General features: G+C 46.4%; 1 protein-coding gene across 1 annotated transcript; it reads left to right on the forward strand.

Annotated features, from left to right (window-relative positions):
* Positions 1 to 2,809: 2,809 nt before the first annotated feature.
* On the forward strand, positions 2,810 to 44,949 carry LOC144695158 (verrucotoxin subunit beta-like). The gene is made up of 3 exons (XM_078566052.1): positions 2,810 to 2,927; positions 39,007 to 39,096; positions 42,767 to 44,949. The coding sequence occupies exons 1-3, from the start codon at positions 2,810 to 2,812 to the stop codon at positions 44,854 to 44,856; spliced, it is 2,298 nt and encodes a 765-aa protein (XP_078422178.1). The 3' UTR covers positions 44,857 to 44,949.
* Positions 44,950 to 72,089: the final 27,140 nt, after the last annotated feature.

The following is a 72,089-nucleotide window of genomic DNA, read 5'->3' on the forward strand; positions in this document are numbered from 1 at the left end:
GGGTAAGAAGACAATGATGAGGAGCTGGAGGGAGACAATGAAGAAGAGGAGGATGGAAAAAATGACAAGGAGGAAGATAATGATGATGAGGAGGAAAGGATGACAATGGGGAGGGAGGCAATGACAAGGAGGTATCCTCATCTGGAATGGATATTATTGTAATACTTCACTGTTTTCTCTTGTAATATTATTCCTGGTTAATGATGTTTTCCAATTCATATTATTGGGATAACAAGCAGAAATTTCTGTGACTTTTACCGCTGGTAGAACTTCACATAATGGACTGTAAATTCTGTGGAGTGGTAACCACAGTCAGATTGCCACTCCGCTCCTCGTTACGTACCAGGAAATGAAGTCGCTCATTTCTCGCCTGACCTTCTGACTCAGGCCGGGTGAGAACAGTGTATTGCAGCGGGTTCCCAGTGCCTTGTGTCGAGGGCATCAGAATTGGAGGCTATTAAGTGTTACAGACAGGAGAGGGACAGTTCAAGTTGCACTGATTTCCTCTTTCCACCTGTCTGTAAGCAGAGGTGTTTTAAATTAGTTTTAAAAAAATAAGTGGTGGAGTATTTTTCCAACCCCTCATTTGTTTTTTGATCCAATATTACTAATTATCCAGAGCAAACTTGAGTTAAACAGAAGATTAGTTTGTTTTACACATTCAAAGCCAGCAAAAGGAGTGTCCTGCAACATCCCACTCCACATTCACACAGTAAAAGGAAGGATAGAGAAAAGGAGCTTTACAATACAAGGACCAGAGAAAAATGAATATTGTTTCACATGAGTTCCAGAGTCCAAAGTCAGAGTCCAATGAGGAATTCTTTCACGTAGAATTCGCTTTTTAGTTGGGGCTGATGTTGCAAGATGAAGCAGGCATGCAGAGATTACCCGCATGGGCCCCAGCTATGCCTGTCTCTTTATGGGGTATGTGGAACATTCCTTCTTCCAGTCCTACTCCGGCCCCCTCCCACAACTCTTTCACCGGTACATCGATGATTACTTCGGTGCTGCTTCATGCTCTCGTCGGGACCTGGAAAAATTTATTAATTTTGCTTCCAATCTCCACCCCTCCATCATTTTCACATGGTCCATCTCTGACACTTCCCTTCCCTTCCTTGACCTCTCTGTCTCAATTTCTGGTGATAGACTGTCCACCAATATCCATTACAAGCCTACCGACTCCCACAGCTACCTCGACTACAGCTCCTCACACCCCGCTTCCTGTAAGGAATCCATCCCATTCTCTCAGTTCCTTCGCCTCCGTCGCATCTGTTCTGATGATGCTACCTTCAAAAACAGTTCCTCTGACATGTCCTCCTTCTTCCTTAACCGAGGTTTTCCACCCAGGTTGTTGACAGGGCCCTCAACCGTGTCCGGCCCATCTCCCGCGCATCTGCCCTCACGCCTTCTCCTCCCTCCCAGAAACATGATAGGGTCCCCCTTGTCCTCACTTATCACCCCACCAGCCTCCGCATTCAAAGGACCATCCTCCGCCATTTCCGCCAACTCCAGCAGGATGCCACCACCAAACACATCTTCCCTTCACCGCCCCCCCCCCCCCCCCCCACCAACCACCTCGGCGACATTCCATTGGGATTGTTCCCTCTGGGACACCCTGGTCCACTCCTCCATCACCCCCTACTCCTCAACCTCTACCTATGGCACCTCCCCATGCCCACGCAGAAGATGCAACACCTGCCCCTTCACCTCCTCTCTCCTCACCGTCCAAGGGCCCAAACACTCCTTTCAAGTGAAGCAGCATTTCACTTGCATTTCCCCTAAATTAGTCTACTGCATTCGTTGCTCCCAATGCGGTCTCCTCTACATTGGAGAGATCAAACGTAAACTGGGCGACCGCTTTGCAGAACACCTGCGGTCTGTCCGCAAGAAAGACCCAAACCTCCCTGTCGCTTGCCATTTTAACACTCCACCCTGCTCTCTTGCCCACATGTCTGTCCTTGGCTTGCTGCATTGTTCCAGTGAAGCCCAACGCAAACTGGAGGAACAGCACCTCATCTTCCGACTAGGCACTTTACAGCCTTCCGGACTGAATATTGAATTCAACAACTTTAGATCTTGAAATCCCTCGTCCATCCCCACCCACTTTCCGTTTCTTCCCCCTCCCTTCTGTTTTTTCCAATAATTTATATAGATTTTTCTTTTCCCACCTATTTCCATTATTTTTAAATCTATACCTGTAATGCCCTGTCAGTCTTTCCACCCCACCCCCACTAGAGCTGTACCTTGAGTGTCCTGCCATCCATTCTTAATTAGCACATTCTCTTACATAATATCACCACCTTCAACACCTCTTTGTTCCTTTATCTGTGACATCTTTTGATTCTCTGCTCCTATCACTGCTTGCTTGTCCCTACAACCACCACCACCCCAACTTCTCTCCCCCCACCCACCCCCCCACCTTAAACCAGCTTATATTTCACCCCTCTCCTATTTTTACTTAGTTCTGTTGAAGGGTCATGAAGATTCGAAACGTCAACACTTTTCTTCTCCGCCGATGCTGCCAGACCTGCTGAGTTTTTCCAGGTAATTCTGTTTTTGTTATGCAGAGATTGAGTTGGCTCTGTAGCTGATGGTACAAAATCTTCCAGCAGCGTCAGGGTAGATGGGCAGGTTGATCTGTCTGGAGGAGCCAGCTTCTTAGTGGCTTTTCCAGTTGGATGTTAAAATAGCAGACTGGCTGCGAACGCCAAAGATGTAACATTAAATGTCCAAAAGACCAGAGGCTAGGGCCATCTGACTTTGCTTTTCCACAATGACTTCAAAAGGGATGCTTATCCAATGTCTGGAAATGGCTTTGATTTTAGGACTGTTAATGTCGCAGTCATTAGCTGTTGCCAGGGGTGCCACCTATGTTGAGGGCCTGGTGTTTGGGAAGCCATTGTCTCAGTCGACCTACCTTGAGAAAGGTTGGCTTATCAAATGCAAATGACATTCCTGTAGTTCCCTTTAAAATTGGCCTGAACAGTCCCAGGTGGAATATGAGCCTGTTAGCAGCGATCCAGGCATAACAAGGTGTAACATTCCAGAAACTGAGAAAAGAATTATTTTGTTCTTGAAACTCCTGGGGATAGCTCCCAGACAGAGGGCCAAACCTGTCATCAGATGACTTATAGCAGCCATCTTAATTTTCTTTGTTCACCAGAGAAAAACCAGTTTTGAAAATAAATAGCAATAAGCATAAAGTTTTTAAATATATAGTGGTAGGTTTATTTAAGTGTCATAGGAATGCAATAGGAGACACGCCCTATTTTTTATGGGGCTAGCCACTGTAAAGCAGGTAGATTTAAAGGTCCAGCCACTTTGGGAGGCCAGGGAGAAGGTAAGTGTATAAGGTAATTGGTATAATTGGTATAAGGTAACTAATCAAACTGGCAAGGATAGCCTCAAGGGAGAGTTCATAGAATGTATTAGAGATTGTTTCTTGGAGCAATATGTTGTGGAACCAACCAGAGAGCAGGCTATTCTGGCTTTGGTTTTGTGTAATGAGATGGGATTAATTAATGATCTCATAGTAAAGGATCCTCTAGGGAAGAGTGATCATAGCATGCTAGAATTTCAAGTTCAGTTTGAGAGCGAGAAACTTGAGTCCCACACTAGTGTCCTGGAGGTAAACAAAGGTAACTACTTAGATATGGGGGCAGATTTGGCCCTAGTGGGCTGGGCAGGAAGACTACAAGGTAGGACAGTTGATGAACAATGGCAGATGTTTAAGGAGATATTCAATTCCTCCCAAGTAAAATATATTCCAAAGAGGAAGAACGATGGTAAGAGGGGGAAAAAGCATCCATGGCTAAGCAAGGAAGTTAAAGATAACATAAAGGCAAAAACTAAGGCATACCAAAATGCAAAGGTCAGTGGCAGGCTGGAAGATTGGGAAACTTTTACAGATCAACAAAGGGTTACGAAAAAAATAATAAAAAGAGCAAAGGTAAATTATGAAAGAAAACTAGTTCAAAATGTAAAAACTGAAAGAGAGTAGCTAAAGTGAATGTTGGTCCCTTGGAGGATGAGACTGGGGAGTTAATAGTGGGGAACACAGAAATGGCATAGACGCTTAATCAATATTTTGCCTCAGTTTTCACAGTGGAGGACACTAGTACCACCCCAATAGTAACAGGTAATGCAGAGGGTATAGAGAAGGAGGAACTTAGAACAATCACCATCACTAGAGAAAAAGTACTGAGCAAACTATTGGGATTAAAGGGTAACAAGTCCCCAGGACCTGATGGCCTACAACCCAGGGTCTTAAAGGAAGTAGCAGTGGAGATAGTGGATGCATTGGCTACAATATTCCAAAATTCCCTGGATTCTGGAAAGGTTCCAATGGATTGGAAAAATGCTAATATAATGCCCTTATTCAAAAAAGGGGTGGGGGGAGGTGCAGAAAGCAGGAAACTATAGACCAGTTAGTTTAACGTCTGTCATTGGGAAATTGTTGGAAACCATTATTAAGGAAGTAGTAATGGGGCATTTGGAAAGTCAAAATGCAATCCATCAGAGTCAGCATGGTTTTATGAAGAGTAAATCGTGTTTGACTAATTTGCGAGAGTTCTTTGAAGATGTGACAAGCAAAGTGGATAATGGGGATCCTGTAGATGTAGCATATCTGGACTTCCAGAAGGCCTTTGATAAGGTGCCGAAGAAAAGATTAATACACAAGATAAGATCACATGAAGTTAGGGGTAATATATTAGCTTGGATAGAGGATTGGCTAACCAACAGAAAGCAGAGTCGGGATAAATGGGTCTTTTTCTGGATGGCAAGCTGTAACTAGTCGGGTGCCACAGGGTTCGGTCCTTGGGCCCCAACTATTTACAACCTATATTAATGACTTAGATTCAGGGATCTAAGGTACTGTAGCTAAATTTGCAGATGACACCAAAATAGGTGGGAAAGTAAGTTGCAATGAAGAAATAAGAAATTTACAAATGGATATGGACAGGTTAGGTGAGTGAGCAAAAATTTGGCAGTGTGAGGTTATCTATTTTGGTCAGAAGAATGAAAAGGCGACTTATTATTTAAATGGAGAGAAACTTCAGAATGCTTCAGTGCAGAGGGATCTGGGTGTCCTCGTGCATGAATCGCTGAAAGCTAGTGTGCAGGAACAGCAGGTAATAAGGAAGGAAAATGGAATTTTGGCATTTATTGCAAAAGGAATAGAGTATAAAAATAGGGAAGTGTTGTTGTACAAGGCATTGGTAAGACCGCACCTGGAGTACTGTGCACAGTTTTGGTCCCCTTACTTGAGGAAGGATGTAGTTGCATTGGAGGCGATTCAGAGGAGGTTCACTAGATTGATTCCAGAGATGCGGGGCTTGTCTTATGAGGAGAGATTGAGCAGTTTAGGCCTATACTCACTAGAATTTAGAAGGATGAGAGGAGATCTAATTGAGGTATATAAGATGCTAAAAGGGAGAGACAAAGTAGACGTGGAGCGGATGTTTGCCCTTGTGGAACATTCTAGAATGCGAGGCCATAGTTTTAGGCTAAGGGGTGGTAGATTTAAATCAGAGATGAGGAGGAATTACTTTTCTCAAAGGGTCATGAATCTGTGGAATTCATTACCTCAGAGTGCAGTGGATGCCGGGACACTCATTAAATTTAAGGAGGGGACAGACAGATTTTTAATTAGTAACAGGTTGAAAGGTTATGGAGAGAGAGCAGGAAATTGGAGTTGAGGCTGAAATGAGATCATCCATGATCGTATTGAATGGCGGGGCAGGCTCGAGGGGCTGAATTGCCTACTTCTGCTCCTAGTTCTTATGTTCTTATGTTCGTATGTAAGAGGGTAGGATTGAGGGGTGGGGGAGTTGGGGGGGGGCGGGGGGGCGCAGGGGGTGGGGTTGGTCAGTGGGGAGGGTAGTCATTGGGAGGGTTGGGTGGTCAGTGGTGCTTGGCCAGTGGAGGGTGGTCAGTGGGGAGGGTCAGGTCATCAGTAGGGGTTCAGGTGGACAGTTGGGGATGGTCAGTGGGGGTTCAGGTGGTCAGTGGGGGGGTAAGGTGGTCAAAGGAGGGTGGTTAGTAGGGGGGGTCACATGGTCAAGGGGGTTGGTCTGTGGGGGGGGCCAGGTGGTCAGGGAGGTAGTCAGTGGGGTAATGTTTGGGTGGTCAGTGGACTGGTGTCAGGTGGTTAGTGGGGGTTGTACACTGGTGGGGGGGTAGTCGGGGGGGGCGGGTTGTGGGGGTTTTGGATTTTCATGGATTCTTGGGAATTCCAGCTTTTCAATTTATCCAACTCCAAAATGCTGTATGAAGTTTGGCTGTTATCTATCTCACCCACTTGAGGATTTGTGGGTGTGGATTTTTTTCACAGACCTGGTCCAGATAATTGATCTATTGTGGTCACAGCATGGGCCTACTCAATTAGATCCAAAATATGGTTGGTCTAAGATAGAGCATCTGAAAGTTGTTGTTTTATTCTTTCCTGGGATGTAGGCGTCACTGGCTAAGCCATCATTTATTGCCCATCCCTAATTGCCCTTGAGAAGGCGGTGGTGAGCTGCCTTCTTGAACTGCTCCAGTCCATGTAGTGTAGGTACACCACAGTGCTGTTAGGGAGGGAGTTCCAGGGTTTTAATTTAAAACCCACTTATCAAAGTGACCACAGTAGAGTTAGCTGCATTTGTCTGTAAGTTTTACTTTTTATTATTCTTTCATGGGACATGAACATCAGTGGCAAGCCAGCATTTGTTGCTCATCCCTAATTGCCCTTGAACTGAGTAGCTTGCTAGGACTATTCAGAGTTTAGAGTTAACCATGTTATTGTGGATCTGGACTCACATGTAGACCAGACCAGGTAAGGACAGCAGTTCTCCTTCCCTAAAGGGAATTAGTGAACCAGATGGATTTTTTCAACAGTCAATGATAGTTTCAAAGCCGCCATTACAGAGGCCAGCTTTTAATTCCCAATTTATTAATTGAATTTAAATTCCACCATTTGAACCCATGCCCCCAGATTATTACATTGAACTTCTGGATTACTAGTCCAGTGACATTACCACTATGCCACCATCTCCCCCTATTGCTGTAGTTTGTGACACTTTTCTGTCTCTCTATGTGGTATGATCTTATAACCTTTACAGAGAAGTCACCTGCCTTTATATCCAAATGTTCAGTCCCTTCATTGCATTGAATCAGCTGCTGAACACTAATACATACCCAAGTCACATGGCTGACCATAATTGTCTGTCTTTATATAATCCCTGTGCTTGCTGCCTTTTCTTTCTTTGTTCATATTTTAAAATCTTTCTGCTTGGTTTGACAATATTGGCCACCTGAATCAACTAGTTTTGGTCTTGCTATGGTTCTCCTTTTCTCATAGGGATTTACTTTCAAAACCCATCGAAAGGGCTTCAATAATGCATTGGTTTTCTTCTATTTGGAGTTGGACTTTGATCAAATGACTTGGGAGTTGAGCAATTTCCTTTTGATGGTTGTGTACAATGGAGAATGAAACTGAACTTGTTGCAGGGAGGATAAATGTCTGGGTTGCACAATAAGTCAGTGAGTGTTGTGAGACTGTGTACGTGAAGAATCTCACTGAGTTTCCTTCCCTTCAGACATCTGCAGCTGTTGTACACTGAACACTGACCACATAGAGGTGAAAAAAGGGAAAGGAGAAGATCATTTCTTATATGGTCTCAGAGCCAGTATGCTCCAGGACTTGAACTGATCTGAACTTCACAATTGGGGCTATTCCCCACTGTCCTAACCCAGAGCTCACCTCTTTCTCTGGGCTGTATTGCATTGCCTGCCTTGCTCTCCCTGAGGTTCATCTAGTCCATGAGAGCCATGTCCTAGATCCTCAACGCTATTCCAGCCAAACTGTTGACCACCCAACTTCACCTCTTGGCGTAAAAATAAAATAAAGATAAAAATAAGAAAATACCATGGATGCAGGAAATTTGAAATAAAAATAGGAGTGCTGGTCCGGCATCAGTGGAGAGAGAAACAGGTTGAACAACCTAAAGTTTCCAGTCCCGCCCACCACGGGAATCATCGTGGGTGGGACAGAAAATTTAATGGACCAGCAAAAGGTCCATTTGGGCAAGAATTTCTGGTCCAGGGTCGGGTGGGACCAGGAAATCCCACACAAAATTTCGAGTCCAATATGACTCTTCTTCAGAACTGAAGGAAGGTAGGAATGTGATGGGCTTTATGTTGTCTAAGAGGAGTGGGGGAGGAGAACAAAAATGAAAGTCTGTGATAGGGTCGGCGGTGGGAGAGATTAAATAACAAAGATGGCAAGCTACAAAAAGCAAATGGTTACGGTTGTAGTAAAGAAACAAATGATTTGTCCAGAGTGAGTGTGAATGGCAGAATAATGAACAGCACTGTCTGAAAGCAAAAACATGATGAGAAGATTAATAGTGGCACATGACAAAGAAACAGAATCATAGGGTAGAGTGGTCCGTTCCGGGCCTAAGTTCCATGGCAGGGGCGGGGAGCGAGACTGTTTCCTGCTGCGAAGCCCAGTGAGAAATTGCACTGAATTGCATGATGCTGGGCTCATTAGTTATGCAGCCGAGGGTTTCCCGACATTTCTCATGGTGGGGTGGGCACGATGTCGCATGCCTCGCTGTCATTTTGGGCCACCATATTTAAAAGACACCCAGGCAACTACTTTTATTGTGATCTTTGCAATGGACCAGGACCTGGCACACAGAAGCCAAGGAACAGTAACCCCCAGGTTCAGCAATGCATCGCTGTAAGTACTGCTGAATGTCGTGGAGGACCAGAGGGATGCCCCTTATCTGAGGGATGAGAGGAGGAGGCCCGCCCGTCTCACCACCACTTCATGGAAGGCAGTCGCCAGGGTGGTGAGTACTATCTCCACTCACAGGAGCACCGCCCTGCAGGAAAAGAATGAATGACCTCATCTGCACCACCAGGGTAAGTGAATCCTCTACTGCCCATACTCACCTCACTGAATGGGAACTGGGAGATGGACCTCAATGGCAAGGCTGCCACCTGCACTGCCAATCATAAAAGCGAATCTCAGCATACTGCAGTAATGCCTCATCACCCCTCTGCAGTCCATGTAGTCTTCAGATAGGGAGGCGACTGCGGGCTGACCCTGACACACCGAGAGCTCAAATTCTTTGGGGGGGGCGGGTGTGCTGGAGTAGAAGGCAACAGTATTCGCTGCTGATGCCATTTCTCTGTTGGTCTTGTCCTTCTAGCTGTAGGAGCTCGGTGCTCTGGAGGGTGCTACTGAAGAACCCTGTTGGAGACAGCCCATGCAGTCACTCATTTTCTCCTCTTTCCCTTTTGCAGTGGCTACACAAGAGGGGGATGGGCACCTTGATCTCCCTCCAGGTGTCCCTTTCCTCAAGAAGTCAGGGATGGGCCCTTGGGCACCCAAAGAGAGGAGGCACATCAGGTGGACACCCCTAGAACCTCCACTCAGGGCTCTTTGAGGATGCCTTGTCATTCCGAATCCCCTCTGTCTGCGACCCCATCAGCTTCAGCCTCTGGGATTGCTGAGAGTGCACCTGCCCCAGAACAGGAGATCCAAAGTAAGCCAGGGCTCTCCAGGCCTCGAGGATCGAGAGGACGCCTGCCAAAGTCATCAAAGACAACAGGGCATAAAGGTCAGAAGGCTGTCCCCACCCCTGCTGCAAATGTCATTGTAGCAGTTGATGCAGTGGCAGGGAATGTAAAATTAAGAAGTTCTGATTTCATTATGGTAGCACGGGTGCACTCTGATTGTTCATTGTTGATGCACAGTTGTACATATATGTACACTGCACTTTAAGAGGTCTGAGATGTTTTTATTGCATCTGTTCATTTTAAATCCTGTGTGCCCCCCCTTCAAGGGACAGCCCAGACTGGGCTATGTACCTTGGAATCATACATGAGCAGGGAGGCATCGCTCTTTACCAGGGCCCTAGCAAGACATGTGCGAGAAGCCTCCCATGCATACTGGCCCTTTGCCCTTCACACCCTATTCGATCCAAAAGCCTTTGCATTATCAGGACCACATGCTGGGGTTCCCTTTCAGTTGTCCAGTTGAGCTGACCTGCAGCTCCACCCTCCCAAAGACCCAACCCTTATCCACCATTTCGATATCTGGACTTCGATGTACTGGGTACGTCCACAGCAGCCATGGTGCTCATGTCCTTTGAAACTTGGTCCAATACTTTCTACCCTCCAACGGTTACCCACAACTTCCCCCAACTTCATCACTGACCTCCCACCATCCTCGGTGTCACAGTTAACCTCCCCATGGTCACCCTTGAAATGCACCCCCCCACCACCATTATTCTCCAGCCCATCACAGTCAACGTTCACATTCCCTCCCTCCCCGATGTGCCCATCCTAGTCACAGTGGAAATGCCCACCCTCATCCCTCACACCCCAAAGATCTGTGTATCATTTCAACAACCCTGACTGCCCTTTCACCTGTCACTGCAGGGCCCTCACCCTTCCACCCTGCCGCATACCATTGCCCCCTTTAACAGTCATAATTCTATCCCAGCACCAATACCCTCAGTTTGCCCCCCAGGAGTCATCAATTGATTCCACAGGCCCTCCCTCTGAACCCTACACCCCCTCGCCACCATTCATGGTCCCCTTATCCACCCGCAACCCCCAATCATGGTCCCCTTCTTCCTCCGCAGCCCTTCCCATGCTCCAGCTCCATTCCTCCAATCCACCCATCCAAGACACCCGTAAGACTTCAACCTCTCTCCCCTCCCCACTTTTGGCCTCCAGACTCCACTTCTTTGTGCCTCTCCTCCCTGTGTTCTTACCCTGCCACCACAAGGACCATTTCACCACGTTCCATTACTTGCTGAAACCTGTTGCACGATGCTACAACTGCTCGATGGTCCACTTGCTTGATGCCATCATTACTCCTCTCTGAAAATCCCACACTTGACCCCTCTGTCCTTGCAAACTATTCCCATGTTCAACCTCTCTTTCCTCTACGTAGTCCATGAAAAGGTTGTTGACTCCCAAATCCATGCCTATCTTTCCCAGAACTCCAAGTTTGAATCCCTCCAATTAGATTTCCACTCCTGTCACAGTACTGAAATGGCTCTTAACAAAGCCACTGAAACATACGTATGAATAAATGATTTAGGAGCAGGAGTCGGCCACACAGCACCTCGAGCCTGCTCCGCCATTCAATAAGATCATGGTTGATTGTAACCTCAACTCCACATTCTCACCTACCCCTTTCATTCTCTTTCTTATCAATAATCTATCTACCTCTGGCTTAAAAATATTCAAAGACTTTGCTTCCACCACCCTTTGAAGAGGAGCGTTCCAAAGACTTACTACCCTCTGAGAGAAAAAATTCCTCCTCAACCCTGTCTTAAATGGGTGCCCCTTAATTTTAAACAGTGACTTCTAGTTCTAGATCCTCCCACAAGAGGAAATATCCTCTCCACATCCACCCTGTCTAGACCCCTCAGGAATTATATGTTTCAATAATGTCGCCTCTTACTCTTCTAAACTCCAGCAGACACAAGCCTAACTTGTCCAACCTTTCCTCATAAGAATACCCGCCCATTCCAGGTATTAGTAAACCTCCTCGAAAAGGCTTCTAATGCATTTACATTGTTCTTTAAATAAGAAAAGCAATACTGTACACAATACTCTAGATGTGGTATCACCAATGCCCTGTCTAACTGAATCATACCCTCCCTGTATTCCTTTTGTATTCAATTTCCCTCATAATAAATGATAACATTCTATTAACTTACCTAATTACTTGCTGTAGCTGCATACTAGTCTTTTGTGATTCATGTACTAAGGCACCCAGATCCCTCTGCATCTCAGAGCTCTCACCATTTAGATATATGCTTTTTTTAAATTCTTCCTGCCGAAATAGACTATTTTGCATTTTCCCACATTATACTCTATGTGCCAGATCTTTGCCCACTCACTTAACCTATCTATATCCCTTTGTAGCCTCCTCTTCCCAATTTATTTTCCTACCTATTTTTGTGGCATCAGCAAACTTAGCAGCCATACTTTTGGTTCTTTTCTCGAAGTCTAAATCATTGGGGCATGGGATCAAACGTGGGAAAATGTGGTATAGCAAAGAGTAGGGACAAGGTAAGAGAGGAAGATATTAATATGGGAAATGATAAACAGACTGTGACAGGAAAGGACAGAGAGTACAAGTCTAAGAATAAATCAACAGATAAGCCTAGAGGTTACAAAAATAATAAAAGGACAAAACCTAAGGCTCTGTATCTCAATGCACGGAGCATTCGAAACAAAACAGGTGAACTGTTGCTCAAATAGAAATAAATAAGCACAACCTAATAGCCATTAAAGAGACATGGCTGCAGGATAACATAAATTGGGACCAGAATATTGAAGGATATTTGACTTTTAGGAAGGGTAGGAAGTTAGGAAAAGGCGGAGGGGTGGCGCTGTTAATTAAAGGCAACATTAGCACAATGGAGAGGGATGACCTAAGTTCAAAAAACTAGGATATAGAAGCAGTTTGGGAAGAGATGAGGAATGAAAAAATCAGGAAGTTACGTGTGGGAGTGGTGTACAGGCCCTCTAACAGCAATCCTTTGGCAGCGCAGGGTATAAAAAAAGAAATAGGGAGAGCTTGTCAGAAAGGTATGGCAATTATCATGGCAGATTTTAATCCACATATTGACCAGAACAATCAGATGGGCAAAGCTAGTGTAAATGACAAATTTATTGATTGTTTTCAGGATAATTTCTTAGATCAGCACACTCTGGATCCAACCAGGGAGTGGACTATACTAGACCTGGTATTGTGCAATGAGGGAAGGTTAATTAATGACCTCAGAGTGAAGATACCCCTAGGTAACAGTGATCATAATGTGTATGAACTTTACATTCAGTTTGAGGGAGCTGAGTGGGTCTGAGACTAGTATTTTAAACTTAAATAAGGGCAATATGAGGGCAAGGAAGCAGAGCTAGCAAAAAGGAACTAACAATTTGGATTGAGGGACAGGTCAATAGAGATGCGGTAGCAGACATTTTTAAAAAGATATTTCAGAGTACACAGAATAGATACATTCCAAAGAGAAAGAAAAATTCCAAGGGGTGGATCCACCATCCTTGGTTAACTAAAAAGTTAAAGAAGGTATAAAACTTAAATAAAAAGCATATAATTGTGCAACGATAGGTGGCAGGTTAGATGATTGGACAGAATATATAAAAAAAAGCAAAGAATGACAAAAAGATTAATATGGAGAGAGAAATTGGAGGACGAGAGAAAGTAGCTATTAATATAAAGACAGATAGTAAGTCTTTCTATAGATATTTAAAAAAGAAAAGAGTTAACAAAGTGAGGGTTGGTTCTATAGGATGTGACTCTGGGGAATTAATAAATGAAAAATAAGGAGATGGCAGATGAATTGAACAGGTACTTTGCATTGGTCTTCACTATAGAGGAATCAAGTAACATCCCAGAAATAGCTGTAAATCAGGAACTGGAAGGAAGGAACTCAAGAAAATTGCAATCACCAGAAAAGTGGCACTGACTAAATTGTTGGAACGATGGGTTGACAAGTCCTCGGGTCCTGATGGATTTCAGGGTCTTAAAAGAAGTGGCTAGTGAGATAGTTAATGCATTGGTTTTAATTTTACAGAATTCCTTAGATTCTGAGAAGTTTCCACCAGACTGGAAAAGAGCTAATGTAGCCCCATTATTCAAAAAGGAAGGAAAACAGAAAGCAGGAAACTATAGGCCAGTTAGCTTAACATCTGTCATAGGGAAAATGTTAGAAGCTATTATTAAAGGCATTATAACAGAGCACTTAAGATAAGTTCAAGGTATCCAGATAGTCAATATGGTTTTGTGAAAGGAAAATCATGTTTAACCAATTTATTGGAGTTCTTTGAAGAAGTAAATGTGCTGTGGATAAAGAGAAACCAGTGAATGTACTGTACTTAAATATTCAGAAGGCATTTGAGAAGGGGTAACATATTGGCAAGGATAGAAGTTTGACTAGCTAACAGGCAACAGAAAGTAGGCATAAATGGGTTATTTTCTGGTTGGCAGGATTTGTGACGAGTGGTGTACCACAGGGATCAAGAGGCATCAACTCTTTACAATTTATATAACTGATTTAGATGAAGGGACTGAGCAGATGGTTGCTAAATTTGCTGATGATGCAAAGATAGGTAGGAAAGTAAGTTGCGCAGAGGACATAAGGCGGCTACAAAAGGATATAGATAGGTTAGGTGAGTGGGAAAGGATCTGGTAAATGGAGTATAATGTGGGAAAATGTGAGGTTGTCCATTTTGGCAGGATGAATAAAAAAAAAGTGTATTATCTAAATGGCCAGAGATTGCAGAGCTCTGAGATACAGAGGAATCTAGGGTGCCCTACTGCATGAATTGCAAAAGATTAGTATGCTGGTGCAGCAAGTAATTAGCAAAACTAATAGAATCTTATTGTTTATTGCAAAGGGGATTGGATACAAGAGTAAGGAGGTTATGTTTCAGTTATACAGAGCATTGGTGAGATCACAACTGGAAAGGAAACATGTAAATGCAATGGAAGCAGTTCAGAGGAGGTTTACTAGATTAATACCTGGATTGAGCAGGTTCTTTTATGAGGAAAGGTTGGACAGGCTAGGCTTGTATCAGTTAAGTTTAGAAGGCTAAGAGGTGACTTGATTGAAACATATAAGATCCTGAGGGGACTTGACAGGGTGGATGTGGAAAGGATGTTCCCTCTTGTGGGAGAATCTAGAACGCAGGGTCACTGTTTAAAAATAAGGTGTCGTCCATTTAGAACAGAGATGAAAAGAAATTTTTTCTCTTGGAGGATTGTGAGTCTTTGGAATTCTCTTCCTTAAAAGGTGGCTGAGGCAAAGTCTTTGAATATCTTTAAGGGAAATAGAGGTAAATAGATTCTCAACAAGCAAGGGGGTGAAAGGTTATCGGGGGTAGGTGGAAATGTGAAGTTGAGTTTAAACTTCGATCAGCCATGGTCTTATTGAATGGCGGAGCAGGCATGAGGGACTGAGTGGCCCACTCCTGCCCCTAATTTGTATGTTTGTATGTATGTCATTTATATTAGTCATAAAAAGTTGAGGCCCCAGCACTGATCCCTGTGGCATACCACTCGTTAGATCTTGCCAATCAGAAAATGACCCATTTATGCCTACTCTCTACTTCCTGTTAGCTAGCCAATCTCTATCCATGCGAATATGTTACCTGCTATACCATGAGCTTTTATTTTCTGCAATAACCTGTGTTGTGGCACCTTATCAAATTCCTTCTGGAAATCTAAGTACAGTACATCCACCAGTTCCCCTTTATCCACAGCACATGTTACTTCTTCAAGGAACTCCAAAATATTGGTTAAGCATGATCTCCCTCTCACAAAACCACGTTGACTCTGATTACCTTGAATTTATTGAAGTGCCTTGCTATAACATCTTTAATAATAGCTTCTAACATTTTCCCTGTGACAGATATTAAGCTAACAAGCTTATAGCTTCCTACCTTCTGTATCCCTCCCTTTCTGAATAAATTAGTTACATTAGCCATTTTCCAATCTAATGGAACCTTCCCCAAATCTAGGGAAGTTTGGAAAATTAAAACCAATGCATCAACTATCTCACTAGCTGCTTCTTTTGAGGCCCTAGGACCCGGGGACTTGTCAGCCTGCAGCTCCAACAATTTACTCAGTATCACTTGCTTAGTGATTGTAATTTTCTTGAGTTCCTCCCTCCCTTCCACTTTCTGATTTACAGCTATTTCTGAGATGTTACTTGTATCCTCTATAATGAACACCTATGCAAAATACCTGATTAATTCACCTGCCATCTCCTTATTTTCCATTATTAATTCCCTAGATTCACTTTCTATAGACCGAACCCTCACTTTGTCAACTTCTTCCTTTTTTAAATATCTATGGAAAATTTTACTATATTTTTTAATATTTCTAGCTAGCCTTCTCTTGTACTCTAACTTTTCCCTCCTGATTAATCTTTTCGTCATTCTTTATTGTTTTTTAATATTCTGTCTAATCTTCTAACCTGCCACCCATCCTTGCACAATTATGTGTTTTTTCTTTAAGTTTGACACTATCTTTAACTTTTTTAGTTAACCACGGATGGTGGGTCCTCCCCTCGGAATTTTTCTTTCCCATTGGAATGTATATATTCAATGTATTCTGAAATATCCCCTTAAATGTCTGTAACTGCATTTCTGCTGACCTATCCCTTAACCTCATTTGCCAGTTCACTTTAGATAGCTCTGTTTTCATGTCCTCATAATTGCCCTTATTTAAGTTTGAAATGCTAGCCTTGGACCCACTATTCTCCCTCTAAAAATGAATGTAAAATTCAATCATATTATGATCACTGCTTCCTAAGGGTGGCACATTAATTAATCCTATCCTCATTGCCCAATGCCAGGTCGAGTATAGCCTGCTCTCTAGTTGGCTCCAGAACATATTGTTCTAAGAAACTATCCTGAAAAACATGTTGTTCAAAAAAACTATCTCGAAAAAAGCATCATAGCAGCTGTGCCCTTAGGCAGGCTGTTCCAGCACAGGCAAATCTGACCTGGCCAACTACCGCCCCATCAGTCTGCTCTGGAGAGTATATTGGCAAAGTGATGGAAGGTGTGGTCAACAGTGCTATCTAACTGCTCACAAAAAGTCAATGAGGCTACACTGGATGACACCGGAGCCATATTTAGGAATGAATTTCCTCGGTTGTTCTGGAGACTGAGAGCTTAAAGGTGAGTATCACATAACTCTACTCCCGGATGCCAAACCTGCTTATTTACACATTAGGAGGGTACCACACCAGCTGATCGAGAAAGTCAAAGAGCAAATTGACGGGATGCTGCGTCAAGGAATGATCTCTCCTGTTACAGTGCTGAGCGAATGGTGCTCAGATCTAGTGACAGTCTCTAAACCTAATGGTGAAATCAGGGTCTGTGTTGACCTGACACAGCTAAATAAAGCTGTTTAAAGAGAAATAGGCCCAATATCTTCTGTTGAAAGAAGTTTAGCGAAGTTATCCAAACGTGTCCTTTTTACGAAGCTGGATGTCAACAGCGGCTTTTGACCAAGAATCAATGTTGTTGATAATGTTTATCACATCTGTTGTTTTTGTTTCAGCCGACTTCCCTTTTGTATACACCCTGCACCATAAATCTTTCACCACACAATCTCCAACAACCTCTAAGGCAGAGAAGGAATTATTTGCCACATGGATGAACCATGGTGCTACCAAAAAATCATAGAGTCCAGGAAGTTTTAAAAGTGCTTGAACAAGGAGGCCTCACCCTGAATGAAAAGTGCGAGTTTGGGAAAACCACTATCAGGCTTTTAGGCCATATTATACAGCAATAAGGGATAACAGTAGGCCCCCAAAAGACCAAGGCGGTTGAAAACTTTTCACAGCCCGTATGTTAATGACATATAAAGATTTTTCGGCATGGTCAACCAAGTGGAGAAATTAATTCCAAATCCATCTGCCATCAACAGAACTTTATGAGACCTGCTGAGAAAAGGTCAGCAGTGGTACTGGGGAGTCGAGCAGAAGAATGTCTTTGACAGGATTAAAGAGTGCTCATCATTTCAGATATACTTGCACATTATGACCCAAACCGCTCACAATAAGGTAGCTGATGCATCAGCGATGGGGCTGGGAGCTGTTCTGCTACAGATCCAGGACGATGACAGGACATACCTAGGATATTATGCATCTAGATCATTGACAGAGTTTGAAAAGTATTATACAACTATTGAAAAAGAAGCACCAGCAGCAATGTGGGCCTGTGAAAAAAATTTCAGATTACTTAATGGGCTTACAGTTTAGGATTAAGACATACCATAAACCTCTGGACACTCTCCTGAACTCCAAGGAAAATGCTAAGATTCCACCAAGGATACAACGTTTCTGGCTAAGACTAATGCACTATGTCTCTAAAACAGAGTATGTGCCAGGGAAACGTCAGGCAACTGGCGATGCACTGTCAAGAGCTACAGTTGAACAGGATGTAGAACATCATTTGACACTCGAATATGCTTCCACCTCAGAGATGAGTGTCAAGTGAGTTCATCAATAACAAGTACCCTACCAGCCTCTGCAAACAAACTCGGAGATCAGACAAGCTCAGCTGAAGGGCACAGAACGCTGTCAGGTCAGAACAAACTGCCAGGACAGTTGGCCTGAATATGTCCCAAGCAATCAGATGTTAAGACAATACCATGAACAACAAAAGCATCTGATGATTGTTAATGGCCTTCTAGACTTCAATGACAGGCGAGTAATCCCAAAAGCGATGTGACAAGACATTCTCTAAAGACTCCATGGTGGTCATTTGTGCATTACCTAACACAGAGCACAGGCATTCAGTATTGTGCCTGGGAATTTTGAAATCCATAGAAAAATTTATTTCCACATGCCATACTTGTGCCAGCAACAGCCAAGGAGCAACAGAACCATTACCACCATCAACATTTCCATCCAGACCTTGGCAAAGGCTAGGAATAGATTTGTTTGACTTCAGAGGGAAAATTTACCTCATAGTTATTGACAATTACTTTCGCTGGTTGGAAATCAGCAGACTCAATACCACAACCACAGAAGCTGTGGTAAAAGCTTTGAAGCACATTTACTCTACACATGGTATTCCAGATGAGGTGGTCTCAGACTATGAGTGAACATTTCCGAAAATTCACAGGGGAATATAGATTTCACCATTTGACAGTTCGCCACAGCATCTGCAGGCCAATGGAGAAGTGGAGAGCGGTGTAAAAATTATCAAAAATGTTAATGAGAAAGAATATATATAAATTAAAGGATTTAATAGCAGTGCCTTTAGAAATACATGATATAATCAAGCAGAGACAGCATGGCTTCATGAAGGGGAAATCATATCTGACAAATCTATTAGAATTCTTTGAGGAGGTAACAAGCGAGATAGATAAAGGGGAACCAGTAGATGTAATATATTTGGATTTCCAAAAGGCGTTTAACAAGGTACCGCACATAAGACTACTTAATGAGATAAGAGCCCATGGTGTTGGGAGTAGTATATTACCATGGATAGAGGATTGGTTAATTAATGGAAGGCAGAGAGTTGGGATAAAGGGGGAATTTTCAGGATGGCAACCTGTAACTAGTGGAGTGCCACAGGGACCAGTGCTGGGGCCACTATTATTTACAATATATATTAATGACTTTGATAACTTTCGTCAAGTTTGCAGATGACACAAAAATACATGGAGGGCAAGTGGTGAGGATGACACAAAGAGTCTACAGAGGGATGTAGACAGGTTAAGTGAGTGGGCAAAAACTTGGCAGGTGGAATACAATGTGGGCAAGTGTGAGGTTATCACTTTGGCAGGAAGATTAAAAGAGCTGATTATTATTTAAATGGATAAAGACTGCAGAAAGCAGCTGCACAGAGGGATTTGGGGGGTCCTCGTACATGAATCACAAAAAGCTAGAATTTAAATTCAGCAGGTAATAGGGAAAACAAGTGGAATGTTGGCCTTTATTTGAAAAGGAATGGAGTATCAAAATAGGGACGTCCTGCTAAAACTATACAAGGCACTTGTTAGACCACACCTAGAATACTGTGAACAGTTTTGGTCCCCGTATGTAAGGAAAGATGTACTGGCATTGGAGGCAGCCCAGAGAAGGTTCACTAGGTTGATTCCAGGGGTATGGGGGGATTTTCTTATAAGGAGAGGTTGAGTAGGTTGGACCTATTCTCTTTGGAGTTTAGGAGAATGAGAGACGGCCTTATTGAAATATGTAAGATTCTTACGGGGTTTGACAGGATAGATAATGAGACGTTGTTTCCCTTGTGGGAGAGTCTAGGACCAGAGGGCATTATCTCAGAGTAAGGGATTGCCCATTTAAGACAGAGATGAGGAGGAATTTCTTCTCTCAGACAGTAGTGAATCCGTAGAATTCTCTAGTGCAGAGGGCTGTAGAGGCTGGGTCGTTAAGTATATTCAAGGCTGAGATAGACAGATTTTTAATCAGTAAGGGAATCAAGGGTTATGGGGAAAAGGCAGAAAAGTGGAGTTGAGGATTATCAGATCAGCCATGATCTCATTGAATGGCAGAGCAGACTAGATGGGCCGAATGGCCTACTTCTGCTTCTATGTCTTAGGGTCTTATATCAAAGGTGAAAATGTTTGTGTGGAGCTATGTCTGGTGGCCGGGCATTGACAGTGACATTGAAAGCATGGTCAAGCACCGTCTCCACTGTCAGCAACAACAGAAGTTGCCTGTTTCAGCTCCCCTGCATCAATGGGAGTGGCCTAGTTGGCCCTGGGCTAGACTACATATTGATTATGTAGGACCATTCTTAGGTACCGTGTTTTGTTGATTGTAGTTGCACATTCAAAATGGATGGATGCATATGAAGTCAAATCGCCTACTTCGAATGCAACTATAGAGAAGCTGCGTCACTGTTTTAGCGTACATGGCCTACCTGAAATTGTCATTTCTGGTAACGGTACAGCCTTTACCAGCACAGAGTTTCAGAAATTCATCCCTCATTGAATGGTTTAGCCAAGAGATCTGTACAAACTTTCAATTCTGGTATGAAGAGGTTATCAGCATGTACTCTAGAATCTTGACATTCCCGCTCCAGGCAAGTGGAGTGTATTCCATCACACTCCTGACTTGTGCTTTGTAGATGGTGGACAGGATTTGGGGAGTCAGGAGGTGAGTTACTCTCCACAGAATTCCCAGCGTCTGACCTGCTGTTGTAGCCACAGTGTTTATATGATTGGACCAGTTCAGTTTCTGGTCAATGGTAACACCCAGGATGTTGATAGTGGGGAATTCAGCAATGATAATGCCACTGAATGTCGAGGGGAGATAGTTAGATTCTCTTTTGTTGAAGATGATCATTGCCTAGCACTTGTGTGGCGTGAATGTCACTTGCCATTTGTCAGCCCAAGCCTGGATATTGTCCAGGTCTTGCTGCATTTGGACATGGACTGCTTCAGTATCTGAGGAGTTACAAATAACATTGAACATTGTGAAATAATCAGCAAGCATCCCCAATTATGACCTCATACTGGAAGGGAGGTATTGATAAAGCAGCTGAAGATGGTTGGGCCCTGGACACTGCCCTGAGGAACTCCTGCAGTGATGTCCAGGGGCTGAGATGATTGACCTCCAACAACCACAAGCATCTTCCTTTGTGTAGGTATAATTCTACACAGTTGACAGTTCCCCCCCCCACCCCCAACCTCCCCACCCCCCACCCCGATTTAATTGTGCTACATTACTGCAGTACTGAGGGAATGCCACATTGGAGTAGGTTTGGTGCTAAGGGAGAGCTGCAATGTCAGAGGTTCAGTGCTGAGGGAATGCGGCTTTGGAGGAGGGGCAGTTTTGAGGGAGAGCAGCACTGTCAGTGGGGCAGGACTGAGGGAGAGCTACACTGTTGTGGGGGTAGAAGAGAGGGAGTGGCACATTGGAGTAGGTTCAGTGCTGAGGGAGGGCTAACCTAGCTATTCCTAACAGATATATAGATTGGCAGTCCCACCTATAGATCACCTCACTCAATGATATCCCTAATCCTCTTGCAGTGGTGTTGTTAATTTTTAGGCTATTAGCATAAAAGTACATACAATTAAAGTAACGTAGGCTGAAAAGATTATTTTCCAGTTCTCTCTTCACCTGTATCCATCTTGTGGATATTTCTGTTTCTCGTTTCATTTTTTTTTTGATGCCTTCATTAAAGTGCCGGGGCACTGAGGCAGACCTTCCGCTCAGCCAGCTTCTGCACCTGGCACCATTCCTGCCCAACTCTAAGGGAACCCCTCCCCCACCACCTGCCATCCCAAAGCAAAAACCAGAACTTCTGGAGCACTTTCCCTCAAGTTAGTTTTGTGCAGCTGGGAGTTGTTCTGTCTCTGTGCTTCCAACCCAAGAGCAAAAATTCAGGCCTAACTCTCTGTTGTTGTTTTAAATATTCATTCTCCTCTTCCTGATGTTTCACCTGGTTTCTAGCTTCTTGAGGTTCAATCACGGCTCTGCTAGTGTTCAGGGTAGAGACATGTTGCTACGACAACAAAGCAGTCGTACAATATTTGCACAGCTCTAAATCTTGAACACGCTGGTTCGGTCACTCAATTTCCTGATCTTTCTAGTTAATAATTTCATCATCTCTCTGAGGGCAAAAGTGAGCACTGTAAGCAGGAACTTCTGGCTTCTCCTACCTTGGGTAAACTCTAGTTTCTGCTCAAAGATCGGTTTAACATTTTTGGACAACATACCTTTATGTATTCTTGTGTAGGCGCATTTGATCATTGGTGGGCCCGTAAGGGATTTACCCTCCCAAAAACACATGCCGGCCAAACTTGCTACCTCAAGACTCTGACTTTCCCCTACTAGGCACAAGTCAGGAGTGTGATGGAATACTCTCCACTTGCCTGGATGAGTGCAGCTCCTACAACACTCAAGAAGCTGGACCCCATCCAGGACAAAGCAACCTGCTTGATTGGCACCCCATTCAACACCTTCAGTATCCACTCCTATGACCATTGATGCACAGTAGCAGCAGTGTGTACCATCTACAAGATGCACTGCAGCAACTCACCAAGTTTCCTTTGACAGCACCTTCCAAACCCACAACCTCTGCCACCTGAAAGGACAAGGGCAGCAGATGCATGGGAACACCACCACCACCTGCAAATTCCCCTCCAAGCCACATATTATCCTTACTTGGAACTAAACCACCATTTCTTCACTGCTCCGGGTCAAATTCTGCAACTGTGTCCCAAACAGCACTGTGGGTGTACCTACACCATGGTCAGGATTTTCCGCTTGTTGGACGGGCTTGGCAGGCAGGCCGGGGAATGGTCAGGAAGCCGAGTGCCATCCGCGATCGGGCCCCAACTGTGTGCTGCAGTACTCAGCGCTGCCAGGATGGTGGGGGGATGGAGGGCGAGTGGGAAGTTCGCACATGCGCGCGAGTGCGTGCAGTAAAAGCTCCCTGAGGCACAGAGCTGCCTCAGGGAGCTGAAGACTTTTATAATAAAAACTAAAGATATCAAAAATAATGAAAACATGTCCCCTCTTGTGACTCTGTCACATGAGCAGGGACATGTTAAATATGAGTGTTTTAATCATTGGTCGAAACCTCATCCCTCCTGTGGATGACGTCATGCCAAAAATGCAAAGGCCGCTTGGCCTTTCCGCTTGCCCGCCAACTAAACAGTTGGACGGGCAGCAAAAAATTCTAGTCAATTAATTGATTAAGGGCTTTAATAGGCTGCTTAATTGTCGGCGGGCGCGCTGCTGACTCCCACGCACAACTGCCGATTGAAATATTGTACGACTGCTCAATGACATCAGGACGCTTGCCCAATGTCATAGCGCGGCATTTTACGCTCGTGCAGGTCGGGTGCGTGCCCGCCCGACGAGAGAAAAATTCTGTCCCATGTTTACTGCAGTGGTACAAGAAGGCAGCTCACCACCACCTTCTCAAGGGCAATTATGGATGGGCGCTAAATGTTGTCCTAGCCAGTGACACCCACATCCCGTGAAAGAATTTTAAAAAAGTAACAAGGGAATAGTTTAGATTCAATTAATCAGAAAACTTTGCCTGGTAAATAATGATGTATAAGGTGCTTAATTCCTATTGGGTAAATTCTCTAAAGAACCAATCACAGAGCACTCTACTACTATATATTGCTGAGTTGCTTCCGCTATTCTTAGTTTGTGAAGTTCTCAAGGCGAGCGAGCGAAGTTCTTTAAGGAGGTGAGTGGGCTTAACTTGCTGTTGTAAAATGATTTAGAGGATTATTTTTTTAAATATTAGAATTTGACATTGATATGTTTTAATTACTTAGTTACAGAAGCTAGGAATGTTGAAAGACTAAAGATTTAAAGATTCTAGTATGAAAATCATGAAAAGCTAATGGAAAGGCACTAAAAATAATTTCAAAGGCATATGGAATAATGGCCTTTACTGCGAGAGGGCGGAAATAAAAAGGGGTGAAAATTATATTCCTGTTTTACGGGCCTCTGTTTAGACCCAATCTGGAGAACTGTGTTTAGTTCTGAGCACCACACCTCAGGAAGGATATATTGGCCTTTTTAAAATCGTGTTCAACCAACCAACAAGAAGTAACATGTGCTGTGGATAAAGACAAACTGTTGGATTTACTGTACTTAGATTTCCAGAAGGCATTTGTAAAATTAAAGCTCATGGCATAGGTTCAACCGAGGCATTCAAGAAAGCATTTGATGATTTTTTCTGTTCAAATAATGTGCAGGGGTATGGGGAAAATGCAGGGCAATGACAGTAGGTCATAATACTCATTTGGAGAGCTGGTGAAGACACGATGGGCTAAATAGCCTTCTTCTGTGCCATTAATGTTCTGTGATTTTCTGGCCCTTTCCACCAGTGGGATCTTCTGGTCCCACCAAAGACAACAGACATGGCTCGCTGCAGGGGAATCCACCATGGTGGGGGTGGTGAGGGGGGAGCGGGGGCTTGAATCCCAGCCTTTGCTCTTGATCCTTCACTTCTCCTAGGAAATCTGTATTCTCATTCCTTTCCTTATTCCTAATTTCCCAGATTTCCTGCTTTTTATAGACATTCTGTTGCTTACTTAGCTTGGTGCCCTGTCTTTCCACATTGGTAATGCTCTGTGCCCTCTCCTGGGCAATCTTGCCTTATGTGCTACTTTTCATCCCCAGACTGTGGGTACATTAAAATGGCTGCTGCAGGGTTTCCTGCTCTTTTTCCCCCATTTGGAGGGTTTTCAGAGTGGGTAGGGCTGCTGCCTTGGACCTACCAAGCTAAAGACTCATCTGAAGCCTCAGCATTTCCATAGATCATGACCTGATTTTTGCTCCCTAAGTTTGGCTTGTCTTATGTTTTTGAACTACTTGTTCAAGTGTTAGGTTGTTTTTTGTTTGAGAAATTGGAGAGATTTTTTTGTCAGGGACTTCGAAGACAATGCAGCCGTGAATAAGTTAATCTTTGAATGCACTATATCTGCAACAACTAACTCGTCTGTAATGAACAATTCAACTGATTCTCCTGGCCTTTGGGATCTCCGAATTGCACTTGGTCAATTACGAGGCTCTGTTTTGGGCTGAAGCATGCATCAACTGCTTTTAGGACAGTTTTAAGTTCTGCAGAGGTCTTTTCCACCTCTTGTTTCAGAAGAACATCATCAGAAATAGGCCCCACTGCATACAGGAACATAGTAATCTTGTACTCTTTGGCATGCAAACCTGACTCTGCTTGATACCTCTGGAATTGCTTTTTCCACAAATCCCAATGCTGGCTTCTGTGGACCTTCGAGGTTTTCAAACAACTGCAGAAGGGTCAGTGATCACTTGACTGGTGCTGACATTACTACCAATTCTCAGTTTTCCCCTCACCTCTTCCTTTGAAGAAGTCTTTTTCCTTTATCTCTCCCTTTGTGTTCTGCCGATGGCATCGAATTGTTAGACTTGTGTCACCACTGTTGTTACCATGGTTTGTAATTTGGTTTCCACAGTGAATACTATTTGGATCCATCTTCAGGTAACTTGTGGCCTGTTCTGGATAGGGAAGGTTTCTCATTGATTATGAGTGACTTAGGTCTAACTCTAGTAACTTTCTTCAAAAATGCCTTTATTTACACTACAGAAGCTTAGAATGTACTAGGTGAGGACATCACTTTCTTGTACTGACTAATCCAACTTCTCTTCTCAGCCTCTTGCACATGACTGCTGATGTCACTGTTATATCATGATATACATCACTATCTCATTACCATAACCATTACTTCCTCTTCAATGCATCTAGGTTATTTGCTAAAAAAGAGACAGGTCGAAGCTTTTCAATACATTTGCAAGATTGTCAAATGTAAAGGGAACAACAATTTATACTTGATGAAAGTAGAATGATTGTTTGGACAGTGAACTCTAGTAGAGGCATTGCATGGAGAAAGACAGCAGTTAACTGATGATTGACAGTTAACTGCCAAACTTTTTAAAATTCATTCCCAGGATGTGGGCTTCGCCAGCTGGGCTAGCATTCATTGCCGATCCCTAGTTGCCCTTGAGAAGGTGATGGTGAGCTGCCTTCTTGAACCGCTGCAATCCATGTGGTGTAGGCATACCCACAATGCTGTCAGGAAGGGAGTTCCAGAATTTTGACCTAGCGACAGTGAAGGAACGACTATATATTTCCAAGTTAGGATGGTGAGTGACTTGGACGGGAACTTCCAGGTGGTGGTGTTCCCATTTATCTCCTGCCCTTGTCCTTTTAGATGGTAGTGGTCATGGGTTTGGAAGGTGCTGTCTAAGGAGCCTTGGTAAATTTCTGCAGTGCATCTTGTAGATGGTACACACTGCTGCTACTGTGCATTGGTGGGGAGGGAGTGAATGTGAATGTGGATGTGGTGCCAATCAAGTGGGCTGCTTTACCCTGGATGGTGTCAAGCTTCTTGAGTGTTGTGGGTGCTTCACTCATCCAGGCAAGTGGGGAGTATTCTATCACACTCCAGCCATGTGCCTTGTAGATGGTGGACAGGCTTTGCGGAGTAAGGAGGTGAGTTATTTGTCACTGGATTCCTAGCCCCTGACCTGTTCTTGTAGCCACAGTATTTATATAGCCAGTCCAGTTCATTTTCGGCCAATGGTATCCCCCAAGATATTGATAGTAGGGGATTCAGAGATGGTAATGCCATTGAACATCAAGGGACAATGGTTAGATTCTCTCTAGTCCAGCAATTGTGTGGCGTGAATGTTACTTGTCAGCCTAAGTCTGGATATTGTCCAGGTCTTGCTGCATTTGGACATGGACTGCTTCAGTACCTGAGGAGTCGCGAATAGTGCTGAACATTGTGTAATCATCAGTGAACATCCCCACTTCTGACCTTATGGTGGAAGGAAGATCATTGATGAGGCAGCTGAAAATGGATGGGCCGAGGATACGACCCTGAGGAACTCCTGCAGTGATGTCCTGGAGCTGAGATGACTGACCTCCAACAACCACAGCCATCTTCCTTTGTGCTAGGCATAATTCCAACCAGCAGAGTTTTCCCTCTGATTCCCAATGACTCCAGTTTTGTTAGGGCTCCTTGATGCCATACTTGGTCAAACGCAGCCTTGATGTCAAGGGTGGTCGGACCTCACCTCTGGAGTTCAGTTCTCTTGTCCATGTTTGAACCAAGGCTGTAATGAAGTCAGGAGCTGAGTGGCCCTGGTAGAATCCAAACTGGGCATCAGTGAGCAGGTTATTGCTAAGCATGTGCCGCTTGATAGCACTGTTGATGACCCCTTCCATTACATTACTAATGATCAAGAGTAGACTGATGGGGAGGTAATTGGCCAGGTTGGATTTGTCCTGTTTTGTGTACAGGATATACCTGGGGAATTTTCCACATAGCTGGGTAGATGGCAGTGTTGTAGCTGTACTGGAACAGCTTGGCTAGGGAGTTCTGAAGTGCAAGTCTTTAGTGCTATTGCTGGAATATTGTCAGGGCCCATAGCCTTCAGCCATTTCTTGAGATCCCATGGAGTGAATTGAATTGGCTGAAGACTGCTATCTGTGATGCTGGGGACCGCCGGAGGAGGCCAAGATGGATCATCCATTCAGCACTTTTGGCTGAAGATTGTAGCAAATGTTTCAGCCTTTTGCACTGATATGCAGGACTGCCCCATCATTGAGGATGAGGATATTTGTGGAGCCCCTTCCTCCAGTGGGTCATTTAATTGTCCACCACCATTCACAACTGGATGTGGCAGAGCTTAGATCTGACCCATTGGTTGTGGGATTGCTTAGCTCTGTCCATCACTTGCTGCTTATGCTGTTTGGCATGCAAGTAGTCCTGTGTTATAGCTTCACCAGGTTAGCACCTCATTTTTAGGTATGCTTGGTGCTGCTCCAGGCATGCCCTCCTGCATTCTTGATTTGAACCAGGGTTGATCCCCTGGCTTGTTGGTAATAGTAGAGTGGGGGAATATGCTGGGCCATGAGATTACAGATTATGGTTGAGTGCAATTCTGTTGCTAATGGCCCACAGCGCCTCGCAATTGCCCAGTCTTGAGGTGCTAGATCTGTTTGAAATCTATCCTATTTAGCCAGGTGGCAGTGCCACACATTACAATGGAGGGTATCCTCAATGTGAAGTCGGGACTTCGTCTCCATGACTGTGTGGTGGTCACTCCTACTGATACTGTCATGGACAGATGCATCTGTGGCAGGCAGGTTGGTGAAGATGAAGCCGAGTATGTTTTTCCCTCTTGTTGGTTCCCTCACCACCTGCCGCAGACCCAGTCTCGCAGCTATGTCCTTTAGGGCTTGGACAGTAGTGATGCTACCAAGCCACTCTTGGTGATGGACATTGAAGTCCTGCAATCAGAGTACATTCTGTGCCCTTGCCACCCTCAGTGCTTCCTCCAAGTGGTGTTCAACATGGAGGAGCAGTGATTCATTAGCTGAGGGAGGGTGGTACGTGGTAACCAGCCCATGTTTGACCAGATGCTGTGAGACTTCAAGGGGTCTGGAGTCAATGTTGAGGACTCCCAGGGCAACTCCCTCCCGCCTTTATACCACTGTGCAACCACCTCTACTGAATAGTGATGGTGTCTGGGACATTACCGGTAAGATATGATTCTGTGAGGATGATTATGTCAGGCTGTTGCTTGACTAGTCTATGAGACAGCTCTCCCAATTTGGCACTAGTCCCCAGATGTTAGTAAGGAGTACTTTGCAAAGTCGACAGGGCTGCGTTTGCCATTGTCGTTTCTTGTGCCTAGACTTTTTAGTGGTTTGATACAACTGAGTGGCTTGCTAGGCCATTTCAGAAGGCATTTAAGATGCAACCACATTGCTGTGGGTCTGGAGTCGCATGTAGGCTAGACCAGGAAAGGATGGCAGATTTCATTTCCTCAAGGACATTAGTGAAACAGATGGTTTTAAAAAAAATAATCGACAATGGTTTCATGGGCATCATTAGACTTTTAATTCCAGATGCCACCATTTGCTATGGCAGGGTTCAAACCCAGGTCCCCAGAGCATTACCCTGGATCTCTGGATTACTCGTCCAATGACAATACTACTATGCCATCGCTTCCTTGTTTAAATGCAAACTAGGCAGGTTGACTCTGATCAAGTCATTGCCGTGGCAATAAAACCAGAGAATGGCTGTCGCCTATTTTGTTCAGTTGAAACAAGCACAAGGTGTGTTTATGTTATATCTGCAAAGAACAGGGCTCTGTGTATTAATATATGTAGTCTCCAAATATGTGTAAGTGTGCCATACTGTGAGCCTGACTGATCACCTTACCCACTCCGAATAGTGAAGTTTCATGCTCTGCTAGGCAGTAGCAACACAAGTGGTATTCGCCACAAACAGGATGCTACTGTCAAGCCAAAAAGTTCTGCCTATCACACAAATGGGTAATGTGGTATATGAATTTCAGTGCCAGTGTGATGTTAGGCATGTAGGCCGTATGTCCCAAAGACGGGCGGATCATATCAAACAGCACATCCCTTCTGCTGATTACAACGGACAAGGTACAGATCATACCCAACCAGCCCGTGCTTGCAAAGCTCAAAACAGTGTCCAACATTAGATGTGATTCCATGATTGGATAACATTTGTTAAATAATCCGTAGTGTGTTAAAGATTATGTTGACAACCAATTTAAGATTGTCAGTTGGGCTTGCAGTATGGTGCATTTGCATGTGCTGGAAGTTACATATATTAATACAGAGGGCTTTGTTCTTTGCAAACAGAGAACATAGAGACACATTGCTCCTGTTTCAGCTAAAAAAAAATAAGTGACAGCCATTCACCGACTCATTCCTCAGAGCAATGCCTTGACCAATCAGGGTCAAGCTGCCTGGTTTAAATTTCAAACAATGCTAGGCAGTTAACTGTCAGTCAACATCAACTGGTACATTCTTCATGGCAATGCCTTTACCAATCAGCATCAAATTACCAACCAATCAGCACTTTCTTCTCATACAACATAAATTTGTCTCCCTTTGATTTGCGCCCTTGCAACATGTCCTGCAAGGCAAAATGCTTCAACAAAACAAGGGGCAGAATCATCCCAAATTTGCACTAAGTGTGGTAACGGGTGGGGGGAGAAATGTTTAACCTGCTGGCTGCAATGGCAGCTTTTCACACTGTATTGTCCCAATCCCACCTCATTAATTATCCATTCCCAGGAAACATGCAAGGTCACTGGCGGTCGTCGTCTCATTCACCCGCATCACCCCAGGCCTTCAGTATGCTGGGCATCATATTTAAAGGCCACTCCTGCAAAGAGCTAGCATTCTTCATGCTGCAAAGTCAAGCCTGCCAAAGGGGGGAAATGTGCTGCTCCTAGATTTAGTGATGCCTCTCTTTAGCGCGTTTTGGGTGCAATGGAGGCCTGCTACAAAGTCCTGCTCTAGGTGAAGGCCAGCAAACAAGGTCACCAATCCAGCATGGGAGGTGGTGGCAGCGGTGGTCAGTGCCAATGCCCTGCAAAAGACGACAGCCACCCAATGCAGGAAGAGAATGAATTATCTCTTCCGCCCCACTAGGGTAATTCACTCTTCTCATCACTCTCAACTCTCACACTCTCAAATGCATCACACATCCACAGGAATCTCAACTCAAGGGATAACACCAATAACTCTCTCACACACCCTCGCATCTCCATCAGATTCGTATCCTCTTGAGCTTGCATCCTCATCCCATATATGGCTGTGCTCACCACACAAATCTTCCATGCAGTGCCATATGTCCTGCTCCCACTCTCTCCATCTATTTTCATGCAGGAGAAGCTGACTTGTAACATCAGGGAGAGGTCCCAGGCCAGAGGTGGAGTGACACACATTAGACCCCTCAGTCACTTTGAGGAATGTGCCATTGTGCTGACTGGTGACGACGTGGACTGTGAACACCCAGGTGGGGATCCTGTACCACATATCCCTCTCAATACAACTGAGTTCTCTCTCTCCTGCTTTTGACACTCCTGCCATGCACTAATCATCTCTACTCTTGTTCACAGGGAGCTCTGCCAAGCGACCAACACCCTCAACCAGCCAATCCCTCAGCTCCATCCAGGTCCACACCTGCAGTCAATAGGACTCCTCCATTGAAGAGCTGGAAATAAGCAGCCTGGAAGACCCATTGCAGCGCTTGCCCACACCCTCCACCAGCGCAGAAACACACACCTCGGTGAGACCTAGATCTAGAGCAGGCTCAGGTTCACAATCTGGTTGTCACCACACAGACACATGTCTGCAGCAGGAGGAGGCAGGTTCGGCCGATCACCCGGCACTCGGAGGACTGCTGGGGATTAGGCATCTGTGAGGCCCGAGTCAGATGCCAAGCCTCTGGATTTGGCCTTCCAACTCACCGTGGAGAGTCAGCAGAAGGTGGGGGAGCATCATGCAGAGCTGTTGGAAGCATCTAAACAGAGTGGCATGCCAGTCAGAGGAGTGTATCCGCCTGGTCTCTGATGAAGTGGTGCTCACATGTGCGCATATGGAGGTTTCCATGGGAAGTATGGTGGGCGCCATGGAGACCCTGGTTCAGTAGAATGCGAAAATGCACGCAGACCTGCACTCCATTGCGGTAGTCATGGGTGACTTCCTGCAGTGGCAATGCAAAAGGGAAACAGGGCAACTCAACATCCCTCCAGCTGCTCCTTCCCCTCAAGGAGTCAGGCCGGAGCTCTCGGGTACCCAGAGGGAGGTGGAGCGGCAGCTGGACACCCTTGGATCATCCACTCAGTAATCTCAGAGGCTGTCCTCTCCCTTTGGCTCTGACGCTCTCAACCTGATCCTCTGGCCCCACAGAGGGAGAAGCTGGCCCACAGGAGGACTGCCTAAGCAAGCCGGGGCCCTTAAGGCTCAGCTCTCCAGAGAACACAAGCCAAAGTCTTCAGAGGAAAAAGGGTTAATCATTGCACAGTCTGTCTCCACCCCTGCTGCGGATGTCAGGGCAACACCTAGAACTGTTAGACCTAGAAAAGTTAAGAATTCTGAACACAATTGGCTGCACAGGTGAACACATTTTGTCTCTTTTATAATCTGAAAATATATTCGCTTTCACTGAGTAATGTGTAATGGCGTCTTTCAGCTTCATTGACAGGCTTCGCGAGCCCTCCTACCGCACCCCACACCCCCTCCCACCCCCGCCACCAGCAGTTCAGCTGTGTGCGTGGATATCCTGAGCATTTTCAATGCTGCCGGCTGAGATTCCCGTTCAGTTGTCCATTTGAGCTGGCCTGCATCTCCGCCCACCCACTGATCACACTCTTGTGCAGCACCTATTCCCGTCCAACATGAGGCTCCTTTCACTTTCAGTTTTAGAATCATAGTGCTGATAAAATTTGCCTTCAGCTTCTCTGTCCTTTCTCCTAACCCAGTCACCGTCACCTACCAGCCAGAACCCTTTTCTTTTCAGGATTTCCAGGTGAACATGCACGTTGCCTACCCTCTTGAGAACCCTACCCCACATTGACCTCCCCAACCTCCTCCTTCCCACCCCCAGGGTCTGTGTCTGCCATCGAGTCCCCACCAACCATCTTTAGCGTCCCTTCTCCCACTACCACCACACCCTCACCCTCCCACCCTACCAGCTCACTCATTCTCACCATTCCCTCCTACCATGCCCACCCTCATTTCACTCCCCAGGCAGTAGTCATTGACTTCACAGACTCCTCCCTTGCACATTCACCTGGATAATTTTACCCCCGCCCCTTACTCCTTCCTTCACCCTTACTCCTCCCCCTTCTCCAGAATCCTTCCTACCCCCTGATCCAAACTCCTTCCCTCACACTTTCCTTTCCCCTTCACACCTACCTCCCTTTCTCCCTCACACCCCCCCCGACCCCCAACATTGTCCCCTTCCAACCTCACGGCCCCCCCACCCCACCCCAGTTCACCTTTCTCTCCCAGTCAAATCTATATCCTCCTCTCCTTTCCAATTGACGATCATCCATTGCAGACCATAGCTAAGACACTGTCCCAAAGCAAACCCTCAGTGGTGACCTTCCACCTTTTGTGAGCTGCATCACCCATGAGAATCCACTCGGCATGTGAGGTACATTCCTCCAGGGTCCTGTTGCTGTAGGGCTCCAGCATCTTCTGTCCCTCCAATGCCCGTGATGTGAGAAAGGCCCTGATGGTTAGTCCCAACTTCTGCACACTTGTCAAGATGTGTTCTGCACTGGCGTGTTTCCCAATGACGTGGGTGGCAAATTTGATGTGGGAGGATGATTCCAGCAAGCTGGACTTATAATGCTATGCAGAAAGTTCCCATTGTGTGGCGGTGGGAAATGCAGCCCACCGTTGATGTGTGAAGCGGACGATTGCAAACTGGTTTTACGATGTCGTGAAACTGAGTTTTTTTTTTGGCCCTCCGTCATATTCTCTGCTCATGCCCGCCATGATGCCTGATGCCAATGGGCACAGAAAATTCCACCCAACGTCTTTTTTTTTTCAGAATTACTCAAATTCTATACTATCAAACAACTTTGTTTTGCATTTTAGTGATTTTGTACTACATATTCCCTCAGGTTCAACAGCCCTGGTCACTCCATTAAGCTGCCCTCACATCTTTCTGATCTTGGAAGATGGTGGTGTAGTGGTAATATGACTGGACTAATAATAGAGGCCTAGATTAGCACTCTGATGGCATGGGTTCAAATCCCTCCATGGCAATTGATGCTGTTTAAATTCAATTAATTAATAAATTCAATTATAAAATAGTCTGGAAGTGAAATCTACTCAGAAATAGTGACTGAAGCTATCATTAATTTGTCATTTGAAAACCCATCCTGATCACTCATTTCCTTTAGGGAAGGAAATCTGCTGTGGTTTAGCTTACATTTGAGTCCAGACTCACAGCAATGTGATTGACTCTGAAATGGCCTTAAAGAGTAATTAGGGATGGACAACAAATGCTGGACTTACTAGTGACACCTACATTCTATGAAACCATAAAGAAAATTTTACTGGTGATTATCTAGTCAAATGATGGTAATACCAGTGATAGTAAGAGTGACCTTGCTCTATAGTTGTTGACTGTAACATTGTGAATTCTGCTATGTGCATTGTCCCATCTTTCTGGCAGCTGGAATAACACGTGAGTGAGATGGGATATGGTTTCAAATCAACTAGTTTATTTTGTATAGAATATATGAATGAACAGAATGCAGTTTTTGCACTGTGATCTATCAAATCATGCCTCCTTTTCCATTAAAAACACAATTCTATAGATACACCAGACAAACATTCATTTTCATTCGTCCTGCATATTCTGTTACAGACCATTCAACTTCATATACCCATTTCACCCAGACTCTGCTGGTGATAAACCCATACACCCAATTTTTTTCCTTTTTTGGGTGCAGGATCATGATTTGCAGGATGTCTCCATTTTTTTGGAATCGGAGTGGGTAAGACACACAATAGACACACAATTTGTCAATCTGCTTCTATTCCACGTAACATGGCCACATTTCAGTGCAAGCATCCTCTGCACATTCCAGGATGCTGAGTAGCGTGAGGAAGAAAGCACACGTTCAGGCAGCCTTCCCTTTTTAAAGTCACTATAAAAAGGAAGTTGCAACAATGCACTACAAATTGCCTGGATAATTGTCTTTTACAACTCGGGAAATGACGCACCAGGAAGAGCAGAGAGTCCCCAGACTTTGAAATTTTTTGGACACACTGTTTCAGCAGAGCACAGCGGCAGCCATGTGAACTACCTACAAATTACATTCCAACAAATCGCCAAACACACAATCTCTACCACCTAGTAGGCCAGGGCAGAACACCACCACTTAAGTTCCCATCCAAGTCACACACCAAAACAAAAACAGAATTACCTGGAAAAACTCAGCAGGTCTAGCAGCATCGGCGGAGAAGAAAAGAGTTGACGTTTTGAGCCCTCATGACCCTTCAACAGAAGGGTCCTTCCTGTTGAAGGGTCATGAGGACTCGAAACGTCAACTCTTTTCTTCTCCGCCGATGCTGCCAGACCTGCTGAGTTTTTCCAGGTAATTCTGTTTTTGTTTTGGATTTCCAGCATCCGCAGTAGTTTTTTGTTTTTATCTCAAGTCACACACCATCCTGACTTGAAATTATATCGCCACCATTCCTTCAATGTCGTTGGGTCAAAACCTTGGAACTCCCTCCCTAACAGCACTGTGGGTGTACATACACCACATGGATGTAGCAGTTCAAGAAGCTGGCCTACCAGCACCTTCTGGGAAAACATTAAGGATGGGAAATAAATGTTGTCTTTGCCAGGGATGTCCTTCAATGAATTAAAAAATAACGTTTTCATTCAACAAGACTGCCTACTTAATATTGCTCGTCTCCATCACTGCCTCAGCTCAGCTTCTGCTGAAACCCACATCTGTGCTGACCTCCCATTTTCCACTCTCTGTAATTTCAGCTCATTCAAATCTCTCCTGCCTATAGCTTAGTTCACACCAAGTCCCGATCAGCCATTATGCTTGTTCTCAATCACTTAGATTGGCTCCCTGTCTGGCATCACCTGGATTTTAAAATTCACATCCTCGATCTCAAATCCCTTCATGAACTTGCCCATCCCTGATTTTGTAGCATCCTCAAGCCCTACAATCCTCTGAGATCTTTGCTCTCCCAAGGCCTGAATTCATCCATGATATTATTCATGGAACAAGCCAAATCCCAGAGGGAAACTTGTCTTACTGATCAAAATTTTCTTTTTGTATTTTGAAAATGAGGGGAAAATGACTAATGACAGAAGCATAGAATCCCAGTGATACTTTTAGGATTTTAAAGTTAGAAGATTTATTAACGAGAAGAAGGAAAAATTTTTTGAAAACAAGATTAAAATTACACAGTTAAATAGTCTTACAAAATTTCCCCCAAAAAGAACCACTTGGTCAAAACACACAACTAAACTAATTGGCAACAGCTTCCTTAGCAATTTTTAACCATAAAAATCCAGTAATATTACCCAAGGCAAAAACAGCTGCTACTTTAGTAAAGTATACCACAAGACTTCTCACTCCGTCTCTCTCCAGTTGAAAAAAAAAACAGACTGCTTTTTGAAAACAAAGACTTTTCTGGCTTGAAACTGGATAGCTGCTTTAAATTCACAACTTTTTTCAGCACCGAGCTGGTCTCAGGACACCTCCTCCACACAGCCAACACAACTCAACTAAACATCTTTCCTTAAATATTCTTTTCCCCTTGATCTTAGACTCCATTGTTTTAAGCACCTCTTTGAACGCAATTTTCCCAAAATATAAAAATCTTTCATGTTTTACTATTGCCTCCACTTTTGGGTAAAATAACATTTCATAACCTTCCCTTGTTTACCTATGAAACCTTTGTGTTGTAAAAGCCCCTTGTCACTTCTAAACTTCCTTTGAAACTTAACAGCTGAAAAGTCAAGTTCCTACTTATCTTATCATGCAGGTTTCAAACCCAACCTATTTACTTGTACATTCAACTTCACCATAGCCTCTTAATACAAATGCATGCATTTAGCACCTTTATCTTTCACTTATCTGCTCCCACAGATAAGCTGTCTTTACTAACCTTCCCCATGTTTAATGACACACATGCACAGCCTTCTTTATAGAATGCCACTATATTCCCAAAAGTATTTTAAAAAGTAACATCCATCTTCACATTTTCTACCTTTCTCTTTCCATTTTTAAGGTACTCTTTAAAACCTACTTCTTTGACTAAACCTTTGGATACCTGTTCTATGTATCCTCTGATTTTTATGCCCATGAGTTCTACATCTTAGGATACGCTTTCTCTTTGACCTCTGTGGGAAAATCATTTTTAGCAGTTAACGAACATGCACATTTTAAAAGACATTCGGTATTTAAAAATGTTAAACCGCTCCGTTTAGTTTCAGTGATGTGTGCCAGTGGTCACATCATCCTGTTCCCACTCATCCAGCTCCCTGAAGCTCTCTGAATCACCCAGTGTCACATCCTCACTAATGGTACCATCTTGTTATATCCTGAGATAGTGGGTAGAATTGTCTCAGATTTGCACTGTGTGCTAGAGGGTGGGAAAAAACGATGTTTTAATAGCCGGCCACAATGGTGGCTTCTCACGCCATATCGTCCCAAACCCGCCGCATTAATTATGTATTCCCAGGAAACACACCATTTTGACAGTGGGCAGGCCCTGATTCACCCACATTGCCAGTTCATCAAGCCAGGTGCCACATTTAAAGTACAGCTGCGCACACACCTCAGTGCTTCCAGCCCAGGACTGCTGCAAAGAAGGCATGGCCCTGAAGAGCAAGAAGACTGCAGCCCCCAGGTTTGGTGTTGCATCCCTTGAGCACCTTTTGGATGCCATGGAGGCCCGCCATGATGTCCTCTACCCTCTCTCTGACTGCAGGAGGGGCAGCAACATTACCATCCTGGCTTGGTGGGAGATGGTAGTGGTGATTATTGCCAATGCTGCACAGAAGAGGTTGGCCACCCAATGCAGATAGAGGATGAATGGTCTCATCTGTGCTGTCAGGGTAAGGCAACCATCTTATCACTCTAAACTCACACACTCAAGCCCATCACACATTCATTGGCATTTCACTCACTGCCAGCTCAAAGGACACCACCACCCATTCTCACACACACACCCTCACATGTCCATCTGGCCTCATCTCCTTTGAAGACTGGCTCCTGAGCCCTCACCATCTTGAGGCCACTTGCACAGATCAGCTTGTGCCCCCCCACACACCCTGGGATACCCCTCTTCCCCAGTATAGCCTCCGCTCTGCAGCCTCTTCCCTTGCCTGAGGCCACTTTGCCCTCTTCCCCAAGCTAGACCTTGCCCTGCAGCCATTGAAAAGCGATCTACACCTTTCAGATGGTCTGGTAAGTAGAGGATAGCCCCTGAGGCCCTGTTAAAAGTGATGTGGTGCTGTCTGCGAAACCTGGTGCTGATGACTGCAAGTGCTGCCCAATGTAAGGTAGGCAAACAAACCTTGAAGCCCCAAGTGAAGTGCAGCCAACCAAGTGCATACCTTATATATGCTGTTGTGAAACACATCAGCATGCTTTCCTGCCGATGTGCTCGGATGATCCAGTGTGGGGGGATGATTCTGGTGGGCTGGGCGTATGTATTACAATGAGGTTCCCGATGTCTGATGACAGGAAACGCAGCCTGCCATTGACGGGCTGAGCAGATGATCGCAAACTGGTTTCATGACACTGTGAAACTGATCTTGCTCATGCTGCTGAACACACCCGACGCCAGGGGGCACGGATAATTCTGCCCAGTGTCCCCTTAACCAGAGAGTACCGTAAGGGCTTGTTATACAGTGAGGGTGAAGAGGCTGCTTGTGCAAAAAGAAAAAAAGGCAGAAACGCCAGTGGTCAGGTCATTGAATTATTGTGGGCACTATTCTGCAATCCTGGGGTGAGAAGGTTCCTCCTCATCGTCAGAATCCTCTCCCTCCATGTGGCATGAGTGACATCTTAGAGAAGTTTCCTGTTCCAGATCTGCATATCCAGATTTCCGTTACATGATTGAGCTTTGTTAGATTGTCGTGTTTCTGTCCCAGGCTCTGGTCCCTTGTTTGGCTCAGAGAATCATTGCGTAACACTCATTAAAGAGCAAAATCCAGATCATTCATGGGTACAACTCAAAACATTATTGGACACAACTTATTTCATATTGGCCCAAATTCAGCACAATGCACCACATGAGCATTCGGGGCAGCTCAGTTTTGATTGTAGATGACTTCATGACATGTGTCCTGTATTCTTGACATGCTAGTTTAAACATACATCATTAAAAGCTGCCTAACTTAAATTCAGATTATTAAGCAATCCATACTTGGACAGTAATTGTTAGTTATGTGTCCTACAAACTAATAGATAATCCGACTAGAATGTCACAAGCACCCTAAGCAGGTAAGGCATTAACACATCCTATGTTTGAATGTTAATTTCTAGCTCTAATGTTGATGGTTTCTTTGGTGCTGTGTAACAGACATTAAACATTAACTTTTGATTACAGGTAACTCTCTCTGAATTTGAAAAGTTTGGAGCAATGACTCAGAGGCAGAAAGTGACAATAGAACTGGCAGCTCTGGGATGTTGTACGACTGCCGATCCGACTCTCTTATCCCAGGTAATACAGTAACACTAACTTGTCTAAGAGCCATGTGATCCTCTCTACCTAGAATACTGTGAACAGTTTTGGTCCCCTGATCTAAGGGAAGATGTACTGGCATTGGAGGCAGACCAGAGAAGGTTCACTAGGCTGATCCTGGGTACGGAGAGATTTTCTTATGAGGAGAGATTGAGTAGGTTGAGCCTGTAATCATTGGAGTTTCGAAGAATGACAGGCGATTTTATTGAAACAGATAAGATTCTTAGGGGGCTTGACAGGGTAGATGCTGAGAGGTTGTTTCCCCTTGTGGGTGAGTTTAGGACCAGAGGGCATAATCTCAGAGTAAGAGGGTGCCCATTTAAAACAGAGATGAGGAGGAATTTCTTCTCTCAGAGGGTGGCTCTTTTGAAGTCTCTGCATTTAATCTTATAACCCTCCTTTTTCGCAGTCTCAGGTCATATTCTCCTCACCACTCCTTTTATCTCAGTCTCTGGTCCCATTCTCCTCGTTGTTCCTTTTATCTCAGTCTCTGGTCCCACTCTCCTCATCCTCCATTTATTCACAGTCTCTGGTCCCAGTCTCCTCACCGCTCCTTTTATCATCGTCTCTGGTCCCACTCTCCTCACTGCTCCTTTTATCACTGTCTCCAGTCCCACTCTCCTCACTGCTCCTTTTATCACAGTTTCTGGTCCTAATACCACTGCCACTCCTTTTATCATTGTCTCTGGTCCCACTCTCCTCACTGCTCCTTTTATCACAGTCTCTGGTCCCACTCTCCTCACTGCTCCTTTTATCACTGTCTCTGGTCCCACTCTCCTCACTGCTCCTTTTATCACAGTCTCTGGTCCCACTCTCCTCACCGCTCCTTTTATCACAGTTTCTGGTCCTAATACCACTGCCACTCCTTTTATCACTGTCCCTGGTCCCACTCTCCTCACTGCTCCTTTTATCACAGTCTCTGGTCCCACTCTCCTCACTGCAAGTTTTATCACAGTCTCTGGTCCCACTCTCCTCACTGCTCCTTTTATCACTGTCTCTGGTCCCACTCTCCTCACCGCTCCTTTTATCACAGTTTCTGGTCCTAATACCACTGCCGCTCCTTTTATCATTGTCTCTGGTCCCACTCTCCTCACTGCTCCTTTTATCACAGTCTCTAGTCCCACTCTCCTAACTGCTCCTTTTATCACAGTCTCTGGTCCCACTCTCCTCACTGCTCCTTTTATCACTGTCTCTGGTCCTAATACCACTGCCGCTCCTTTTATCACAGTCTCTGGTCCCACTCTCCTCACCGCTCCTTTTATCACAGTCTCTGGTCCCACTCTCGTCACTGCTCCTTTCATCACAGTCTCTGGTCCTAATACCACTGCTGCTCCTTTTATCACAGTCTCTGGTCCCACTCTCCTCACCGCTCCTTTTATCACAGTCTCTGGTCCCACTCTCGTCACTGCTCCTTTTATCAATGTCTCTGGTCCTAATACTACTGCCGCTCCTTTTATCACAGTCTCTGGTCCCACTCTCCTCATCGCTCCTTTTATCACAGTCTTTGGTCCCACTCTCCTCACTGCTCCTTTTGTCACAGTCTCTGGTCCCACTCTCCTCACGGCTCCTTTTATCACAGTCTCTGGTCCCACTCTCGTCACTGCTCCTTTTATCACAGTCTCTGGTCCTAATACCACTGCCGCTCCTTTTATCACAGTCTCTGGTCCCACTCTCGTCACTGCTCCTTTTATCACAGTCTCTGGTCCTAATACCACTGCCGCTCCTTTTATCACAGTCTCTGGTCCCACTCTCCTCACCGCTCCTTTTATCACAGTCTCTGGTCCCACTCTCCTCATTGCTCCTTTTATCACAGTCTCTGGTCCCACTCTCCTCACTGCTCCTTTTATCACAGTTTCTGGTCCTAATACCACTGCCGCTCCTTTTATCACAGTCTCTGGTCCCACTCTCCTCACTGCTCCTTTTATCACTGTCTCTGGTCCCACTCTCTTCACCACTCCTTTTATCACAGTCTCTAGTCCCCTTCCCACTGCCGCTCTATTTATTACCGTCTCCGGTCCCACTCTCCTCACTGCTCCTTTCATCACTGTCTCTGGTCCCATTCTCCTCACCGCTCCTTTTATCACAGTCTCTGGTCCCACTCTCCTCACCGCTCCTTTTATCACAGTCTCTGGTCCCACTCTCCTCATTGCTCCTTTTATCACAGTCTCTGGTCCCACTCTCGTCACTGCTCCATTTATTCACAGCCTCCGGTCCCACTCTCCTCACTGCTCCATTTATTCACAGCCTCTGGTCCCACTCCCCTCACTGCTCATTTTATCACTGTCTCTAGTCCCACTCTCCTCACCGCTCCTTTTATCACAGTCTCTGGTCCCCTTCCCACTGCCGCTCTATTTATTACCGTCTCCGGTCCCACTCTGCTCACTGCTCCTTTCATCACTGTCTCTGGTCCCACTCTCCTCACTGCTCCTTTCATCACTGTCTCTGGTCCCACTCTCCTCACTGCTCCTTTTATCACTGTCTCTGGTCCTAATACTACTGCCGCTCCTTTTATCACAGTCTCTGGCCCTACTCTCCTCACTGCTCCTTTTATCACAGTCTCTGGTCCCACTCTCGTCACTGCTCCTTTTATCACAGTCTCTGGTCCTAATACCACTGCCGCTCCTTTTATCACAGTCTCTGGTCCCACTCTCCTCACCGCTCCTTTTATCACTGTCTCTGGTCCCACTCTCCTCACCACTCCTTTTATCACAGTCTCTAGTCCCCTTCCCACTGCCGCTCTACTTATTACCGTCTCCGGTCCCACTCTGCTCACTGCTCCTTTCATCACTGTCTCTGGTCCCACTCTCCTCACTGCTCCTTTCATCACTGTCTCTGGTCCCACTCTCCTCACTGCTCCTTTTATCACAGTCTCTGGTCCCACTCTCCTCACTGCTCCTTTCATCACTGTCTCCGGTCCCACTCTCCTCACCGCTCCTTTTATCACAGTCTCTTTTCCTATTCTCCTCACCGCTCCTTTTATCACTGTCTCTGGTCCCGCTCTCCTCACTGCTCCTTTTATCACTGTCTCCGGTCCCACTCTCTTCACTGCTCCTTTTATCACTGTCTCCGGTCACTCTCCTCACCGCTCCTTTTATCACTGTCTCCGGTCCCACTCTCCTCACTGCTCCTTTTATCACTGCCTCCGGTCCCACTCTCCTCACCGCTCCTTTTATCACTGTCTCCGGTCCCACTCTCTTCACTGCTCCTTTTATCACTGTCTCTGGTCCCACTCTCCTCACTGCTCCTTTTATCACTGTCTCCGGTCACTCTCCTCACTGCTCCTTTTCTCACTGGCTCTTGTCCCACTCTCCTCACCGCTCCATTTATTCACAGCCTCTGGTCCCACTCTCCTCACTGCTTCTTTTTTCACAGTCTGTGGTCCCACTCTCCTCACTGCTCCTTTTACCCCAGTCTCTGGACTCACTCTTCTTGCCCCCCAACTTTTATCACAGTCTCTTTTCCTATTCTCCTCATTGCTTATTTTATCACACTGTCTGGTCCCACCCTCCTCACTGCTCCTTTTTGCAATCTGTGGTTTACCTCTCATCCCCGCTGTCAAGCCTTGATTCAGTGGTCCTTTTATGTCACCTTGTGCCTGTCATGAACAGTAATAGAAACGTTAATTTTGAAATTAATTTTTATTTTGTAGGTGTCACACTATGGGATTTGAAAGCATTACAAACTGACCTGAATGTTCAGTCTCAGCCTAATACTGAATTTCACATCATTGCATCTGACTCCATTGAGAAGAAAGCCTCTGCACTCAATGTTAACGGATCATTGAAAGCAAGTTTCTTGGGTGGATTGATAGAGGTGAAAGGGTCTGCAAAGTATCTCAATGACATGAAGAGTTCGAAACATCAGGCACACGTGACCCTTCAGTACCGAACAACAACCAGGTTTGAGCAGCTGTCAATGAGCCACTTAGGACGGCAAAACGTAACCTACCCATACGTGTTTGATCAGGGGACAGCTACTCATGTGGTTACAGCAGTGCTATATGGGGCTCAGGCTTTCTTTGTGTTTGATCAAGAGGTCTCTTCAACAGAGACCCTACAGGATATTCAGGGTAACCTGGAAGTGATGATTAAAATTATTCCTGGGATTGCAGTTGAGGGTCAGGCCTCCCTAGAAATGACAAATGAACAAAAATCCGATTCCCACAAATTCAGCTGCACCTTTTATGGGGATTTCTCCCTGGAAAACAATCCCACCACATTCCAAGATGCCATCAAAATATTCAGAACCCTGCCAAAGTTACTGGGACCAGATGGAGATCACGCAGTGCCCATGAGTGTCTGGCTCTACCCACTCAACAAACTGGACTCCAAAGCTGCTCAGCTGGTACGAGACATAAGTATCGGACTGGTCAATCGCTCCCAGTCTGTGCTGGAGCAGCTCAATGAGGCAGTGATGAGATGCAATGATATGATGAGAGACAGTGTCACTATTCAATTTCCAGAGATTGGGAATAGGATAATGAAATTCCGAGAGATGTGTCTGGAACACAAACTGGTTTTCCAGAAGACTTTAGCCAGAGTGTTACCATCTATCCGAGGAGGTGGGGTGGAGGAAGGATTATTGGTGGACATTCTGAAGAACAAGGAGCAGTCACCATTCAAACACCAGTCACTGATCAAATGGCTGGATGACAAGGAGCGGGAAATGAATGTGGTGAGATATTATCTCATGATATTGAAAGATATACAAGTTGTGAAATCAAGGAGTGAGTTGGATAGAGAAGTGTTGAATCCAGAGGCAGAGTATGTGGTCTGCTTCACATTCACATCACTGCATCAAGAGGATTTCTATTTGTCAGGAGCAGACAGCTACCTACAATCTCACACAGCTGAGGAAATGCAGATACCAAATCCTGCTAACCGGGTTAGTGCAGAACATCATAACCAGCAGTGGTTTAACTCGGTGTCTGTATCCCAGAAGATGAGGGAATGCTCTCGCTTATTCCTGGATTTTTTCACAGCCAACAGAGCACGAGGAAAAACAAAGTTCATTGTTGCTTCTGTGCAGGATGACAGTAATGTAGGAGCATCGATTTACCTGTATGAGAGAGGGTTTGTGGTGAGTCACTGCTTCGAACTCCCGTCACAGCCAGAGAGACCTGTGGTTAGTGGAACAACACATGACAGTGTGACACTCCAATTACAGCCACCAAGATACGATGCTGGTGAGATTGTTGGGTACGAGGTGGAGTACCGAGCTACTCAACAGGAGGAATGGACAACTGTGGATACATCAGATAAATCCGATTCCTACACAATATCTGGGTTACAGCCACACCAGGAGTATCAATTCCAATACAGAGCAGTGACCAAGGCAGGGGTCAGCATGGTCAGTGAGAGTTCCTGTGTTACCACATTTCCTACAAGTCCACCTGGTAAACCTTTGCCACTCCAGGTTTACTGGTATGCTGCAATACTCACCTGGGACAGGCCGACTAAGATTGGAGCTGGTGTTGATATAGCTCAGTACAGGATAGAATATAGAGAGGGAAAGGCAATTACCTCCAGCACAGAGAATGGATTATGGGAGGAAATAAAGACAACAGACAGTGAATGTCGTTACACTTTAGAGGGATTGAAACCCAAGACAAACTACAGAGTGCGAGTGTCTGCTGACTGTGGAGAAGAAGGCTCTAGTGCACCAAGTGATGAGGTTTTAATAAAAATAGAAAATGAACCAAAGAGACTGGCTGAGAAACTTCGAGAGAAAGTACATTAACATCCAAAGGGAACCCTTCCATTTACACAATCCCCTTAGAGAAGAAGACAATTGACAAGGATGGACACCATGTAAAATGCTCCTTTGGAAAACCTACCAAAAAACATAGTGTGAGGACAATTATGGTTCTTGGAGCAACAGGAGCAGGAAAAACAACCCTCATCAATGGAATGATCAACTACATCCTGGGTGTGGAATGGGAGGACAACTTCAGATATAAATTAATAGATGAAGGGACAGGAAGATCCCAGGCTGAAAGTCAGACATCCTCAATCACTGCCTATGAACTTCACCATCGAGAAGGATTCCAGATTGATTACTCTCTCACTATCATTGACACTCCAGGATTTGGAGATACCAGGGGGATAACCCGAGATAAATTGATCACTGATCAGATCCGAGAGTTCTTTACTTCCCCAGCTGGTGTTGATCAGATCGACGCCGTGTGTTTTGTTGCTCAAGCCTCTTTGGCTCGCTTGACTCATGCACAGAAATACGTCTTTGATTCAATTCTTTCCATTTTTGGCAAAGACATTGCAGAGAATATCCAAATCCTGGTGACATTTGCAGATGGGCAAGTTCCCCCATTCTGGAGGCCATCAATGTTGCTGAGGTACCGTGTCCCAAAGATAAAAAAGGTTTTCCAGTTCACTTCAAGTTCAACAATTCAGCCATATTTGCTCAAAGTCCAGCTCCTGGAAACTCTTCTGGAACCAAGAGGAGCCCTGAGGATAGCAATGAGGAGGAAGAGGAGGAGGATGGTGATAACTTTGATGCAATGTTCTGGAAGATGGGATCAAACAGCATGAAGAAGTTCTTTAGAGCTCTGAGCAAAATGGAAACAAAGAGTTTACACTTGACAAAGGAAGTCCTCAGGGAACGTCAGCAGCTGGAAACTGCAATAGAGGGATTGCAGCCTCAGATCAAAGCAGGTCTGACGAAACTGGAGGAGATCAGGAGGACACAACAGGCTTTGAACCAACACCAGGTCGATCTGGATGCAAATAAAGATTTTGAGTATGAAATTGAAATCACAGTTCCTGTAAAGATAGATATCAGTGGGACTGGTAATTATATAACCAACTGTCAGAAATGTCACTTCACCTGTCACTATCCCTGTGGAATTTCTAATGATGATGGTAAAAGGGGATGTGCAGCAATGGACCGGAATGGACACTGCACAGTCTGTCCTCATAGATGTATCTGGAATGTTCATTTCAACCAAAAGTACAAATTTGATTATGAAAATAGAAAGGAGAAGAGGACATACAATGAGCTGAAGGAGAAGTATGAAAAGGCATCTGGTGAAAAGATGACACAGCAGAAAATCATGGAGAATCTTAAGCAGGAATTCGCTGATGTTCAGGATGTCGTGTTGGAGCTGATTGAACAATCATCCCAGAGCATTTTAAGACTGGAAGAAATAGCTCTCAGACCAAACCCATTATCGACTCCAGCTTACATTGACCTGTTGATTCAAACTGAGAAAGAGGAGGCTAAGCCTGGGTACCTGGATAGAATCCAGTCACTAAATAAAGTCAAGCAACAGGCTGAAATAATATAAAAAGTTTCTGGGAAAGAAGAGCTGTTACCAGAGGAATGGAAACAATATCAAGCTGGAAAGGAAAGGAAAAAGGCCAAACACGGAGTTCTAGGGTTCATATCTAATATGTACCATTGGATCAGTCATAAAACCAATTAGCTTGAAATTTTAATTGACAATTAATATTGCCCACCTGTTTCAAGTATGAGAAGCAGATGTTTCACCCAGTTGATCATTTAAGCCTTTACTGATTTGAGTAGGTTTATCCAGCTGTTTCTTATCTAGAGAACAGCTGTTTCACTCAGTTGATAAACTAATGCCTCATCCTGTTTCACTGATTGAACTAACTATATCCAGAGATTTCTAAGTTGGAGAGCTCAGATTTCTCAGTTGATAAATTAATTCTATTTCACTAATCTAAATAACTCTGTAGGGTATAGGATTTTTTGGGTAAACTTTAGCATGACTAACTTGTAGGAATAATGACTCTTTGGACTTGTTGGCTAAATTTTTTTTTAAAACAGCCCTGTAAATTGTCAAATAAACATTTGTGTTCAGATGACCACCTACCAGAGACCTTTAAATGCTGATGAGAAGCCCAGGAAACTACAATAAACTGTCATCAGAAGCAGAGGAGAAGAAAACCTTTTTTATGGTTGTTTGAAGTCACAAGGCTGAGACATAGAAAATCTTCTTTTTCAGAATCAATTAAATTACCTCAAAGCTGTATAAAAAGGAAAATAAATGGATCTATTTTCAGGATAGGAGAAGCAATTATCTGGGCAAGGCAACATGAAGAGGTGGCAGAAAGTGAAGTTGAGGAACAATCCTGAGGAAGATGGCTTGTAGTGGTTAAAATATTGCAGTAGGTTGGAGTAAGAAGGAAGAGGAAATCAAGAAATATATAGAGAGAAGGCACCAGGAGAAATATGCAGAAGTAGGCTCTTTTTTCATTCTTTCACAGGATGTGGGCGTCACTGGTTAGCCCATCTCTAATTGCCCTTGAAGGTGGTGATGAGCCGCCTTCTTGAACCTCTGCAGTGCTAATGAGTGTTGTTCCAGTTCTCAAATGTAATATGGTAAATTTGGAGTGTAAAGAAAAAGGTTACAAAAATAAAGCAGTGGAAAATGGTCTGGCTACTGATCACTACAATGATTTATATTTGGATCAGGGAGAGTAATAAAAAACTAAAAACAGAATTCAGAAGCACAGATGAAGACTGCTGTTTTTGAAATTGACTGAAAGTGGTTGGAGATTATTGGGAGAGAGGACAAGAGGAAACATCCTTATGTGGCAGGAAAATCCACAGTCTGGAAAATGGAAATATTACCAGTCGGAAGTAGTGTAGAAAGGAAATATATAAGAGACATTGAGGATATAAATCTGGAAATCCTAATCAGGTGTTCTTGATTAAAGCAACAGCATTGCAATTTGGAGGTCATTGTAAGGCTAATGGCAGTGAGGATCCATGAGGATGAAAAGAAAAGCTCAAGGTGGAGCCTGCAAAAGGGGAAAACTTGTCGATTAATTGGGAGCTGAAATTTTGATTTTTCCCAACAGCAGGTTGAGATGACGAAGTCAGCAGCGTGTTTGTGGCGTGTTGAGCCTCACACTGGTCTGTGACTGGTTCCTATTTGTAATACATTTGCATGTGCTATGAATACTCATTAGCATCAGACATTTTACAATAACATTCAACCTTCAAGATTAAGTTAGTGGCTCAGCGGAATCTCTTGGTACCCGGGTCACATTTGTTTAAAGGTGGCGTGCACCAGTCAGCTTTGTGTAATTGTGTCTAGGGGAAGCGGTTTTCTCTGCTGTACTCTGCAGTAGAAGGGAAGAGAGCAGGAGAATGGCATCTTGTGGTTGAGACCAGCAAGGCTGAGGGGGTGGGGGAAGAGGCATCGAGAAGTGGAAGAGGGCAGGGAATAGTATCCTGGGTGTGGAGGGTTGGGTGGTGGTGATGAGCATGAAGATGACAGGAGGAGAGTGGATGGTAACAGTTCTATCGTGAGCCTTACATTGACCATTTCTGCAATGCCTCCAGATGCATATGTGGTGCCAGGATTGGAGATTGAAGTGGGGGGGGCCCAGTCTGTGGCGGGTGGAGTTTTGGGTGTGGATAATGAAAGGAGTTGAAAATCTCTCTGCTCATTAGTTCTATGGGTGAAATCCTTGGACACACAAGTTCTCAAAAGACTGCCTTCTTCAATTGTTTGTATACCTATGGGTCTCAGACACCCAATATTCCTTCAAGCATGGGAGCAGAAGGATGCAACAAAGGGGGGCTCTTGCTGGTTAACTAGAGAGGCTGAAACATCAGCATCAGGCAGAGGGGGAAGAGGGGAAGGTTGGTCAGTTGCAGCCATCCAGGGAAGGCAGCGTAGAAGATGGGCATTAGTATTTGGTAGCAAAGGTGTGGCCATGATGCAGAGCCTCCAGGATATCCTTTCATAGCCTGCCAGTGGCTGCAGCATTGTCAGCTGATGGTGAGTTTCACCCATGAAAAGCTTCTCCCTGCTCCGGAATCACTTGCTTTCTGTGCATGCCAGCTGTACTTAGATTTTTATTTAGACTTGCGGGGGAAATGGGAAAGAGCAAGAGAGTGGAAGCAGCACACAGTGCCAGTTATGCTGACGGGAATGGCACACCACAAATAAAATCCTGCCCCCAGTTAATATGTACAAGAATCCAAATCAGGTGGCGATCAAGTCGAGGTAAGTGGGGAAAGGTTGGCAGAGAAAGCTGAGAACTATCCTTCCTGAGATAATACAATGATGAAGATGATGAGGATAAAGTAGTTTGCTAAAGCTACAGTGAGGAATGCAAAATGGAAGCCTCAGAAATCAAAGGCACATTTAAGCAAATGCAAAATATGTTACCAGATATGAGACCAGAAGGGAAAGGGGCAGCGATAGAGGTTCTAGAAAATGAACCAAGCTAGAACTCTCTTACTGGTTCCACAATGTTCCTTTTCACCTGTATGTCTTGTCAGTATATCCCTGCCTTACACCAATGGAAATGAAAGTGAAAACCTTTAAACAGGAGAACTAATATAAACCTGACTAAAGTTGTTTCCCACATAAGATCTTAAATTGGTAAAAAAACGGAGTTAAGTCAGAAACATCAAATATTGAAAACTGAATTCAGAGATCATGATTTAAAATAGGAAAAAAAGATGGAGAGGGAATATTGTGTCTATCTTCTTTTTGAGACTGAATTTCTTTAGTCTTTAGTGCTGTCTCTTTAATTGAGTTTGCAGTCTTGGGCTGCAGCTGCACAAATTTCCTTAACTTTCCATCAAACTGAATAGTAGTAGAACTGAGAAGTAGTATTAACTATTTGTAGTCCCAGTCATAGAGAGAAATGTCAATTTGGAATTATATAAAACATGTCTGTCACTGTGAACATTGTGAATTTCCAATTCACTATGAACATGCAAGTCATTGTGAACTAATTGTCCAATAAAGTTAACAGGCTGGAAGAGAAGTAGGACTAAGGTTATTTATAATCTTGATGGTCAATATTGAGTGATGAACAATCAACATATTCTTAATATCAGAATTTAACATGTCTGTGATGAATGCTTGTTTGATCCCTCACTAACTACCCTGTTGTTGAGTCTTATATCATTAGCCCTGTTCCTGTATATGATACTGATTTGAAATGAGATAATCCTACATTGGGTATTCCAGACTTTCTGCAGGGTAATTTTAAACTAATTCATTGGTTGGGAAAGACACAGGATCAGGTGGAATGCAGTGACCACCATTACTCTATGTTAACCTTAATGCAAAGTGAAATTGGGGTGGGGGAGGTGTGTTATATAACCAGCTTTGTATCCAATCTAGTCATTTTCCTGATGAACAGGTTAGTTTTCAATTGTATCCCAAACCAATTGGTAACTTGACCCTACATTTGCTCAGTCTAATGGGACAGAAGGGATAAACATCTCATTGTTATTTCCAATAATATAGAGACAATGAAAAACAAACCAATAATTAACAATTTCTTCAGTATTTTATGATAATTCTAGGGATCATTGTCATTATTGTTTGATTATATTGTGTTATCTGTTGTTATGTGTTAAAATCTATAAATCAGGGATTTGATAGGTTCAATATACAATGGAGTATTGTTATGCATATCAGTCTTACTTTAATATTAGAAGATCATCTGCTAATCAAATACTTAAATATGTATGATAATTGTTTAAAAAAATAGGAGAGCAGGTTCACACACTATTTTTCCAAGATTGGGAATCTTGTTCTGGGAGAACCAATAAGTGTCTACTAGGAAGAAAACATCATCAGCGGAGACCATCTTTGAGATTCTTACTCAACAAGAGGAGGGACTGTTGGGTTAAGGATATCTGGAAATTGTTAAATTGGTCACTTCGAAATTTTGAGATTTTGTTAATGGAAGAAAAAACAGCCTGAAAATTGTTCAGCACGCAGCTCTTCAGTTGTATGCATACCACAGACTTCTGTCTGTGAATAAAAAACCCAGCAAATAGAAATAATACAACTGTGAACATGGCCTGAGTAAGGTGACAGAAGAAGAAGTCAGCTCCATTTTTATGGTAGTCGGCAGTTACAAGGCTATAAAAAAAGCCTTATCACTATCCTTTAAGAAGTTTATCTCAAAACTGTTTACAAAGGAGAATGAACTGATAATTCTCAGGAGAGGTAACCACAGGAGAACGCAAGGCAATGAGGAGCGGCAATGAAGAGAAGCAGGAGATGAAGTCAAGGTGGACACTTGGGCAAATGATCTAAGGCTTTCTCTCCTTTAGAACAAGATGATTTGGTCAATTGTGTTCTGAACTGTATTCCACTGTTATAACATTTTTTTAGAACTGCTGCTCATTTCTGTTTGATAATTGAATAAAGTGCTTCATAATCTTAGTTTCAGTCTCTGTGGTTGGTTCCACTCAAGGCTAGACACAGTAATGAGATAATTTACTGAAATATAGGGGAAAATAAAAATAATTCATAAAGACCCAATATAGAGAACAGATTTTATTTCAGTTGTTATATTAATCCTTAAAGCTACTATGCTGATTTAACTATCTCCATCCAACAGTTTTCAAAATGACAAGTAGATGTTTACTTCAGTTGATATTCTAATCCCTAATTCTACTTCACTGGTTTAAATAACTCCATCTAGCTATTTCCCATAAGGGAGCAGATGTTCACTATCCAAACTACTAGAACATTGTTCATGGTGAACCATTTGTTTGATGATATCAGAGCCATTGGACGGGATTTTCTGTGCGTGAAACCTCGCCATCGCGGCCGGTGGGTAAAACAATGTTTCACCCGCCCGCTACCGCACTTAGTGCAAATCTGGGACGATTCCGCCCATTGACTTAGTAACTGAATGGATCCAATTTAATGCGTAAAGCAGCCCTAGCATATGTACATATGTGGCGAATTGAGTCAAATCCTGGAGTCTCTGGGTCTCTCCTCCATGAACTTCCTTGAATGACTGGGACACAGACAAACTGTCTACACCTAAAATTGTTGGCCATATTTAAATTTCTCCAATTGGATAAGTGCACTGTTGCTCTGTACATAGACCTTCTGCTGTCCACGATGGAAACCACTGACCTTTGAATTGAAACTGATCCTTATAGCATCCAGTTTAATCATATCATTGTCTCTGTTGGCTAATCATCTGATTGTGGATGTCTTGGCAAAGGAGCCAATGTTCTTGATGAGGATTAATGGAGGAGCTCCAGTATACCACACAGGAACAGGAATAAACCATTCAGCTATCCAATTCTGTTGGATCACATTCAGTTAGATCACAAAAGCAAAATATTGCAGATGCTGGAAATTTGAAATAAAAACAAAATGCGGGAAGAACTCAACAGGTCTGGCAGCATCTGTGGAGAGAGAAAAACAGAGTTAACATTTCGAATCTGTATGACCCTTCTTCAGAACCTTCTGTCTTTTGCCTCCTAACCAATTCCCTATCCAAACCAACAGGCTGCTTACAATTCTGTGCTATCTAAGTTCAGTCAGCAAACTTTGCTGTTATTGAATATCTTCTGGAAGCTGATCTAAATAATGTCCATTGACAGTTCCTTGTCTCAATGTTACCTACATTTCCAAAAATTTCACTAGGTTACTTAGGGATGACTTACACTTTACAAAGCCATGCTGGCTCTCTCTGATCAGCTCATATTTATCAAAATACTCAGTCACTCTGTCCCTAATGACAGATTCTAGTTGTAAGGAACATATATTTCTACTTCGTTCTATCTTTTTACTTTCTGTTGGACTGTGGATTAAGATTACAATGACTGAAGTTTGAAAGACATGTCCACTGGAACATGATGAGGGATGTGTACAATGTTGCAGTCCTGGAATAAAGCGTGACATGAAAGACAGGATGGTGCTGAAGAGGAGTCCTGGACCAAGACAGCTGCCTGGCAACAACATTTTAATTGGCTCCTGACCAGGTGACCACGGTTTATGTGAGAAGCAGTGCAGCTGAATAGCTCCTAGCCAGGTCTGGTCAGGGTGAATCACCAATTCCAGAGCGGATTTGACCCGGTTGGCGATGACCTTGGACAGAATCTTATAGTCCACATTCAACAGTGAAATGGGTCGCCAATTTCTAATTTCCTCCCTTTCCCCCTTGTGCTTGTAGATGAGGGTGATGATGCCTTTTGGCTAAGATCAAGTGTAGTGTTGCAGGGGCGACACCATGGTCCTGCCAAGGCAAGGTCGGGATGGAAGGGCGATAACCAATCGCAATCCAAATCCATACCGTGGATTACCTATCACCGTCCGAGTCACGGTGAACCACAGCGAAGGAGGATCACCTATGGATCGGGGCTTCTTCACCAGGAGGATCCTGTTGAAGGCGTGCGGCTTCCAAGCTACGGAGATCTTCACCCTGCACGACTCCCGCAAAGGGGGTTATTTTGACGTGACGTTCAAGCGGGTGGCAGACTGCGTCCGGCTCCTGAGGGTGTTCGAGGAGAAGAGAGACCTGCCGGAGATGAAGATCCTGACGGCGGAGCCGCACTTTTCTCTGCCGTTGCAACGGGAACGTGAGGTGATGGTGCATGTGTACAACCCCTTCGTCCCTGTCGCCGACGTGGTCACCTTCCTCACCAGGTACTTCGATAAGGTGGGGAGCGGCACCGAGATTCGAGACGACTTGGGGATCTGGACAGGCAAACGCCTGTTTAAGGTCACGCTAAAGACCGATGGTAAGGGAGCCATTTTCCACCCTCCTTCCAGTTTCGCAATCGGGGGAAACCGGGGCTACCTGGTCTACGCTGGGCAACCCAAGCATTGTCGCTCATGCGGCAAGGCTGGCCATGTGGCGGCCAACTGCAGCGCCTCCCTCTGCAAGATCTGCAAACAGGAAGGGCACCAGACAAAAGACTGCAAACAGGCCAAGTGCTGCAACCTGTGTGGCGAGGCAAGTCACCTCTACAGGACCTGCCCCAAACGCTGCCGTACTTACGCACAGGCAGCCAAAGCCGACCAGGGGGAAGCAGAAGAAAGGTTCCGTGTCACTCCAACCACCAAGGCCCCCAGGGAGCTCAACGGGACAAAGGAGGACACAGAGAGAGACAAGGTGGAGAAAGAGATTGAGGCAACAGAGAGCCAATCAACAGCACTACCCCCTGAACCTCCCAGTCCTCAGGAATCAATGGAGGAGGAGGCAGCAGTGGAAAAGCAGCAGGGGGAGTGGCGGACGGTGAAGAACAAGAAAAGTAAGAGGGAGCGAAGAAGAAGCAAAGGCGTTTCCCAGAGAAGCGGCAAGAGGCGTCTCCCATCCGACACGGATGACAAGGGCAGCAGCTCTTCGGATGATGAAGTGCCAGAGCGGCACCGACAGAAGAGGCGGCAAAGCTCCAGGGCGTTGGAGGACGAGACACCCGAGCTCCAGAAAATTGGAGACAACAAGGAGACCAGCGCACCCCAACTTTGCCTGCAACCTGAGGAGGCCAGTGCACCACAGCCCCTGGAATCTGGGAGCAGTGAGGCAATCATCGCACCCCAGCTCCAGGAAGCCGGGAACAGCAACACCCCAGAGGGGGTGAGTTTTGGAGAAGCTTCTCCAGCAAAGGTCATCTCAAAACCCGCTCTCTACGTGAACCTCCAGATGCCACCGGAGCAGAACACGGCCAAGGAGATCTACCTAAGCCCATCCAAAGTGAAGGAATTTGAGCTCACTACGGGTATGAAGGAGCAGACTAAAGGTCTGGGACTCTCAGAGACAGTGGGTTTGGTAGGAGAATAAATGCTTTAAAATGGGTTTAAAGATTGTATCCATAAATGTGCGTAGCATTAAATCTACTACGCGATGTGTTGCGACCTTGGACTACCTAGCCAAGGTCAAAGCTGACCTGTTGTTTCTGCAGGAGTGTGCGATACCGCACCTCAGCTCCTACAGGCAATGGTCACGATGGTGGTCCCACGGGCCATCGATCTGGTCGGGCGGAAACGACTCTCGTTCCTCCGGCCTGGGTATTCTGCTGCGGGGAGGCAACTTCACCGTCTCCGAGGTCAAGGAGGTGGTGGGCGGGCGACTCCTCGTAGCAGACGTAATGTACAAGAACGCTCCACTCCGGTTAATTAACGTGTATGGCCCGGCACAAGGGGCTGAGCGGCTGGAGGTTTTTCAGCAGCTCCCACTGCTGCTGGCGACCTCCAAGCCGGTCATTCTGGGCGGGGACTTCAACTGCATCATCGATGCGGCTGGACGATCCGGCAGGGCCGGAAGCAGATTGGACGCTACGTCCAGATCCCTGATGGAAACAGTTAAGGATGCCAAGCTGCACGACGTCTTCAGCAACCCTGCAGACGGAGCGCAGCGTAGATACACCTGGTCGCGGCCAGACGGGTCCATTCGTTCCAGGATAGACTTCCTGTTTGTGTCCCGTGCATTCACAGTCAGATCCACCGACGTCAAGCCGGTGTTCTTCTCTGACCACTGCCTCCTACTGGCGGACTGCCACTTGGAGGAAGACCTGAGGGTGGGCAGGGGGGCATGGAAGCTAAATGTGCAACTGCTGACCCCAGAGAACATTGAGGAGCTCAAGAGGGATTACAAAGGTTGGAGAACCGTGAAACCCCTCTTTGAGTCCCTGACACACTGGTGGGAAGCGATCAAGGGAAGCATCAAGAGGTTTTTCATCCGCAAAGGCACCCAGAAAGCTAGAAAGGAACAGAGGGAAATGTCCCGACTCCAGGAAAAGATGCAGAATCTGCTCCGGCTGCAGTCGATGGGGGTCGATGTCAAGGAGGAGCTCCAAGAGGTGAAGGGCCAGCAAGCCTCGCACTTTGCCTCGGAGGCCTCCAAGATCATCTTCCGTTCCAGAGTCCGCTCCGTGGAGCAGGATGAGACGTGCTCACGTTTCTTCTTCCAAAAGGTACACAGAGAGCGCCCTGTGATCAGCAGCCTGAAGGAAGAAGACGGCTCAGTAAAGTCATCACGGTCCGACATTCTGAGGATCAGCAAATCCTTTTATGCCGGACTGTATGACGTGAAGCCCACGGACAGCACGGCCTCCCAGTCCTTCCTGTCCTCTATCACGGAGGTCTTAGACCACAGTACGCGGGAGAGCCTGGACAAACCGCTAACTCCTGACGAACTGACTAAGGCCCTCGAGTCCTTCGAGAAGAGTAAAACCCCCGGAAGCGACGGCCTGCCGGCGGAGTTGTATTCGGCTCTGTGGGACTTGATCGGCCCAGACCTGCTAGAAGTGTACGAGAGTATGCTCCTGGCCGGCAGCATGTCAGAATCCATGAGGAAAGGCATCATCACCCTCATCTACAAGCACAAGGGGGAAAGGGAGGAAATTAGAAATTGGCGACCCATTTCACTGTTGAATGTGGACTATAAGATTCTGTCCAAGGTCATCGGCAACCGGGTCAAATCCGCTCTGGAATTGGTGATTCACCCTGACCAGACCTGCTCTGTGCCAGGCAGGAAGATCTCTGACAGCCTGGCGCTGCTCAGGGATACGATTGCCTATGTACAGGACAGGGGTGTGGATACCTGCCTCATCAGCTTGGATCAGGAGAAGGCCTTTGACAGAATATCGCACACCTACATGGGGGATGTGCTCTCCAAAATGGGGTTTGGGGAGGGAATTCGAAATTGGATCCAACTGCTCTACACTAACATCAGTAGCGCAGTCTCAATCAATGGGTGGGAAACAGATAGCTTTCCGATTAAATCTGGAGTCAGGCAGGGCTGCCCTCTCTCGCCTGTCCTCTTCGTGTGCTGCATAGAACCCTTTGCCGAGTCCATCAGGAAGGATCCGGGCATAAGAGGAGTGACAATCCCAGGCAGTGGAGGCACTCAGGTAAAAGCCTCCCTGTACATGGACGACGTCGCCGTCTTCTGCTCGGATCCGCTGTTGGTGCGCAGACTGATGCACATCTGCGACCAGTTCGAACTGGCCTCGGGAGCCAAGGTAAATCGTGGGAAGAGCGAGGCCATGTTCTTTGGGAACTGGGCTGACCGATCCTTTGTCCCCTTCACTGTCAGGGCTGACGGCCTGAAGGTGCTGGGGATATGGTTCGGAGGGACCGGGGCATGCGTTAGAAACTGGAAGGAGCGAGTGGCTATGGTGAAAAGGAAACTGGGCATGTGGGAGCGACGCTCCCTCTCCATTGCGGGTAAGAACCTGGTCATCAGGTGTGAGGTACTCTCGCTGTTGCTGTACGTGGCGCAGGTCTGGCCCATTCCAGACTCCTGCGCGACGGCGATCACTCGAGCCATCTTCCGCTTTATCTGGAGGTCGAAAATGGATCGTGTCCGCAGGGACGCGATGTACAAGCCTCTAGATAAAGGGGGAAAAAACGTGCCCAACATCGCCCTCATACTGATGGCCACCTTTGTGTGCGGCTGCATCAAGCGGTGCGTAGACCCTCAGTACGCAAACACCAAGTGTCACTACGTGCTGAGGTTCTACCTGTCCCCGGTGTTGCGAAGGATGGGTCTGGCCACGCTGCCGCGGAACGCTCCAAGTAGTTGGACCGTGCCGTACCACCTGTCCCTGGTGGAAAAATTTATGCAGAAAAACACCTTTGACCACAAGTCCATCAGGCAGTGGTCAGCACGTAACGTCCTAGAGGCCCTGAGGGAAAAGGAGAGGGTGGACCCTGTGGGATGGTTCCCCGAGCAGACTGTCAAAGTCATTTGGCAGAATGCCTCATCGCCAGAACTTTCCAACAAGCACCAAGACGTAGCTTGGCTGGTGGTGAGAAAGGCCCTCCCCGTCAGATCCTTCCTACACGCCAGGAGGCTCACCCCCTCTGCACGTTGCCCTCGAGGTGGCTGTGGTGGGGAAGAGACCGTTGTTCACCTCCTTGTGGATTGTGCCTTTGCAAAGAAAGTCTGGAGAGAGATGCAGTGGTTGCTGTCGAGGTTCATCCCGAGCAGTTCTGTGACACAGGACTCTGTGCTCTACGGGCTGTTCCCAGGGACACACACCGAGACAAACATCAACTGCAGCTGGAGGATCATCAACTCGGTGAAAGAGGCGCTTTGGTCTGCCCGAAACTTGTTGGTCTTCCAGCACAAAGAGTTGTCCCCGACCGATTGTTGCGGACTGGCACAATCCAAAGTCCAGGACTACGTGCTGAGGGACGCACTAAAGCTTGGGGCAGCTGCCGCAAAGGCGCAATGGGGAAGGGTCGCTGTCTAAGACCTTTCTACCACAGCGCACCGAGAGACTGGGAACTGTTTAGAGCCCCTCGGGCTGTACAGATCAAAATGAAAGGCTGTAAATGACTGTAATATTGTTTGTACTGATGCACCTGGTGATACATTTTGTAAAAGTTTAACCTGGATTGTACCCTTGTAATGTTGTTTTTGAAATGGTCTTGAATGTGATTGAAGATAATTTATGAATAAAGTATATTTTTACAAAAAAAAAAATTCCAAAGAGCAGTGAGGCAATCATCGCACCCCAGCTCCAGGAAGCCGGGAACAGCAACACCCCAGAGGGGGTGAGTTTTGGAGAAGCTTCTCCAGCAAAGGTCATCTCAAAACCCGCTCTCCACGTGAACCTCCAGATGCCACTGGAGCAGAACACGGCCAAGGAGATCTACCTCAGCCCATCCAAAGTGAAGGAATTTGAGCTCACTACGGGTATGAAGGAGCAGACTAAAGGTCTGGGACTCTCAGAGACAGTGGGTTTGGTAGGAGAATAAATGCTTTAAAATGGGTTTAAAGATTGTATCCATAAATGTGCGTAGCATTAAATCTACTACGCGATGTGTTGCGACCTTGGACTACCTAGCCAAGGTCAAAGCTGACCTGTTGTTTCTGCAGGAGTGTGCGATACCGCACCTCAGCTCCTACAGGCAATGGTCACGATGGTGGTCCCACGGGCCATCGATCTGGTCGGGCGGAAACGACTCTCGTTCCTCCGGCCTGGGTATTCTGCTGCGGGGAGGCAACTTCACCGTCTCCGAGGTCAAGGAGGTGGTGGGCGGGCGACTCCTCGTAGCAGACGTAATGTACAAGAACGCTCCACTCCGGTTAATTAACGTGTATGGCCCGGCACAAGGGGCTGAGCGGCTGGAGGTTTTTCAGCAGCTCCCACTGCTGCTGGCGACCTCCAGGCCGGTCATTCTGGGCGGGGACTTCAACTGCATCATCGATGCGGCTGGACGATCCGGCAGGGCCGGAAGCAGATTGGACGCTACGTCCAGATCCCTGATGGAAACAGTTAAGGATGCCAAGCTGCACGACGTCTTCAGCAACCCTGCAGACGGAGCGCAGCGTAGATACACCTGGTCGCGGCCAGACGGGTCCATTCGTTCCAGGATAGACTTCCTGTTTGTGTCCCGTGCATTCACAGTCAGATCCACCGAGGTCAAGCCGGTGTTCTTCTCTGACCACTGCCTCCTACTGGCGGACTGCCACTTGGAGAAGGACCTGAGGGTGGGCAGGGGGGCATGGAAGCTAAATGTGCAACTGCTGACCCCAGAGAACATTGAGGAGCTCAAGAGGGATTACAAAGGTTGGAGAACCGTGAAACCCCTCTTTGAGTCCCTGACACACTGGTGGGAAGTGATCAAGGGAAGCATCAAGAGGTTTTTCATCCTCAAAGGCACCCAGAAAGCTAGAAAGGAACAGAGGGAAATGTCCCGACTCCAGAAAAAGATGCAGAATCTGCTCCGGCTGCAGTCGATGGGGGTCGATGTCAAGGAGGAGCTCCAAGAGGTGAAGGGCCAGCAAGCCTCGCACTTTGCCTCGGAGGCCTCCAAGATCATCTTCCGTTCCAGGGTCCGCTCCGTGGAGCAGGATGAGACGTGCTCACGTTTCTTCTTCCAAAAGGTACACAGAGAGCGCTCTGTGATCAGCAGCCTGAAGGAAGAAGACGGCTCAGTAAAGTCATCACGGTCCGACATTCTGAGGATCAGCAAATCCTTTTATGCCGGACTGTATGACGTGAAGCCCACGGACAGCACGGCCTCCCAGTCCTTCCTGTCCTCTATCACGGAGGTCTTAGACCACAGTACGCGGGAGAGCCTGGACAAACCGCTAACTCCTGATGAACTGACTAAGGCCCTCGAGTCCTTCGAGAAGAGTAAAACCCCCGGAAGCGACGGCTTGCCGGCGGAGTTGTACTCGGCTCTGTGGGACTTGATCGGCCCAGACCTGCTAGAAGTGTACGAGAGTATGCTCCTGGCCGGCAGCATGTCAGAATCCATGAGGAAAGGCATCATCACCCTCATCTACAAGCACAAGGGGGAAAGGGAGGAAATTAGAAATTGGCGACCCATTTCACTGTTGAATGTGGACTATAAGATTCTGTCCAAGGTCATCGGCAACCGGGTCAAATCCGCTCTGGAATTGGTGATTCACCCTGACCAGACCTGCTCTGTGCCAGGCAGGAAGATCTCTGACAGCCTGGTGCTGCTCAGGGATACGATTGCCTATGTACAGGACAGGGGTGTGGATACCTGCCTCATCAGCTTGGATCAGGAGAAGGCCTTTGACAGAATATCGCACACCTACATGGGGGATGTGCTCTCCAAAATGGGGTTTGGGGAGGGAATTCGAAATTGGATCCAACTGCTCTACACTAACATCAGTAGCGCAGTCTCAATCAATGGGTGGGAAACAGATAGCTTTCCGATTAAATCTGGAGTCAGGCAGGGCTGCCCTCTCTCACCTGTCCTCTTCGTGTGCTGCATAGAACCCTTTGCCGAGTCCATCAGGAAGGATCCGGGCATAAGAGGAGTGACGATCCCAGGCAGTGGAGGCACTCAGGTAAAAGCCTCCCTGTACATGGACGACGTCGCCGTCTTCTGCTCGGATCCGCTGTCGGTGCGCAGACTGATGCACATCTGCGACCAGTTCGAACTGGCCTCGGGAGCCAAGGTAAATCGTGGGAAGAGCGAGGCCATGTTCTTTGGGAACTGGGCTGACCGATCCTTTGTCCCCTTCACTGTCAGGGCTGACGGCCTGAAGGTGCTGGGGATATGGTTCGGAGGGACCGGGGCATGCGTTAGAAACTGGAAGGAGCGAGTGGCTATGGTGAAAAGGAAACTGGGCATGTGGGAGCGACGCTCCCTCTCCATTGCGGGTAAGAACCTGGTCATCAGGTGTGAGGTACTCTCGCTGTTGCTGTACGTGGCGCAGGTCTGGCCCATTCCAGACTCCTGCGCGACGGCGATCACTCGAGCCATCTTCCGCTTTATCTGGAGGTCGAAAATGGATCGTGTCCGCAGGGACGCGATGTACAAGCCTCTAGATAAAGGGGGAAAAAACGTGCCCAACATCGCCCTCATACTGATGGCCACCTTTGTGTGTGGCTGCATCAAGCGGTGCGTAGACCCTCAGTACGCAAACACCAAGTGTCACTACGTGCTGAGGTTCTACCTGTCCCCGGTGTTGCGAAGGATGGGTCTGGCCACGCTGCCGCGGAACGCTCCAAGTAGTTGGACCGTGCCGTACCACCTGTCCCTGGTGGAAAAATTTATGCAGAAAAACACCTTTGACCACAAGTCCATCAGGCAGTGGTCAGCACGTAACGTCCTAGAGGCCCTGAGGGAAAAGGAGAGGGTGGACCCTGTGGGATGGTTCCCCGAGCAGACTGTCAAAGTCATTTGGCAGAATGCCTCATCGCCAGAACTTTCCAACAAGCACCAAGACGTAGCTTGGCTGGTGGTGAGAAAGGCCCTCCCCGTCAGATCCTTCCTACACGCCAGGAGGCTCACCCCCTCTGCACGTTGCCCTCGAGGTGGCTGTGGTGGGGAAGAGACCGTTGTTCACCTCCTTGTGGATTGTGCCTTTGCAAAGAAAGTCTGGAGAGAGATGCAGTGGTTGCTGTCGAGGTTCATCCCGAGCAGTTCTGTGACACAGGACTCTGTGCTCTACGGGCTGTTCCCAGGGACACACACCGAGACAAACATCAACTGCAGCTGGAGGATCATCAACTCGGTGAAAGACGCGCTTTGGTCTGCCCGAAACTTGTTGGTCTTCCAGCACAAAGAGTTGTCCCCGACCGATTGTTGCGGACTGGCACAATCCAAAGTCCAGGACTACGTGCTGAGGGACGCACTAAAGCTTGGGGCAGCTGCCGCAAAGGCGCAATGGGGAAGGGTCGCTGTCTAAGACCTTTCTACCACAGCGCACCGAGAGACTGGGAACTGTTTAGAGCCCCTCGGGCTGTACAGATCAAAATGAAAGGCTGTAAATGACTGTAATATTGTTTGTACTGATGCACCTGGTGATACATTTTGTAAAAGTTTAACCTGGATTGTACCCTTGTAATGTTGTTTTTGAAATGGTTTTGAATGTGATTGAAGATAATTTATGAATAAAGTATATTTTTACAAAAAAAAAAAAAAAAATTCCAAAGTCCAGGCTCTCGGCCTTTTGGCTAAGATCAAGTGTTGCAGGGGCGACACCATGGTCCTGCCAAGGCAAGGTCGGGATGGAAGGGCGATAACCAATCGCAATTCAAATCCATACCGTGGGTTACCTATCACCGTCCGAGTCACGGTGAACCACAGCGAAGAAGGATCACCTATGGATCGGGGCTTCTTCACCAGGAGGATCCTGTTGAAGGCGTGCGGCTTCCAAGCTCCGGAGATCTTCACCCTGCATGACTCCCGCAAAGGTGGTTATTTTGACGTGACGTTCAAGCGGGTGGCAGACTGCGTCCGGCTCCTGAGGGTGTTCGAGGAGAAGAGAGACCTGCCGGAGATGAAGATCCTGACGGCGGAGCCGCACTTTTCTCTGCCGTTGCAACGGGAACGTGTGGTGATGGTGCATGTGTACAACCCCTTCGTCCCTGTCGCCGACGTGGTTACCTTCCTCACCAGGTACTTCGATAAGGTGGGGAGCGGCACCGAGATTCGAGACGACTTGGGGATCTGGACAGGCAAACGCCTGTTTAAGGTCACGCTAAAGACCGATGGTAAGGGAGCCATTTTCCACCCTCCTTCCAGTTTCGCTATCGGGGGAAACCGGGGCTACCTGGTCTACGCTGGGCAACCCAAGCATTGTCGCTCATGCGGCAAGGCTGGTCATGTGGCGGCCAACTGCAGCGCCTCCCTCTGCAAGATCTGCAAACAGGAAGGGCACCAGACAAAAGACTGCAAACAGGCCAAGTGCTGCAACCTGTGTGGCGAGGCAAGTCACCTCTACAGGACCTGCCCCAAACTTATGCACAGGCAGCCAAAGCCGACCAGGGGGAAGCAGAAGAAATGTTCCGTGTCACTCCAACCACCAAGGCCCCCAGGGAGCTCAACGGGACAAAGGAGGACACAGAGAGAGACAAGGTGGAGAAAGAGATTGAGGCAACAGAGAGCCAATCAACAGCACTACCCCCTGAACCTCCCAGTCCTCAAGACAGCGAATCAATGGAGGAGGAGGCAGCAGTGGAAAAGCAGCAGGGGGAGTGGCGGACGGTGAAGAACAAGAAAAGTAAGAAGGAGCGAAGAAGAAGCAAAGGCACTTCCCAGAGAAGCGGCAAGAGGCGTCTCCCATCCGACACGGATGACAAGGGCAGCAGCTCTTCGGATGATGAAGTGCCAGGGCGGCACCGACAGAAGAGACGGCAAAGCTCCAGGGCGTTGGAGGATGAGACACCCGAGCTCCAGAAAATTGGAGACAACAAGGAGACCAGCGCACCCCAACTTTGCCTGCAACCTGAGGAGGCCAGTGCACCACAGCCCCTGGAATCTGGGAGCAGTGAGGCAATCATCGCACCCCAGCTCCAGGAAGCCGGGAACAGCAACACCCCAGAGGGGGTGAGTTTTGGAGAAGCTTCTCCAGCAAAGGTCATCTCAAAACCCGCTCTCTACGTGAACCTCCAGATGCCACCGGAGCAGAACACGGCCAAGGAGATCTACCTCAGCCCATCCAAAGTGAAGGAATTTGAGCTCACTACGGGTATGAAGGAGCAGACTAAAGGTCTGGGACTCTCAGAGACAGTGGGTTTGGTAGGAGAATAAATGCTTTAAAATGGGTTTAAAGATTGTATCCATAAATGTGCGTAGCATTAAATCTACTTCGCGATGTGTTGCGACCTTGGACTACCTAGCCAAGGTCAAAGCTGACCTGTTGTTTCTGCAGGAGTGTGCGATACCGCACCTCAGCTCCTACAGGCAATGGTCACGATGGTGGTCCCACGGGCCATCGATCTGGTCGGGCGGAAACGACTCTCGTTCCTCCGGCCTGGGTATTCTGCTGCGGGGAGGCAACTTCACCGTCTCCGAGGTCAAGGAGGTGGTGGGCGGGCGACTCCTCGTAGCAGACGTAATGTACAAGAACGCTCCACTCCGGTTAATTAACGTGTATGGCCCGGCACAAGGGGCTGAGCGGCTGGAGGTTTTTCAGCAGCTCCCACTGCTGCTGGCGACCTCCAGGCCGGTCATTCTGGGCGGTGACTTCAACTGCATCATCGATGCGGCTGGACGATCCGGCAGGGCCGGCAGCAGATTGGACGCTACGTCCAGATCCCTGATGGAAACAGTTAAGGATGCCAAGCTGCACGACGTCTTCAGCAACCCTGCAGACGGAGCGCAGCGTAGATACACCTGGTCGCGGCCAGACGGGTCCATTCGTTCCAGGATAGACTTCCTGTTTGTGTCCCGTGCATTCACAGTCAGATCCACCGAGGTCAAGCCGGTGTTCTTCTCTGACCACTGCCTCCTATGGGCGGACTGCCACTTGGAGAAGGACCTGAGGGTGGGCAGGGGGGCATGGAAGCTAAATGTGCAACTGCTGACCCCAGAGAACATTGAGGAGCTCAAGAGGGATTACAAAGGTTGGAGAACCGTGAAACCCCTCTTTGAGTCCCTGACACACTGGTGGGAAGCGATCAAGGGAAGCATCAAGAGGTTTTTCATCCTCAAAGGCACCCAGAAAGCTAGAAAGGAACAGAGGGAAATGTCCCGACTCCAGAAAAAGATGCAGAATCTGCTCCGGCTGCAGTCGATGGGGGTCGATGTCAAGGAGGAGCTCCAAGAGGTGAAGGGCCAGCAAGCCTCGCACTTTGCCTCGGAGGCCTCCAAGATCATCTTCCGTTCCAGAGTCCGCTCCGTGGAGCAGGATGAGACGTGCTCACGTTTCTTCTTCCAAAAGGTACACAGAGAGCGCTCTGTGATCAGCAGCCTGAAGGAAGAAGACGGCTCAGTAAAGTCATCACGGTCCGACATTCTGAGGATCAGCAAATCCTTTTATGCCGGATTGTATGACGTGAAGCCCACGGACAGCACGGCCTCCCAGTCCTTCCTGTCCTCTATCACGGAGGTCTTAGACCACAGTACGCGGGAGAGCCTGGACAAACCGCTGACTCCTGATGAACTGACTAAGGCCCTCGAGTCCTTCGAGAAGAGTAAAACCCCCGGAAGCGATGGCTTGCCGGCGGAGTTGTATTCGGCTCTGTGGGACTTGATCGGCCCAGACCTGCTAGGAGTGTACGAGAGTATGCTCCTGGCCGGTAGTATGTCAGAATCCATGAGGCAGGGCATCATCACCCTCATCTACAAGCACAAGGGGGAAAGGGAGGAAATTAGAAATTGGCGACCCATTTCACTGTTGAATGTGGACTATAAGATTCTGTCCAAGGTCATCGGCAACCGGGTCAAATCCGCTCTGGAATTGGTGATTCACCCTGACCAGACCTGCTCTGTGCCAGGCAGGAAGATCTCTGACAGCCTGGCGCTGCTCAGGGATACGATTGCCTATGTACAGGACAGGGGTGTGGATACCTGCCTCATCAGCTTGGATCAGGAGAAGGCCTTTGACAGAATATCGCACACCTACATGGGGGATGTGCTCTCCAAAATGGGGTTTGGGGAGGGAATTCGAAATTGGATCCAACTGCTCTACACTAACATCAGTAGCGCAGTCTCAATCAATGGGTGGGAAACAGATAGCTTTCCGATTAAATCTGGAGTCAGGCAGGGCTGTCCTCTCTCGCCTGTCCTTTTCGTGTGTTGCATAGAACCCTTTGCCGAGTCCATCAGGAAGGATCCGGGCATAAGAGGAGTGACGATCCCAGGCAGTGGAGGCACTCAGGTAAAAGCCTCCCTGTACATGGACGACGTCGCCGTCTTCTGCTCGGATCCGCTGTCGGTGCGCAGACTGATGCACATCTGCGACCAGTTCGAACTGGCCTCGGGAGCCAAGGTAAATCGTGGGAAGAGCGAGGCCATGTTCTTTGGGAACTGGGCTGACCGATCCTTTGTCCCCTTCACTGTCAGGGCTGACGGCCTGAAGGTACTGGGGATATGGTTCGGAGGGACCGGGGCATGCGTTAGAAACTGGAAGGAGCGAGTGGCTATGGTGAAAAGGAAACTGGGCATGTGGGAGCGACGCTCCCTCTCCATTGCGGGTAAGAACCTGGTCATCAGGTGTGAGGTACTCTCGCTGTTGCTGTACGTGGCGCAGGTCTGGCCCATTCCAGACTCCTGCGCGACGGCGATCACTCGAGCCATCTTCCGCTTTATCTGGAGGTCGAAAATGGATCGTGTCCGCAGGGACGCGATGTACAAGCCTCTAGATAAAGGGGGAAAAAACGTGCCCAACATCGCCCTCATACTGATGGCCACCTTTGTGTGCGGCTGCATCAAGCGGTGTGTAGACCCTCAGTACGCAAACACCAAGTGTCACTACGTGCTGAGGTTCTACCTGTCCCCGGTGTTGCGAAGGATGGGTCTGGCCACGCTGCCGCGGAACGCTCCAAGTAGTTGGACCGTGCCGTACCACCTGTCCCTGGTGGAAAAATTTATGCAGAAAAACACCTTTGACCACAAGTCCATCAGGCAGTGGTCAGCACGTAACGTCCTAGAGGCCCTGAGGGAAAAGGAGAGGGTGGACCCTGTGGGATGGTTCCCCGAGCAGACTGTCAAAGTCATTTGGCAGAATGCCTCATCGCCAGAACTTTCCAACAAGCACCAAGACGTAGCTTGGCTGGTGGTGAGAAAGGCCCTCCCCGTCAGATCCTTCCTACACGCCAGGAGGCTCACCCCCTCTGCACGTTGCCCTCGAGGTGGCTGTGGTGGGGAAGAGACCGTTGTTCACCTCCTTGTGGATTGTGCCTTTGCAAAGAAAGTCTGGAGAGAGATGCAGTGGTTGCTGTCGAGGTTCATCCCGAGCAGTTCTGTGACACAGGACTCTGTGCTCTACGGGCTGTTCCCAGGGACACACACCGAGACAAACATCGACTGCAGCTGGAGGATCATCAACTCGGTGAAAGACGCGCTTTGGTCTGCCCGAAACTTGTTGGTCTTCCAGCACAAAGAGTTGTCCCCGACCGATTGTTGCGGACTGGCACAATCCAAAGTCCAGGACTACGTGCTGAGGGACGCACTAAAGCTTGGGGCAGCTGCCGCAAAGGCGCAATGGGGAAGGGTCGCTGTCTAAGACCTTTCTACCACAGCGCACCGAGAGACTGGGAACTGTTTAGAGCCCCTCGGGCTGTACAGATCAAAATGAAAGGCTGTAAATGATTGTAATATTGTTTGTACTGATGCACCTGGTGATACATTTTGTAAAAGTTTAACCTGGATTGTACCCATGTAATGTTTTTGAAATGGTTTTGAATGTGATTGAAGATATTTTATGAATAAAGTATATTTTTACAAAAAAAAACTCCAAAGTCCAGGACTATGTGCCTATGTGCTATGAGGGACGGACTAAAGCTTGGGGCAGCCGCCGCAAAGGCGCAATGGGGAAGGGTCGCTGTCTAAGACCTTTCTGCCACAGTGCACCGAGGGACTGGGAACTGTTTAGAGCCCCTCGGGCTGTACAGCTCAAAATGAATGTCTGCAAGTGATTCTAATATTCATTGATTGTATTGATGCACCTTGTGATACATGTAGTAAAAGTTGAACCTGATTGTACCTTTGTGATGGTGATTTTGAAATGGTTTGGAATGTTCTTCCAGATATTTTATGAATAAAGTATATTTTTCCAAAAAAAAATTCCGAGAGGAGTCACCGCAGAAACCGCGACTCAGAAGGAGATTGAGGAGAAGGACTCTTGCACTCAATAGGAGGAAGAGCATCCAACAGAGGGCGGTAGTGCGAGGTGAGTGAAGCATTATGTGAGAAGTCACCGCAGACACCGCAACTCAGAAGAGGATCAAGGAGAAGGACTCTTGCACTCAACAGACGGAAGAGAATCCAACAGAGGGCGGTAGTGAGAAGTGAGTGAAGCATTATGGGAGAATTCACCACAGACACCGCTACTCAGAAGGGGACAGGTCAGTATGAAGCATTGGTCAGGCAGATCAGTTTTGAAGCATTGATCAGACAGGTCTGTACTGAAATATTGATCAGACAGAACAGGACTGATGCATTGATCAGACAGTTCAGTGCTAAAGCATTGATCAGACTGAAGCATTGACCAAAAAGGTCAGCACTGAAGCACTGATCAGACTGAAGCATTGGTCAGAAAAGTCAGTAATGAAGCATTGATCAGACTGAAGAATTGATCAGACTGGGGTTGCAGAAGCATTGATCAGACAGGTCAGTACTGAAGCACTCATCAGACAGGTCAGTACTTAAGCATTGATCAGACTGAAGCATTCATCAGAAAGGTCAGTGCTGAAGCATTGATCAGACAGGTCAATATTGAAGCAGTGATCAGACTGAACCATTGATCAGGCAAGTCAGTGCTAATGCATTGATCAGAAAGTTCACACTGAAACATTGATCAGACAGGTCAGTACTGAAGCATTGTTCAGACTAAAGCAGTGACCAGATTGCTCAGAGCTGAAGCAGTGACCAGATTGCTCAGAGCTGAAGCATTGATCAGACAGGTCAGTACTGGAACATTTATCAGACAGGTCAGTACTGGAACATTTATCAGATAGGTCAATAATGAAGCATTGATCAGGCAGATCTGTACTAACATATTCATCAGACTGAAGTATTTATCAGACAGGTCAGCACTGAAGCATTGATCAAACTGAGCATCGATCAGACAGGTCCGTGCTGATACATCGATGAGACAGGTCCGTGCTGAAGCATCGATCAGACAGGTCCGTGCTGAAGCATCGATCAGACAGGTCCGTGCTGAAGCATCGATCAGACAGGTCCGTGCTGAAACATCGATCAGACAGGTCCGTGCTGAAACATCGATCAGACAGGTCCGTGCTGAAGCATCGATCAGACAGGTCCGTGCTGAAGCATCGATCAGACAGGTCCGTGCTGAAACATCGATCAGACAGGTCCGTGCTGAAACATCGATCAGACAGGTCCGTGCTGAAGCATCGATCAGACAGGTCCGTGCTGAAACATCGATCAGACAGGTCCGTGCTGAAACATCGATCAACTGAAACGTTGCTCAGACTGAAGCATTGATCAGACAGTTCAGTATTGCAGTATTGATCAGATAGGTCATCGCTGAAGTATTTATCAGGCAGGTGAATACTGAAGTATTGATCAGACAGATCTGTAATGAAGCACTGATCAGACTCATCAGTACTGAAGTATTGATCAGGCAGATCATTGATCAGACAGGTCAGCTCTGAAGCATTGATGAGACTGAAGCATTTGTCAGACAGGTCAGTAATGATGCATTGATCAGACAGGTCATTAAAGAAGCATTGATCAGACACAAAACAAAGAACAAAGAAAAGTACAGCACAGGAACAGGCCCTTCGACCCTCCAAGCCTGCGCCGATCATATTGCCTGTAAAACTGAAACATTTTGCACTTCCGGGGTGCGTATCCCTTTATTCCCATCCTATCCATGTATTTGTCAAGCTGCCTCTTAAACACCACTATCGTATCTGCTTCCACCACCTCCTCTGGCAGCGAATTCCAGACACTCACTACCCTCTGCGTAAAAAACTTCCCCGCACATCTCCTCTAAAGTTTTCTCCTCTCACCTTAAATCTTTGTCCCCTAGTAATTGACTCTTCCACCCTGGGAAAAAGCTTCTGTTTATCTACTTTGTCCATGCCACTCATAATTTTTTAAACTTCTATCAAGTTGCCCCTCAATCTCCGTCGCTCTAGTGAGAACAATCCGAGTTTCTCCAACCTTTCCTCATAGCTAATAACCTCCAGCCCAGGCAGCATCCTGGTAAACCTCCTTTGCACCCTCTCCAACGCCTCCATACCCTTCTCGTAATGTGGTGAGCAGAATTGCACGCAATATTCCAAGTGTGGCCTAACCAAGGTTCTATACAGCTGCAGCATTACTTCCCAGCTTTTATACTCAATACCCCTGCTGATGAATGCAAGCATGCCATGTGCTTTCCTGACTACCATATCCACCTGCATTGCCACTTTCAGTGACCTATGGACCTGTACACCCAGATCCCTCCGCCCGTTGATGCACTTAAGGGTTCTGCCATTGACTGTATAATTCCTACCTTTTTTAAACCTTCCAAAATGTATCACCTCGCATTTGTCCGGATTAAACTCCATCTGCCATTTCTCCACCCAAGTCTCCAACCGATCTATATCCCGTTGTATCCTTTGACAATCCTCTTCACTATCTGCAACTCCTCCAACCTTGGTGTCATCTGCAAACTTACTAATTAGCCCAGTTACATTTTCCTCCAAATCATTTAAGTATACTACAAACAGTGAAGGTCCCAGCATTGATCCCTGCGGAACACCACTAGTCACAGTTCTCCATTCAGAAAAGCACCCTTCCACTGCTACCCTCTGTCTTCTATGACCAAGCCAATTCTGTATCCATCTTGTCAGTGCACCTCTGATCCCGTGCGACTTTACCTTCTGTACCAGTCTGCCATGAGGGACCTTGTCAAAGGCCATACTGAAATCCATGTAGATAACATCCACTGCCCTTCCATCGTCGATCATCTTTGTCACTTCCTCGAAAAACTCGATCAAGTTCGTGAGACATGACCTCCCCTTCACAAAACCATACTGCCTCTCACTAATACGCCCATTTGCTTCCAATGTCAGTAATGAAGTTTTGATCAGGCAGGTCAGTACTGAAGCATTGATCAGACAGATCAGTACTGAAGCATTGATTAGATGGGCCAGTACTCATGTGTTTCTCACGTGTCGGTGCAGACTCGATGGGCCGAAGGGCCTCTTCTGCACTGTGTGATTCTGTGATTTAGTGAGTCTGTGATCAGACAGGTCAGTACTGGAGCATTGATCAGGCTGATCAGTACTAACGTATTGGTCAGACTGAAGCATTGATCAGACAGGTTAGTAATGAAGCATTGATCAGACAGGTTAGTAATGAAGCATTGATCAGACAGGTTAGTAATGAAGCATTGATCAGACAGGTCAGTATTGAAGCATTGATCAGACTGAAGCATTTAACAAGCAGGTCATTAAAGAAACATTGATCAGACATGTCAGTAATGAAGCATTGATCAGGCAGGTCAGTAAGGAAGCATTGATCAGACAGATGAGTAATGAAGCATTGATCAGACAGGTGAGTAATGAAGCATTGATCAGACAGGTCAGTACTGAAGTATTGATCGGACAGGTCAGTACTATTTCAAGTATAAGGAGAGCAGTCTTCTTTAGTTTGTATCTGTGAGAGGTCTTCATTGAACTGATCTTAAGATGTCCGTCTCAGAGACAGTTTGCCTCATTGCAGTCACGTGACTATAGCAAGCCGGTTAATCAGTACAGTGTTGCATTTCCAAAACCCGAGTATCTCCTCTTTCATATTAAAGAAACTCTGCAAACATCCACTTTTTTCCCACTGAACAAAGGACACATTTGAATCTATGATCCTGTGTGGCTGTGAGTTGCCCATGTAACTCGCTATACATCCACTGTCCTCATGTATTTACAACAGTTTGGTCTACTATTCAGTCTCTGCACATGCATTACACAAATAGTCTTTAAACCTTGCAGATCTCTAAATGGAACCATTGTGGGTTGACATTGGTTGTTTGTCTAGGTGATGTTCCTTGTCCAGAGAGTTTTGGTCCCATGGCCCTTGTTTCCTTGGTGACTATTATTATTCCATTGCTGTTGTTGGGGACTCGTGGACCTTTGGGATTGATGGTAGTTCTGTGCTCAGTACAGCTGGTGAGATCCCTTCTTGCTACCCAGCTGATTGCAGCAAAAGAACAGCTTCACTAGTTGTTCATATCTGCATGCCGTTGTGCCTGTATATCTGGTTGAGTTTTTTTCTCAACTCCCACTTTGAGTTGACAATTGTGGAATTGCGGGTCATTCATTCCTCTTGGTACCTTAGTGTTGTCCCTGAAATTTGTTTGTTC

This window comes from Cetorhinus maximus, chromosome 21, assembly GCF_964194155.1.
Source record: "Cetorhinus maximus chromosome 21, sCetMax3.hap1.1, whole genome shotgun sequence".
In the NCBI taxonomy this organism is placed as follows: domain Eukaryota; kingdom Metazoa; phylum Chordata; class Chondrichthyes; order Lamniformes; family Cetorhinidae; genus Cetorhinus; species Cetorhinus maximus.

Bases quoted from the DNA above. Each gene is read 5' to 3' on its own strand.
- LOC144695158 (XM_078566052.1), top strand. From the start codon at position 2,810: ATGGCTTTGATTTTAGGACTGTTAATGTCGCAGTCATTAGCTGTTGCC. The intron at 2,928-39,006 runs GTTGGCTTATCA...GAATTTGAAAAG, and splicing joins GTCGACCTACCTTGAGAAAG to TTTGGAGCAATGACTCAGAG. The intron at 39,097-42,766 runs GTAATACAGTAA...TTTATTTTGTAG, and splicing joins ATCCGACTCTCTTATCCCAG to GTGTCACACTATGGGATTTG.